The sequence below is a fragment of the Microtus oregoni genome, unplaced genomic scaffold (genome assembly GCF_018167655.1).
Source record: "Microtus oregoni isolate MIOR12 unplaced genomic scaffold, Mior012 000052F_000, whole genome shotgun sequence".
In the NCBI taxonomy this organism is placed as follows: domain Eukaryota; kingdom Metazoa; phylum Chordata; class Mammalia; order Rodentia; family Cricetidae; genus Microtus; species Microtus oregoni.
The window spans coordinates 374242-446330 of record NW_024543812.1 but is presented as its reverse complement, the minus strand read 5'-3'; the positions used below and the strand labels follow the sequence as shown (position 1 = coordinate 446330).

General features: G+C 38.7%; 1 protein-coding gene and 1 pseudogene across 1 annotated transcript; both read right to left on the bottom strand.

Moving 5' to 3' along the window:
* Positions 1–25047: 25047 nt before the first annotated feature.
* On the bottom strand, positions 25048–25161 carry LOC121437353 (annotated as a pseudogene).
* Positions 25162–40438: 15277 nt separating this feature from the next.
* On the bottom strand, positions 40439–43017 carry LOC121437333 (UPF0472 protein C16orf72-like). Its single transcript, XM_041637205.1, has one exon. It carries the CDS (start codon positions 42502–42504, stop codon positions 41674–41676), a length of 831 nt encoding a protein of 276 aa, XP_041493139.1. The 5' UTR covers positions 42505–43017; the 3' UTR covers positions 40439–41673.
* Positions 43018–72089: the final 29072 nt, after the last annotated feature.

Here is a 72089-nt window from a genome sequence, read left to right as displayed (position 1 = left end):
AGCTCCTGTAAAGCAAAGGACATGGTCAATCAAACAAAACAGCAGCATACAGAATGAGAAAACTATATTTACCAACTATACATTTGACAGAGGACTGATCTCCAAATTAAAGTACTCATGAAACTAGACATCAAAACACCAACTAATCCAATAAAAATGGGGTATAGATCTAAACAGAGAATTCTCAACAGAGGAATCTCAAATGGCCAAAAGACACTCAAGGAAATTCTCAACATCCTTAGGCATCAGAGAAATGCAAATCAAAACAACTCTGAGAGTCCATTTTAAACCTGTCAGAATGGCCAAGATCAAAAACCCCATTAACAGCTTAGGCTGGAGAGGATGTAGAGTAAGGGGAACATTCCTCCATTGCTGGTGGGAGTACAAACTTGTACAGCAACTCTGAAAATCAGTATGGTGATTTCTCAGAAAAATGGGAATCAGTCTACCTCAGGATCCAGCAATATCACTTTTGGGCATATACCCAAAGGATGTTCAACCATTCCATCAAAGCACAAGATCATTTCTCAACTATGTGCAAAGCAACATAGCTAGAACCTGAAAACAACATAGATGCCCCTCAACCGAAGGATAAGGAAAATGTAGTACATTTACACACTCAGTTATAAAAAACAAACAAAAACAAAACAAAAAAAAACAGTGACATCTTGAAATTTGCATGCAAATGGATGGAACTAGAAAAAAAAGAACATCCTGAGTGAGGTAACCCAGGCCCAGAAAGACACACATAATATGTGCTCACTCATAAGCAGATATCAGACATGAAGCAAAGAACAAATAGCCTATAGTCGATAACTCCAAAGAACCTAAACAACATAGACCCTAAAAGAGAAATACATGGATCCAACTAAGAAGGAGAAAAAGACAAGATCTCCTGAGTAAGTTGGGAATATGGGGCAGCAGTAGGGAGGGTAGAATGGGAGAGGGCAGTGAGAAAGGGGAAAGGGAAGAAATGTTTGGCACATTCCAATCCAAACAATTGAAACGAGAAGGAATAAAAGATGAGGCTATAGTTAGGTCTATAGGACACTTTCTTAATCAGTGATTGATGCAGGAGGGCCTAGCCCAGTGTGCGTGGTTCCATCTCTGGGCTAGTGGTCCTGGGTCTTTAAGAAAGCAGGATAAACAAGTCACGATGAGCAAGTCAGTAAGCAGCACACTTACATGGCCTCTGCATCGGCTCTTGTCTCCAGGTTCCTGCTCTGCTATAATTTCTGCCTTTACTTCCCTCAACTGTAATTTGAAAGTCAAATAAAGCTTTTTCTGAGAGAGAGAGAGAGAGAGAGAGAGAGAGAGAGAGAGAGAGAGAGAGAGAGAGAATGCCTCTATAAGATTTACCTGTAAGCAATACTATAGTACATTTTCTTAGTGATTAATAAAGGCCCATTCCATTCCTGGACAAGTTGTCCTGGGTTCTATAAGAGAGCAGGCTGGACAAGCCATGAGGAGCAGGCCAGTAAGCAGCACTTCTTCAGGGCCTCTGCATCACTTCTTACCCTGCCTTGAATTCCTGTCATGACTTTCCTAGATGATAGACTTCAAGCTGTAAGATGAAACAAACCCTTTCCTCCCAAAGCTGGTCTTGGCTGTAGTGTTTTATCACAAAAATAGAAACCCAAAGACAGAAAATAGACTTAACAGTCTAACCACAAGTCAAAATAAATAATCTGTGCCTTTAAGTTGTTTACTTCAAGCATTTTGTCGAAGCAATCAAATCTGACTAAACAAACACAGAAGGCTTAGGGCATGTTTATCCCAGCCTAGCAGAGTAGACCTGCCCGCTCTGTCCTGTAGCCCAGTTACCTTACAGGCTCTGCAGCCTGGAGTCAGCACATACTCCCTGTGCACCAGGTAAACCTCAAACACTGCCTAGGCCAATCCTACCAACCACACTGACCTGTGGGTTTTCTCCAGGTCCCACAGCCGGAGGTGGAACAACTGAGACAACGAGGCTGGTCTCTTTCTGCTACAGTCTGTCTATGAGGTCATTTCCTGCAGCACCACCAGACCTATGCACATCTATTTCTAAGAAGACCCCCTGGAGACTGGCCTCAACTGTTAGTGAGGTTTTATGGATTCCTGGGATTGAATTATAGCTGCCCAATATAAAAAGATGAGGCCCACACCCACCAAGAGCTCTGAGGCCTGTGTCACTGCCCTGTCATCTGCCCCAGTCCACCGCCACTAAGTACTGCATGGGGAGGCCCTCAGCAGGTCAGCCCATCTGATAGACAGCTGCTTTTTTTTTTTTTTGGCCTCCTCCAATTGACCTTCCTACTGACTTTGGATTTTGGTTAAGAAGTTTAATTGTGGGCCAGGCCCTGGAACTAGATCTTCATGTTTCTCTGTTTTTTGATGCGTATAATCTCAACGAGTTAGCAAAACTTGACCAACCTCTATAACACTACATATTGTTCGTTTTTCCTTCAAATCCTTCCTCTAAATTTCATTCATCTGAAATGTTCTTTTCAGATATTTTTCTTAAAACCAATTTGTTTCATTCAGTTATTCATTTCTTCAGTATAATCTTTCTGATGCCTTGCAATTTGCTAAGTACTAAATTAGGAGGTGCTGGTATAACAAAGAACAAGATAGATATAGCCCTGATGCCTTAATGCTTTTCGTGTATCTGAGAGAAATTATCATAAAGCAACTCACTACAGAAATTACTACTGATTCTAGTTTGTACATCTAGAATTTTCTGTAGCTTCCATACTCAAACCTTATACTTCATTAAATTTGATTAGCCATCTATTACTAAACGCACATTGAACGTTCCAACTCTCCATAGTGTTCTAAGTCTTTCTACATTTTAGTAAAAAGATATGAATAGACGTATCCCCTGTAGAAATAGAAAAATATACAATGAATACATGTAAAGGAGTTTAATATCATGAGTTATTATATAAAAATTATAATACGCTACTTCACGTACAATAAAAAGGTGGACAATAGAAGGTTTGATAAAGTATGTGAAGATATTTGGAACTCTTAGACACTGCTAGTAAAAGTAAAATAGTACTGTACTATGGAAAACAGCTTGGCAGGCATCTAAACAGTTACCATATAATTCAGCAATCCATTTCTAAGCATATAACATGGGATAAATGAAAACATATGTTCATCACTCACAATGGCCAAAGGTAGAAACAATCCAAACATCCATCTTCTCTTGAATGCAAACAGAAAATATAATCTATACGTTCACAATACCCATAGAATATTATTCAGCAATACAAAGAATTAGGTACTAATATGTGCTACAGTATGCAAGCATCATGGAACAAAAAAAACCAAGCGAAGTGGAAAAAAGCATTTGCATAATACATTGTATTATGTTATTCTTTTTATATGAAATAAAACATCCACTCGGTGTGGAGAAGTTGGAGATAGAAGAGTTTGAGTGGTAACAGATGTGGATTTCTCTTCTGGTTGAGGGAACTCTGCAGGAATAAGATAATGGTGAGATGACCTGGCATTGTGAACATATTTTTAAAGCCTCTGGAATGAACATTTTTAAATGTCAATTATCGTGCACATGAATTATAGAGCAAAACATTTAATCTGAAAAAAGTAGAACTATGGACACAGTATTGCCAGTTCGTGGCACAGATTCAAGGACACTAAAAGCAGGTTCTCAAAGAGATGCTTCCACATGACTGCTCACAACACCACTACTCACAGTAGGCGAGAAAAGGAAGCAATCCAAAGAATCATTGCTTGGTTGGTGGATAAGCAAAATGTGGGGGCTGGGGATGCAGTTGAATAGTATAGCAGCTTTCTACAATGTAAGGGGTACCATAAACACAACAACATATAGTATAATAATGCAATAGAAATCTTTGTAACCCTAAAAGAAAGGAATGCTGTTATATATAGAATAACAGTAAAAAATACAACAATGAATTTAAGAAAATATTTCCAATTACAACAGCACCAAAAAGAGAGAAAATCAACAGTAATTTAACAAACAAGTGTATGGCGTTTGAATAAGAATGGTCCCCATAGGCTATTATGTTTGAATGCTTGGTCCACTGTTGGTTGAGCTGTACAGGAAGGATTAGAATGTGTGGCCTTGTAGGATGAGGTGTGTCACTGTGGGGGTTGGCTTTGAGGTCTCTTTTGTACAAGCTTTCCTCAATGTAACCCTCAGGCCATTTCCTGTTGCCTGCAAGATACTGGACTCTCAGCTACTTCTCCAGCACCATGTCTTCCTGAATGCTACCATGTACCACCGATTAAATCTCTGAAAATGTAAGACACTCCAATTTAATTTTTTCCTTTATAAGAGTTTCTGTAGTCATGGTGTCTTTCACGTCAATAAAAACCCTAACTAAGACAAGTACGTCATCAAGAATCATTTATTGCTATATCCTTCAGCAGGATTATAGTAGTAGGTTTTCTCCTAGGCCCATGACCTATCTAGTCCCAAGTTCTTGAACACTCTATCAGTGTAAGGTATGGATTCTACCTCATGGAATGTGCCTTAATACAACTCTTGGGTCAATTTTTATATATGGTATGTGTTAGTGATTCAAATTCATTCTTCACATTTGGATATTGTTATCTAATCACTTTTTGGGGAAGGCACAATTTTCCTCATTGATGAACTTACTACTTTTATTAAAATCAATTGACCATAAGGTTTATTTCTGAACTCTTAAGTTTCATTCCACCGACCCTCATGTTCATCCTTATACTATTACCACACAATATTCATTATTATAACTTTGTAATAGAATTTAAAATCAGGAAATAATATAAGTATTTCAACATTTCTGAAGTTTTTTAGCTATTTGGTGCTCCCTGAATTACTATAATACTATTGTAGTCAGCTTGTTCGTTTTTTCAAAAGAGGCATACAGGATGTGTCAGTGGTTTCGTTGCTTTGTGGATAATTTGGAGGAATAGTTCTACCTTAGTAATAAAGGTTTTTAATCTGTGAACACAGAATGTGCTTTGTTTTATTTAGGTCTTCTTTAATTTCTTTTAAGAAGGCTTTATAGTTTCTGTGTCTTACACTTTGTCTTACTTTCTATTGATATGATGAGACTCCATGACCAAGGAAGTTTGTAAAAGACACCATTTAATTAGAAGCATTTCAAACACCTACTCTAAAAATGCCACACTTCCTAATAATGTCACTTCTTTTGGAGACCATTTTCTTTCTAACTACCACAATACTGCTATAGACACAAATCAGTGCCTCACTAAACCCCTATCAGAGAAGTTTCTACTTGCAGTAGATGATAATTAACACAGAGATCTATAAGTGGACAATGCAAAGAGAGTAAGACACTCTGGAGTGCCCCATCCTAAATGGGATGCATCTAGCCGCTCTCCCTCAAGGTTTAGGGATCTGTGCAGAAGAGGAGGTAATGAGGTTAGAGCCAGAAGTAATGGATGACTCCAAGAACGGTGCCTTCCAGACACAGCTAGATTGATGCACACATGAGCTCCCAGAGGCCATGGCAGCACACACTGCATTCACCAAATGAGGACCCAGCAAAGAGAAGGAGAAGTGGACACAAATTTACACCCCTGACAAGGAGGCTTTATGTATTTGGTATCTGCTGGGAAAGAGAAAATCAGTTTTCCACAATGAAGGGTCATTGGGTATATCAGCCACATTCCAGAGCAGGTCCTTGACTTGGGATAAATTAGGAAACACAAAATGGTGGTCATTGTTCATGTTCTGTGGGGGAGGGCATGGTTTTTTACATTGGCATTTTATCTTACTAGTTTAAGTTTATTTGTTTTGATTTTCACCTTTCTTTCTTTTGAGAAAGAGAAAGAACATTAAATTGGGTGGGTAAGGAGGTGGGGAGAATCTGGAAGAAAGTAGGAGAGAGGGGCACATCATAAAATATATTGTATGAAAAATTTTAACAAAATATTTAAAAATGAGTTCATAAATTTCAAAGAGAAAGAAAAGAGGTATATGAGAAGGCTTGAAGGAAGGAAAGGGAAGGGGGAAATAGTATAATTATATAATCTCAAAAAAATAAAATAAAAAATGAACCCAATTAGATCAAAAACCTAAATGTTAAGAACCTGTTTTATAAAACATAGGCATAAGTCTTCATGATCTTATATAGTTGATATATATGTATATGTATATATACACATATATATGACAGAGAAAACACTCACCAAGGCCAATAAAGCCAGAAATGATTACACAACTCTACAAGTAAAAGCAGGCAGATTTTAATTGTAGGGCCAGCCTGTGCTACATAGTGAATTCCAGGACATTTTGGATTGCATAAGGATACTGTTTCAATAACGAACAAAATTTAAAAGAGACTATATGCATTAGACTTTATCAAAATTAAAATTTCTATACATACAGGGATATCGTCAAAAAATAAAAAGACAAATCTAAAAATTGCAGAAAATATTTTTTACCTTAGAAAACTATTACATGGACTATATAAACAACATACTTCAACAATAATAAATATATGGTGAAAAGATTTGAATGAATCTTTTTCCAAAAAAAAACCAATAAATGCATGACAACTTGTTAATCATCATTAGCTAATACAGAATATCACTCAAAATGTAAGTGAAGTGCAAATTTATATCCATGAAGAATCTTAGAATTAAAATATAGGGGTGTGGGAAGTCAGTGGGAGAGAAGATGAATAAAAAATAAATTATATATGAAAACACAATAACTAAATCCATTACTTTGTATGCTAATTTATAATAGTACTCTTTGGGAAAAACCTGTAGTCAGGCTGAGGATATAGCTTAGTGGTAGAATACTTGCTTAGCATTTACAGGCCCTGAGTTTCTCATAACACAAAGAAACAGAGGAGGCTGAGAAGGTAAGAGCAAGAGAGGGCAGGAGATAAGTGTGTGTGTGTGTGAAGATGCAAGCAGCTGGAGCAGTGGGAACAGGCTGAAACCAAAGATCACTTGTGCCTGTTATTTCAAGCCTAGCTTGGATAATGGTATTAAAAAATAACGGTGTAAAAAGTAAGGTTTTAAAACAATTGAAAGCTGAAAACAAGTACTGTTAAGGATGTGAAAAACTTGGACTCCTTCTCCATTGCTAATGGAATGTAATATATATGGTATGGCTGCTTTGGATAAAGGCTGGCAATTCTAAGTTAAACATAATGTTGCCATGGGACCCATCAAGTCTATTCCTAGGTATATATCCGAGAAAACTGAAAGCATGTGTTCATAGGAACACATAGATGTACACAAAGGCTTGTATGTCCACTATTTATAACATCCCAAAGTGGAAGGTATCCAATATCCATCAACTGATGAGTAAACAAAACGTGATCTGCCTGGAAAACAACATCTTTTCAGATATGAATATAATAACATAATGATGCATGCTACACGAAGTGTGAGCCTTGAAACAAGGATGCTAAGTGACAAAAGCTCAATACATGAGGTGATATATGCTGTGGTTTCACTTATATGAAATGCTCATAATAGGAAGTCCATAGGAAGTTGAGTGTGAAGGACTAAATACAAAAAAAAATGAGTATGGGAATGGAGTTCCTTGGGGTGTGTGAAAACATTAAGTTTATGTACTTTTGATAGTTGTGTAACACTATGAATAGGTTAAAAAGTTTAGAATCATTTATTTGTGAACAGATAAAATTGTGAAATTTATGTGTTCTAAACTCTAGCTCCAAACAATAAAATAAAATAATCTGCACTTCATTAGGAATAATAGTGTCTCTTTAAGAATGTATGTGAGGGACCAGAGAAATGGCTCAGTAATTAAGAGGACTTGCTGGTCTTGCAGAAGACCTGAGTTTGGTTCCCAGCATCCATACTGTGGCTCTCAGATGTCTATAACTTCAGTTCCACGGGATCCTTACTATGTCTTCTTCTGAGTTCTGCAGGATCCTACCCACATTTGGTACAAATACATACACCCAGGCACACACATATACACATACACATAAAAAATAATTTCAAAAAATGCTTATGAGATGAATAACATTGTACCCCACTCCTATATAACCATAGAGGATGAGGGGTGATTCAAATCCACACTTCACCCTATAGAATTGGGTGACAGCTCACTGAAATAGAACATTTACCCCACGTAAGAGCCAACAACAACGTTAACTACCACAATCATTGCCCTTTAATAAGGTCAATTTCTAGTGCTTTTAAAATTATACTCAAATCAAAGAATAGTTATAAGGCATTTAATTTAGATAGCAAATAAATGATTATTTTAATTAAAATGAATTCCTAAGTAGCTATCATTTTATAAGGTGTCATTGAATTTCTTTGCAAGGAAAATAGGTATTTGAATTATAGACAAGATTTTTTCTATCAATGAATGTTATTTTAAAAATAAATAAAAAGTTCTATGGTAAATTTTATAAGAAAAAAAATGAAAACAATATACTAAGATAAAAAAAATTATATACTCTTTCATTTCAATTCTAAAATATACATACATACATGTGTGTGTGAGAGGTTAAACCACATGAAATTGCTATTGGATGCTCAAATAGAAACAATCATCAAAAGTCTCCCAATCATATAGTTAAATCTAACATAATTATCATTATTCTCACATCACAGATGAGAAAAGAGAGGCACATTGAGGTCATACAACGTTGGCATAAGAGACAGCTTTCAAATCAAAGGAACTAAGAGACAGTTTACTCTTGATCCAAATATGATTGTCCAAAGCCTAGGAATATATATTTAGGTAGCCCAAAATATTATGAAAATGGTTTTGTTAGATTTCTATAGTATCAGAACAAAAAAATCCTCATAAACAAAAGCATTTTTCAAATACTCTTATGGTCAATTAGGCAGGCTAAGGCAAAACAGGGAAATGTTTGCTATCTGTTTCAGATGCTATCTGATTGATAACATTCTTAGCTTTGGGGCTGGTGGAAACTGGCAATCTTTTAGTATATTCTAAAAGGTTTGAATTGATAGTTGAAAGGATGTTAAGTCAGACATAGAGGTGAGCAACTAAATGGCTACTAAAGTGCCTAAACATATCTCAAGGTAATTCACTTCTGGATTTGCAATATTTCAGCACTCCACAAATCACGAAGTTCGAAACTGCAAATTAGTCTGTACAATAATAACAAAAGTATGCTTTTTTTTCTAGAACCTTCCATTCACACTTTTTCCAAGTCAGAGTATGGATTAGAAAACTGTCCTTTCATATACAGTGGTTCCTAATTTCTCTGTCTTCGTGCATTTACCATTCACTCGATAAACATGAATTATGCGTTTAATTCATGCTAAGCACCAGAGGGAGGAACATATACCATAGTGTACCTTCTAAGAATCCATAGTATATATAAAGATGGAATTTATAGATGAGAGAGGAAACAAACAGCATGGCCACTAAAGACTGGAAACTGAGACATCAGAGAGCAAAATCTTTGAACTGGTAACTCGGAAAGAAGAATGTTGGCTTACTTCAGGCTTTCTGGAAAGGCAATGTCAAGACACAATTAAAGAAATAGAAATTTTACGAGAGGAAATGTCACTCTGAGAGGAAATAATAGATCCAGACAAAAGCTGGGAGAGTCATTACTTCGAATTACAAGATGAATGTCCGTGAAGGAGAGGAGAAAGCAGGTCAAGTAACACCTTATTTTGCCATGAAGCCTAAGAGAACATTGAGGAAGATACTGGGGACTTTTCAAACTAGTCACCAGCAAAGAGCCATGTCTCCCAGGAACAAGGCTACTTTTGATGGGAAGTACCCAGTGGGATGCGAGGCCTTGAAGGTGAATTTCATGGAGGTGAACTTCACAGCCAGCACCTGGGACTCTCTTATGCTTTCCAGAGTTGTTGAGACTTCAAGGCACACCACAAGAGAGGTAAGTGACAAGGATTCTTTCTAGCATAGTTGATCTTTGACCTGAATTCTAAGATTATAATCTCCGAGTAAATAGAGTCAGTATAATAAAGGAAATTTATGTCATGTGGGAAAGGAGGATGGATGAGTGACTGCGGTATCTATAAGGACTTAAAACCTTTGTCACTTCCAGCAAAGTACTTCCTGAGTTACCTGTGTTTCAATTATTACTCTTCTGCCCTAGTACTTATTAGAAACATTGTAAGAGAAATTACAATTAGGTTATCATTGAATGTTGTGTTGGTCTCATGCACTCACTAATGCATGGAATTTTTTATGTTAATATTCAGTCATTCCAGACAGTTTTTCTATAAGATTTGTGAGATCATTTACATGTTTATCTGCTTTTTTTTCCTTGGGACTGTTCTTCTGCCAGATGATTAGAATAAATTGGATATTTTAAACTCATCCAATCAAATTTGGAAATTATCTCTTAATTGATGAGGATGTTTAACAGTTAATTGAACACTTGTTTTCAGAAATGTGTGTAAGGGGGTGGGTGTTGTAGGGATTGAACATAGGACCTCAGGCAAGTGCTGTAATTACTCCCAATCCAGAGGTAGGTCATTTTTGAAAGGCGATCTAGGAAAACTTGGGGGGGTGCGAGGATAGAGAAATTATCGTCCTTTTTTTTTTCTCCAAATTTTGAAGTTCGCTCATTAGTGTAATGGTCATAAAAGCTAAAAATGTCTTTAAAGCTTAGATTGGTGGAGGAAAGGAGACCTTTATTTCTTTAAAAAATAAATTCTCAGAATACCTAATTTCTGGTTTGTTCTCTTTATATATTTGAGTGACAGGAGGGGAATCCTTTCAGGGGTGCTTAAAATCTCCTGAGTATTATGCTTGATCCTTGTTCCACTGCTTTATTTTCATCATGGTGAAGTCATATAGTAAAAGTGTTTCCCATTCCCTGTGGTCTACACTTGCAGAGGTAAGGAAAAAGGGAGATTCCTATGCTTAACTAGGACAGACTTTTAAATGAAAAACAAAATATTAAAACCCATCAAAAAAAAACTCTTACAACCAATGAGTGAGTTTAGAAATCCTACAAGAAACAGATCAATAAATAAAAATCAGTTGGGGTTGGTGATGTAGCTCAGTGGTTGATTGCTTGCCTAGCATGTACTCCATGCCAGGTAACACCAAACCCCCAATAAGAATTTCATGCAAGTTCAGTAAACAATCTAACAATAAAATTAAGTTCTATTTACAACGATTATACCAAAAGAGTAAAACAATTAAAAATGCATTCAACAAAAGCTATATGAGAGTATTTGGTTAAAATTTATAAAACAAAGCTGAACAGAGAACTCTCAACAGAAGAAGTTCAAATGGCCAAAAGACACTTCAGGTCATGCTCAACTTCCTTAGCGATCAGGGAAATGCAAATCAAGACAACTTTAAGATACCATCTTACACCTGTCAGAATGGCTAAAATAAAAAACACCAATGATAGCCTTTGCTGGAGAGGTTGTGGAGAAAGGGGTACACTCATCCTTTGCTGGTGGGAATGCAAACTTGTGCAACCACTTTGGAAAGCAGTGTGGCAGTTTCTCAGGAAATTCAGGATCAACCTACCCTGGGACCCAGCAATACCACTCTTGAGAATATACCCAAGAGAGGCCTTATCATACAACAAAAGTATATGCTCTACTATGTTCATAGCAGCATTGTTTGTAATAGCCAGAACCTGGAAATAACCTAGATGCCCTTCAACGGAAGAATGGATGAAGAAAGTATGGAATATATACATATTAAAATACTACTCAGCAGTAAAAAACAAGGACTTCTTGAATTTTGCATGCAAATGGATGGAAATAGAAAACACTATCCTGAGTGAGGTAAGCCAGACCCAAAAAGAGGAACATGGGATGTACTCAGTCATATTTGGTTTCTAGCCATAAATAAAGGACATTGAGCCTATAATTCGTGATCCTAGAGAAGCTAAAAAAGAAGGTGAATCCAAAGACAAACATATAGGCATCCTCCTGAATATTAACCTTCATCAGGCGATGAAAGGAGACAGAGACAGAGACAGAGACCCACATTGGAGCACCGGACAGAAATCTCAAGGTCCAAATCAGGAGCAGAAGGAGAGAGAGCAGGAGCAAAGAACTCAGGACCGCGAGGGGTGCGCCCACACACTGAGACAATGGGGATGTTCTATCGGGAACTCACCAAGGCCAGCTGGCCTGGGTCTGAAAAAGCCTGGGATAAAACCGGACTCTCTGAACATAGCAGACAATGAGGACTACTGAGAACTCAAGAACAATGGCAATGGGTTTTTGATCCTACTGCACGTACTGGCTTTGTGGGAGCCTAGGCAGTTTGGATGCTCACCTTACTAGACCTGGATGGAGGTGGGTGGTCCTTGGACTTCCCACAGGGCAGGGAACCCTGATTGCTCCTTGAGAAAGGGGGACTTGATTGGGGAAGGGGGGGAAATGGGACAGAAATCTTTAATAAATAAATAAATTAAAAAAAAACAAAAAAAAACAGGAAGGAAGAGCTGGGCCCCTGGTGGGTGTGCCTTTAATCCCAGCACTGGGGGGGGGGGGCAGGGGCAGGCGGATCTCTGAATTCAACAAAGTGAGTTCCAGGACAGCCAAAAAGAAAAAAAAAACACCTCAAGGTGGATGATACCTGAGGAATGACTGTTGGGGGACATTCGATCACACTGTGAACCCCGAGTTTGCATTTGCGTCAATTAAATAAAGTTAACCTTGGATCAGGAAAAAAATTATAAAACATTGTTAATTTTTAATATATTTTGATAAAAGAGACTTAAGTTAATAAAAAGATCCAATTTTTCAGACAGGGTCTCCCTATGCATCCCTGGCTGTTCTAGAACTCTTTTTAGGCCAGACTATAAAGAGTTTCACTTGCCTCTGACTCTCCAGAGCTGGAATCAAAGGCATGCACCATTACACTTAACTAAGATCTAATATTCTTAAAATGTCCATACTCCCCGATATTTATCTAAGATTCAATACAATCTCCATCAAGTTTCAGATGGCTTTTTTCCAAAAATTGCAAACTGACCCTAAAATTAATGCAAGGAATCCAGTATAACCACAGCAATCTTGAAGAGGAAAGCAGTTGATGGAGCCACACTTCCTAACTTCAGAAACCAAAAGCAATACATGATGCATGCTGGCATAGAATAAGCATAGAGGTAAATGGAACTGGATTGAGTCCAAAATTCAACCATTCCATCTATGTCAAATGACATTTTGTGAAGGAATATTGTAGATGAAACAGGACCTTATGTGGATGAGACAAATGTTCTATGGTGAGTGACATCTCTAGGTCTAGTCAACTGGCTTTATTTTTATTTTTTTATTCATCATTTTTTATTTTATATACCAACCACAGTTCCCTCTCCCTCCTCTCTCCCCATTCCCTCTGTCCCCGCCTCCCCTCTACCCATCCCCATCCACTCCTTCTCTGTCTCCATTCAGATAGGAAAGCAAAATCTCTTCAATAAATTGTGCTTTAAGATCTGAACAACCACATGCAAACAAATGAAGTCCCTTCCAGATAGCATATGCAGAAATTAACAAAAAGTTGGTCAAAGATCTAAGTATAATAAAGCCCAAACTGTAAAACTCTTAGAAGAAAATACTAAGTAAAAGTCTTCATGGTCTTAGATTAGGCAATTACTTGTTAAACAGAACACCAATATGATAAATGACAAAAGAGAAACATAAGTTGTCTGCACATATATCTACATTCCAGAAGAGGACATCAGACAGTTGTGAGCTGCCATGTGGGTGCTAGGAATCGAACTCAGGACCTTTGGAAGAGCAGTGAGTGCTCTTAACCTTTGAACCATCTCTCCTACCCTGAGAAACATAAGTTGTACTTAACCAAAATTAAAACCATCTATGCTTTAAAGGATAGGATCAAAAAATAAAATAATAATAATAAACCTAAAGAGAACCCCAGAGAGTGTGAAAAACATTTGCAAACCAAGTGTCTTTTCTAAGGTGACTTGGAAAAGAATGATTCCAACTGAGGAACAAATAGACATACAATTTTTAAATGATAAAGAATCTAAATAAGCATTTCTCCAGAAAAAAAAATACTGGAATGAGCAACAGACTCATTTAAAATGTTCAAGATATGCCCGTGGTCACAGACCTGAAATTCTAGCATTTGAAAGGTACAATCAGGAAGAACGTGAGTTCAGGGCCAGCCTCAGATACACTGTGAATCCGAAGTCAGATCCTTTCACAAAAATAAAATATAACAAAACAAAACAAATGAAAAGATGCTAAACACCATTAGTCATCATCAAAAATACAAATCAAAACCACAATGATATACTTCACAGCCACTGGAATTAATCTAATTTTTTTAAAAAAGCAAACACTACAAGTGTGGCCCAGAATGTTAAGAAATTGAAACACTCACTCACTGCTGGTGGGACTGGCAAATAGAGCGGCTAACTTTGGCAAGCAGTCTGGAAAGATGCCAAAGGGTTTAACACAGAATTGCTAGATGACCCCAAAATGCCATTCCTAGGTATATAGCCAGGAGAATTGAAAGCACATGCTCACACCAAAAAGTTGAATGGGAAAGTTCATGATGGTATTACTCTGAACAGCTAAAATTCAGATGGTATTTTTGTCATAGTTTACAAAAAAAAATCCATTTGGCTGACAACGCTTGTAAAATTAAATATCATTATATATTTAATTTATTTTTAAATATCAAAAGAGATAAAGCAAAATTGACGAACTTACTTCCCAACTGTCTGACAATACAATCTGATATTAAATCTGAATAAACATGTAAAAGTAAATATAAAGCAAAAAGAATGATAAGCAATTAAACCAGTAAACTTTTAGATCATCACAAAACACTTGTTCTGAGGTGTTAAGAAAATTTGTCTCAATAGAGAATTTTTTCTTTTATTTTTTTTTATTTATTGTCGGGGGCCAGTGCATGTGTGCCTTAGTGTGCATATGGAGGTCAGATGACAACTTACGAGTCAGTTCTCTCTTTCCCTTTCAGGAAATCAAACTCTGTACTTGACAGCAAGTGCCTTTATCCTCAGGGCTATGTCACTGGCCTCAAGAAATATTTCTTGAAATAAGAAAAATCCATAATAAGAAAGTAGGTGGCTGGAGAGATGATTCAGAGGTTAAGAGTATTTGTTGTTCTTGCAGAGAATCTGGGTTCGGTTCACAGCACCTACATAATAATTCACAGCCATCTGCAATGCCCAGCTTCAGGAGCTATGACCTCCAAAGATACCATCTCCTTTTGTAGCCTCCATGGGCACCAGGCACACACACGATACACATACATGCATATAAATATTCATATACATAAAATAAAAATGTCTTTTTAAAAAGAAAGTGTAGTAAAAACCTAGAGCTCATTTTTCAAATTAATTTATCAATAACAGAGAGATGAAGGAATAAATAAACAAAAATAAATAAATATAACAAGAGATCTGGAGATAGAGGTCAGTTGGTAGAATACTTGCCGAGCATGTGTGAGCCCTGGGTTCAATCATCAGTACCACATTCACTAAGCATAGTAACAAATACCTGTGATCCCAGAACTTAGAAGGTGGAGGTAGGAGGATCAGAATAACAAGCTTAGCTATACAGGGAGTTTGAGACCAGCCTGGACACAGACTTTGTCTCACAGATAAATAAGTGAAGAAATACATAAGGTTTGGAATGTAACTCGGTGGCAGAGGACTGAGGGCATTCTAGCATGCCTACCAGCTAGCACCACAAATGTGGATTCGAGGCCAGCTTGGTCTACAGAGCTATTTCCAGAACAACCAAGGCTATACAAAGAAACCCTGACTCAAAAGAAAAAAAAAATAACAATGGAGATGGGAGGAATAAACAGCAGATAAAATGATAATAATTGCAAATGGCTGATTATCTTTGTTAAACAAAAACTCTCAAACTAAACTAATTAAAAATAAAATTTTAGATGTTTTACTTCTAGTCATTACCCAAAGAACACTCAAAATGAGTGAACATTTAGTTTAAAATGCTAAATCAGAAAACAAACTGTGAAGCTGAAATAAAATATGGCGTAGAAATTAATTTAAATAAAGAAAGAGAAATATATTAAATTTGTACCACAAAGTAAGATATTAGTAAAGCCTTGTTCTAGTTTGCTTATCCTTGCTCGATAAAACACTGATTAAAAAGCAACATGGGGAAGAAGGGATTTATCTGACTTAAGGGTTATTTATAGTCTATTATCAATGGACGGCAAAGCAGGAACTCAAGGAACTAGAGGCAAGAACTGAGGTAAAGACGGTGGAAGAATGCTGCTTTCTGGCTTTCTTAAATACCTTTCTTATACAGTCAAGGCACACCTATATAGCGAGGGAGCCATTCATAGTGGTCTGGGCCCTAGTACATCAATTTGCAATCAAGAAAATTCCCCACAGACATGCTCACAAGTCAATCTGACGAAGGCAATCCCTCAATTAAGATTCCTTCTTCCCAGGCATGTCTAGGTTTGTGTCAAGTTGATGAAAACTAACCATGTCAAGCCTCTCCTCCCTGCTATTACAGATGCAGGCCACTGTGTCCAGTTCATACAGTGCTGGGCATCACATAGGAATTCCGTGAATGCTAGATAAACATTTAGCAACCAAGCTATAGCCCCAACTCACTCTTCTATACCCTTTCTGATAGTTTTATGGTTTTCATTTTGTACTTGTATTTGCAAAGTACATAGATTAATAGCATAGATGCTGGAGAAGAAAGGGGAAGTTTGAGCTCTTGTTCTACCAGTATTGTGTAGTTAGGAAGTCACTTTTTCTGTGTCTTGATCTCACCATTTATAAAAATAGCACTGGCTTTGATTTTTAATGAGACTTTAAAGCCAAAAATAAATAAATAAAGTCGTGTACTGTTCTTGTCTACTACAAAAGACCTGGATTTGCTCCCCATTTGCACCCTACCCTAAGGGGGAAAAAAAGAGAGAAAAGAAAGGGTCTTAAATGCAAGCAACATTCTGACCAAAGAAAAAAGGGCCCAAACTCAATCTGTATTAATGACCAGACAACTACTGCATTGGTCCAACTGGGTGTGTTTGCCTTATTCGGACATGAGTTGGTATTGCCATATAAGATTGGCTGAGAGTTTGGTTGCTATAATTGGCTGAGGCTCGGTTGCTTTTAGTTATGTACCAGTTTCCTAGAACAGCAAGGTAGATTGTAGTCCACTGTATACACAGGTGTCTTTGGACCAAATTTCATTGCCTGATTACAGATGGCAGAGATGAATTTTCCTAGAATAATAATTGCACCACTTTAAAAGTTTTGTCAGTGTGGTTACCTATAGTGCACTCATCAGGACAGAGTTGCAGGGCAAAATTGCATAACAGAGTAAGACCTGTGTCAAATACAAATACTATGTTAATAGCAGTATTATTTGTAATAGCCAGAACCTGGAAACAACCTAGATGCCCTTCAATGGAAGAATGGATGAAGAAAGTATGGAATGCCTACACATTAGAGTACTATGCTGCGGTAAAAAAAACAATGACTTCTCGAATTTTGCATGCAAATGAATGGAAATAGAAAACACTATCCTGAGTGAGGTATCCCAGACCCAAAAAGATGAACATGGGATGTACTCACTTATAATTGGTTTCTAGCCATAAATAAGGGTCACAGAGTCTACAATAGGTGAACCTAAAGAAGCTAAGTAAGAAGGTGAACCCAAGGAAAAACATATAGTTATCCTCTTGGCTAAGGGAAGTAGACAAAATTGCCGGGGAGAAAATTGGGATCTTGGGGGTGGGGTGGGATGGGGGTAAGGGGAGATGGGGAGAGAAAAGTTAGAAGGGAAGGAGGGGGGGACTTGGGGAAACAGGAGGATTGGGATAAAGGAAGGTTGGACAGGGGAGCACGGAACCACAATTCTTAGTTAAGGGAGCCACTTTAGGGTGGGCAAGAGACTTGACCCTAGAGGGGCTCCCAGGTGCCCAAGCCGAGGTCCCCAGTTAGTTCCTTGGGCAGCTGAGGATAGGGAACCTGAAATGACCCTATCCTAAAGCAATACTGGCGAATATCTTGCATATCATCATAGAACCTTTATCTAGTGATGGATAGAGATAGAGACAGAGACCCACACTGGAGCATCGGACTGAGCTCCCAAGGTCCCAATGAGGAGCAGAAGGAGGGAGAAGATGAGCAAGGAAGTCAGGACCACGAGGGGTGCACCCACCCACTGAGACAGTGGAGCTGATCTACTGGGAGCTCACCAAGGCCAGCTGGACTGTGACCGAAAAAGCATGGGATAAAACTGGACTCTCTGAACATGGCGAACAATGAGGGCTGATGAGACGCCAAGGACAATGGCATGGGGTTTTGATCCTACTTAATGTGCTGGCTTTGTGGGAGCCTAGCCAGTTTGGATGTTCACCTTCCTAGATATGGACGAGGGGGGAGGACCTAGGACTTACCACAGGGCAGGGAACCCTGACTGCTCTTTGGACTGGAGAGGGAGGGGGAAAAGAGTGGGGGGAGGGGGAGAAGGGTGGGAGGAGGGGGAGAAAGGTGGGAGGAGGGGGAGGAAAATGGGAGGCTGGGAGGAGGTGGAAACTTGTTTTTTTTTCTCCTTTTCTCAATAAAAAAATTAAATAAAAATAACATGCCAAAATTGAGAACACATCTTAGCAAATTCTAAGATGGAGATTTATGTGAGTAAATATTAAAAAGAGAAATGTCTCAAATAAAAAAAAAACAAAAAAACAAATACTCAAGAATTAAGGAAGTCGAAGGTTTCAATTGTATAGTCCCTACCCAGTGCTCAGCACATAGTCCATAGGAAGAAACAACTGTTTCTAAGTGTTTATCTAAGTGTTTGCTAAATTTCTATCTACAAGATGGAAAAATAGAATTTGAGTAGTCCTCCAGTAAATTTATAGGTGATTTTAAATCAGAACTAATGTATTTACTAAATTGAGAAACCTATGCCAGACTTATTTCCTCTTTCTTGTTCTTCACTAGAATTTTATACATTTCATAGTAGAACTCATGCTTTTTCCAATTTACTTATTCCTGAGTAATTTGTAACTGTTATTGTTGTTTAAACTTGGGTTGCCCTGTCTTTGTTACAGGCCATCAAATAACAATAAAAACTTAACAATTCTATTTATATACAAATATTTTAAAAGTTTACATAGGACTAAAAGATGTTTTCAAAAGTGAAAGAAAAGTGACAAGAAATATTTGCAATATTCATGAGAAATATTTACAGCTATATAATACAAAAAGTTTATGTGTGTTTGATTTTAAAATAATTTTATAAACAGAAAATGGTAAGCAGTCCCCAGAGGAGGGCTATTAAATATGAAGACACAAAAGATATTCACCTTTATCAAAATCAGTGCAATCAATTTATCTTTAATCAATACTTCAATATGATAAGGTAAATTTATTTAAAATCACAGTAAAATATAATCACTAGATGTTACTGAGTTTGAAAAATACCATAAAAAGTAGTATCCAACCTACAATAAATGTTAAATGTGTGTTTCCCATGCTTAAAGTTTGGAATACAATCAACTGTTCATGGTGAGAATTTAGAAGAGTGAGATTATAATACAGAAACTGGAGAATTCACTTACCATTGCATGTGCTCTTTGTCAGGTTTCTTATTTCTTTTATGTGATGTACATGTACTTTCATAATTCATATGCAATAATTTACAAATTTTAAATTAAAATTAGTGGTCATACCCTTCAGACAATTTTCATTGTCCTTTCAACCTGGATGGAAGAAAATAACATGCATCATATCATATAACACATACATATATATGTAACATATATATAACTATACATATACATATAAAATAAATATAAAGTGTAAATTAACAGAGGTTGAAAATGGCTATGATCAAGAATATACATGGGGTCTGTAAACAGTTATCTCTGACATTTGAAGGTGCAGGGCCCTTCCTATTTAGCATGATTCATTTTAGGATTGTTTTACATAAAGTGGGGCAGAATGACACCTGTTGACCGTATGAAGCAGTGGGAAGTTCGGTGGCCTAAAAATCAGAAAATCATTGAGTTCCAATTGCGAGTCCAAACAGCCATTTTCCTCTCTCTGCTGCCAATCTTCTCATTTGTAAGGCTGGATATATTTATCCAATATCTAAACATTCTCTCAGTTCCAAATTCCTCACTTTATGATTGGACATAATTCAAATTTCATTCTTTCAAAAATAATATTGCCAGAATTTGCAAAATGTCTCTAAATGATAACATCTCATACGAAAGAAAATGAAAACCTTGAGGTCACAATTGTCACCCTCTGCTGTGTTGCGTGCCTGTTTGAATTGTTTCAGCAGATATTAGTCCATATTTTCATAGTTGGATACAAGCAGCCAAGAAATAGAGATGGGGGCAATAAACAAAAGGAATGACCTCTAGTGGGTTCAGGGTCTAAAAACAGCACTGGTCAAACTGGTATGTTGTTTTTGTTATCTTGTTTGCTTGTACTTTTGTAAATACCCATAAATTAGCTATTCACTCCATGCCTTGACATAGCGCTCTGGTTTACCCATTCACAGCCTTCCACATTCCCTTCTCCCACCCCTATTTCACCCTCTTGCTTCATAGCTCCGTTGTTAGCAGCATTCACCAAAATACAATTCTGCTCCCCATTAATCCTTGTCTTTCCCTGCCCTCCACAGTACAATCGTGTCTCTATTTCATTCTCTGCTCCCACCATCTTCAGCCTGCACATATCTGCAGTCTCTCAGAGAAGCAGCTAGTTTTGTGCAAGCCAACTTTGCTTTCCACTACACAAAATTATGGAGGAAACATCCTGTGTCTCTTCGTAGGGGAAGGAGCTAGAAAAGCTCTCACCTTGGGAGATATCTGCTGCTCCTTTAACAGAATTCCAGATGTTTTTTTTTTTTAAAGAAGGACCAGGAATTCCTTAAAGCAATTTAAATTATGTCATAATAGTTTGGGGAATACTTATTCTGAACAAACCTTAGGTAAAAATGTATCTAAGAAATCTAAAAAAATATATTCTATATTTGTAATACTTTTGCCCCAAAGATTTTGTTTGTCAAAAATTAAGTAAAGGCTTGCACTTAGGTAATAATGACAGAAATATAGTCAAATGAGTTATATTAAACTGTAGGATGATTGCAATGAGGCAAGCGAGCATTTAAAATACCTATGCTGACAGAAGTCAAACACTACAAAAAAAAGTGTAAATATCAATCAATTTTCTTACAAAAATTGCAGTAAAATAAAGCTTCCAACATTATGTTAGTCTTTCCAATAATAAACATTTACCAAAATTCACTATCCTGGCAAATAAAAATAATCGTCCTAAAATAAACTAGCACTGTATGAGGATGTTTTGTCTAGGAGAACGGCTCTCCCTTTATTGTTCCAAGTCATGCTATTCTCTTAATGACTCGGTTTTTATTTCAAGTTTGGTGTGTGTGTGTGTGTGTGTGAGTGTGTGCGCGCACTCACACGTACTTGTGTACAATAGATCCCACTGAGACAAATGCTCGCATACCTGATACAAACATGGAGCTGGTGCTTGAGCAGCTTGTCTTCCTTCTCTTATTAATACAAGGAGTAATTCCACAATAGAACCTATAATCTTGAACTCTGAAAAACAAAATACATTCATCAATGTTTGAAAAGTAACCTCCAAGAAATGCATTCCTAAATCCTTTAAAACAAACAAATTAAGAGTCCAAGAATAGGAATTCAAGGAGATTTAAATTTGAATTAGCTTAACTACTTTTGACAAGTTTACACATGAAAGACACCAAGATTGTATGTACTACTTGCTGCTTTAAGAAGTTTCATTCTGTCTGTCTATATAAAAAAGTTTCAGCCAAAGTTAAATCAATCTCCTCTGCTGATTTTCAACATTAGACAAATACTCACCCACCCACCCACCCCCCTTTTGAACTCTTCTTTCAGCTTGACTTTTTCCCCAATTGAAATTCAGGCCCTCAATGGTTGGTTTTTCTTGGTTCTAAATGTTGATAAAAAAGGGTTTTCTCCACTCCCTCAATTTGATGTGACAGGCTTCTGACATGAATAATGGAAGCATTTCTTTCACAGGCAAATCAACTTAATTTAGTCAGCCTTTAGACTCTCAGTGGGCAAGCCACAATCCCTGAGATTCCAGAAGAGCCTTGAAGTTAGATGAAATCTTTAGAATTTGCACAAAATGTATAAAGTAAACAACACTTATTTTGTCACAATACTTGAATAACTTTTATGCAGGAGTTACAGATGAATATATTACTTCCTAATCAGATCCTGATTTACAAGTAATTTGTGATGAACCTTCTGCATTCAAGAAAAAAACAGTCCCTAGTAAGAAAACTAACAATTTTCTACACGCATAAGTTTTAAAGCATGTGCATTGAAAACAAAACAAAGCAAAAAGGAGAGCAAAAGGAAATATCTAATCCTTCCAAAAGAAACCCATAAAAACCAAGGTGCATATACTGGCTACGGCTCAGGTGTTTATAACAGCAATAGATCTATTTTGAAACAATTATTTGAAGCAGAATCTTGGAGAACTAAAAGAGCAGCCATCAGATTAAAAGCAATAGATCCACAGTCATTTCCATTTCCAAATTCAGGACACCATTATTCCCTTGAGAACTTTTCAGATCAGAAAAAAAGACATGTTAATAATACATTCATGAAAGATGGGGTTCATAAAAATAAAACTAAGACATATGCCTTCTGGGCTGGTCATTGAAGAATGATTTAAAAATGAATGCAACCAGGTTTGGAGTGCACAGATTTCGCATTCCAACAGTCTCTAACAGAATATGGTACTTGGCATTTGTCTTCTGGTCTTTGATGTCATTTATATAGAGCAAAGACTGGAAGGACTAAAGGAACACAAAACTGGGAATCCAGAGACCTGCTCCAAGCTCAGCCAGAAAATTTTCTATTTGACCCCTGGACAAGCCTCTTTTCCCAGGCAAGCTTCTGATTCTTCTTTTCATCAGGAGAAGAGCAGTAGGTGACCTTTAGGGCTCATTCCAGCTCTAAAATGCTGTAATTCCATAGACTCATGACAAAAGTCCAAATGGGGAGTAATAGAAGAGTACAGGAGCATTACATAATTCATAGTATCTAAAGAAAGCTTATAACTCTGAGATTCGTGTTGGTAAAATAAATCAATCCTGAACTTCTCTGACATCAGTGTGTGTGTGTGTGTGTGTGTGTGTGTGCGTGTGTGTGTGTGTGTGTGTGTGTGTGTATGTGTGCATGCACACTTACATTTGTAAAAGAAAATCCCAGCAACTGAGAACTTTGGAGCACAGACAATTTTGGACAATTACTTTATTCTACCCTCACCCCATTCTCTGGTGGGAAATATGGAGAGAAGTGAATCTAGGCCTCCAACATGCTAGGCAACTGGTCTACCACTAAGGTCCGCCTCCAGCCCAAATTCTAAGCTTTTAAAATATTTAAATTATTTTAAAATAATCAACTTCTCATACTATTTAAAAATGGTAAATAATAACTGAGAGAATTTTATCTATATGCATACTTTTAAGTACTCTGAGTATATTATAACTAATATCAAGCAAATAAAAATCTAATTCTGTCAAAAATATGCTTTCAATAAAGACAGCTTCTTTTTTTACTACTTTTTGTTTTACTACTATTAAGATTTTTCATGAAAACATGTTCTAGTGAAAATTAGCATCCTTAATATCAGACTTTTCATATTATAATTTAACTTGTTTGCTAATGCTGTGGGCTTCATAAACTAGGAAACTAAGATAAAAATGTGCTTTCGTGTCATATAAACTCTTAGCTAAAGAGAACTATTTCTACATATATGTCATTTTAGAAAGTAAATAACCAGGTTTCTTTAAATCTTTAACCCTCTTTTTCTCCCACTCTCTCTCCCTCCCCCTACTCTCCCTCCTCTCTGTCTCCTCCTTTTCCATCTTCTTTTCTTTCTTGAAATTTGCTAATCAGCCAATTAGGGATGCCAACAATTATAAATGTCAGGGAAGGGAGAAAGGAAAGACAAATGGGAAAGTAGTCAAGGTAGAAGAAAATCACTTCGCTGTAAAGAGTGTCTACCGTGAACCCCTTAGAGAATTTCCACTGCACCTTGATGGACTTGTTGTTCCCAGTCTCCACCCCTCCCACCTTCCCTCCCTATTATAATTGTTAGGTCAGTTAATTGGCTGATTAAGGATACCCTGGCATTTTTATTAACTGGCAATTAGAATCAGTCCCTGAGGCACAGAAGATCCTCCTGATTGGGGGTGTCACTTAGGTTATAAAAATTAATAAAGTCAAATGAGCTTTAGGGTCTGGTTTAGTTAATTTAATCTTCTATATGGATATTTTAGGAACATCCATCATTCTAATATTATCTCAGTTGCTTTCAAGATAAACTGAATTAATTCCAGAACAGCAATCATTTATCTTTAAAAACAGGAATAATCCATATAGGAATATTGTAAAGATATCAAAGAGTCAAAAGCTGTAAAGATATCTTCACCTGATAAACTGTTGTGTCGTATACTTTAGCCACAATCCTCCATTTCTTTTCTTCCAGGACCATTCCAATAGAAGACCCAAGCTTCTCATTAAACAAATCCACAAGACTATGATATGTACTATGCCCTAATCCCTTTAGCCTATGTAAATCCTCTCACACCCTCTTTCTATAACTTCTCTAAGAAAAGTTGGCACTTATGAAATGCTGTTCGTTGTACAGGGTGTCCAGTTACAGGCAAAACAATTGTTCTCTTACACTGCAAACATTTTGTGTGATTATAAGAGAAGAGTGTATCATATTAAAATGACTTGAATACACAACTTTAGAAGAAGAATATCCTGCAGAATCAGTACTATCTGTGCATTTAGTGCTGAGAGGGACAAATCCCAGGGAAATGGTTAAGGCGATCTAAAGCAGAGTCTCCACCCTAGACTTTGGATCAGGTATGGTCCAGAGGAAAAGTCCTGCCTCTTCCACATACTTAAAAGTCTAACTTTGGCTTGGCCCAAGCTTATATGAGCCCTCAGTTTTTTATTTTCCCTTTTTCCTAGAAACATTTTTATAATTTAGAAAAGTATGCCCAATAAGTGGCGTCTCACAGCTTCTTAACAGTGAAGAATGCTACGTGTGCAAGACAAAAATCTGATATAGCTTTGCAATAAACAAGAACATGGTCTTCAACAGCTAGGAAAAGAGACGACCACAGCCAGCAGGTACCAAAGGCACAAAACAGAACTCACTTTGTACGCTGAAGGAAAAGATAAAGAGACAATATCAAAGCACCTTTTTCTCAGACTTGACACATAGTAAATAATCAATAACCAGCCATGACTACTGGCATACATATCTTTCCTCATTCGGTTTCCTAGATGGTTGAGTAAACTAATAGGCCATGATTGGTATCATACATGGTCTAAGAACTTGGAAAAACACAGAGGATAGATGTCAGAAAACATAATTTCAGCTTAGAAAGGAAAGAATAAATTTGATCACAGTAAACCCATGGTTAGGGAAATGTTTCATTTTAGAATCTGGGACTAGGTCAAGTTATCAGTACTCAGAAGGATTTGATGTCCTGGTCAAAAACAAGCAGATATTCACAAAAGCTGCTGCAGTCTGGGATATTAGAGATACTAGTTAATTTTCACTAGCACATGTCTTCACAAAAAATCTTAATAATAGTAAAACAGAAGAATTACGTGAGACAACTTGGTATCTCCTGAACACAGAGGTGAAGAGAATGGACTCAAGAGTGAGATCTTGGATTTTAATCTCTGCTGCTACTAACTGTTTGATATTAAGCAGCATAGTTAGCCTTTTGTATTAGTTAATTATATTCCTATGATCAAATACCTGGCAACAAGTAAGTCACGGGAGGAAGGATTTGTTCGGCCCCAGGGTTTGAGGCTATAGTCCCCTATGGCCAGGAAGGCGTGGCAGCAGGAGTTGCTTCTGACTGTGGCTGCAGGAATCTGAGGCTGAGTTTTTACCTCGTAGCAGATGAGAGAGAAGTATAAGGCCCAGGATTTCAGCTGAAGCTCTCATTTCCCCACTCTTACTTAGCCCAGGACCCCTCTCCATGAGATGGTATATCCCACATACAGATCATATCTTCCCTTCTCAGTTAACCTGTTCTGAAAGAAATCCCTCACAAACACACCCAAGAATATACCTCATCAGTGCCCTACATTTTTCTTAACCCAGTCCAGCTGACAATCAAAATTAACCATCACTCCTCTCTACTCCTCCATTTTTCTTCCTGTAAGACAAGAGGGTAATAAGTTCTAACTTATCATCCATGTAATCAACACTACATGAGTCACTACTTGCAAAAACATTTACAAGAGTCCCCTACAAAATGAGTTAAGCACAAAATTTGTTAAATAAGCAAAACTCACAAGGTCCTTAGTAATGTTCACTTTGTCCTTCTGTCAACTGATCCTCTTTTCCTCCAAATAATGAACTTTATATGAGCTGTGCAAGGTGGCAATTGGTCCTAAAAGACAAAAGGGAAACAGTGAAGGAACCAGAACTAGAAAAGTTGCCTTTACCCCTTGAGAGAGCAGGCCCTGCACCTCACCTGGGCAGTACACTAGAGCCAACCCTATGGGCAGAAGTGTGGGTGAGCCAGCCCTTAAGTTGTGAGCAGGGGAGACCTGTCCCCATTACCCATCTGTCTGGAAGCAGCATGGGCAGTGGAGACATGCCCTCCTCCCTCCTGCCTATCAATGCCTGAGGCAGATGGGAGAGCTGGCCCTGATGTTAAAAGAGCTGCAGAGCTGTCCCTGCCCCCTGCCAGCTGCAACCCTTGAGAGAGCAGGCCTTGTACCTGCAGGGCAGAGCACAATAGTCAACCCTGTTGGCAGAGGTGTGGGTGGGCAGCCTCTGAAGTTGTGAGCATGGGAGAGCTAGCTGTCCCCATTACTTACCTGTCAAGTGGTGGCACGGATTGGGGAAAGATGCCCTCCCCTTCCACCTCAGTCCATAAGTGCCTGAGGTAGGTGGGATAGCTGGCCCTGACCCTTATCAGCTATAGGAGAGCTACAGGGTAAAGCTGGCCCTGAAGGTGTAGATGTGGGAGAACGGACCCTAAAGATGTGAAAGCAGAATTGGCCCTGCCCCTTGCTCAGGGTGAACTATCCAGGACAATGCAGGAGAGCTCACCCTGGAGGTGAAGACAGGGGAGAGCTGGTGGGCTGACCTACCCTGCAACTACCCAGGCCCAGAACCAGGGCTATGTGTTAGCCCACCCCAACATCCACCCCATCTGTGATCTTCTGGAGCATGAAGGTAGGGAGTGGTCAGTTCTGTGGACCCACAACACAGGGCAGTAACAGACTGTCCAGGGAGTCTCAGTGATGGCCCAGCGTCAATAGTGTAAGCAGAGATCGGGGCCTCAAACCAGACCAGAGATTCTTTGCAATGAACACCTGGATTTAAAAATGGAGCAGCAAAGGGGTCTCCTGCTTGACTCACTGTGTCACACTGCAGCTTCCATGATGAGATTTGTCCTTTCTCCCTTTTCTCTTCTTTTTTTCTCTCAAATCTTACTTTGTTTTATCCTGGGGGGGGGGGGGGGTAGAGAGATGGGTAAGATTGGGAGGCATGGTGTAAAAGACAAAAAGAATCAATAAAAACAAATTTTAAAAAGGAAAAACTTGCACTTACCTTACTTTTTTGGTTTCCTAATCCACTATGCCACAGACACATGGTGACAGACAGACATGGGTATTTATCACCATCATTAACTTTTGAACCTGTGAGGAAATGGGGAAGGATCACTCTACCATGGGACCAACTGGAAAGGCTGTGCAGTCCGTCTTTAAACACTGATTCTTTCAGAGCCCTCTTCAACTCTCCTTTTCCTATGAGACACAAAACACAAACTCCCTCCTTGAAAATAACCCAGGGGCTAGAGATAGAGCCCAGGGGTTAAGAGTCCTGGCTGCTCTTCCAGAAAACCCAGGTTCAATTCCCAGCACTCACATGGGGACTCAAAGCCATCTCTAATTCCAGATCCAGGGGATAAAATACCCTATTCTGATATTTGTGGGCACTGAGCATTCTTGTGGTACACAGACATAAATGCAGACAAAACACCCATACACATGAAATAAAAAAATAAAAACTAAAACAAAATAATTCCGATGAAAACAGAATTGTGAGTTGGAAGGTCTATCATTCAGTTTTATCTTCTGACTATTGTGAGGTGACATACCCACAGATGGGAGAAACGACTTTAGTAAAAGGATTAAAGTCATGTTTTCCCAATATCTTTAGATTCAATATAAAGCTGCAATTTGAAAAGAATGGTGGGTTGTTTTCATCCCAACATTTGCCATTTGTATTCCTTGCAGACTGACATGCCTTCCAGTCTGCATGACACTTCATGATTTCTGTTTGCATGGAACATTCCAAGACAAATTGAGTGTCCTGATCAGTATATCTTGGCCTTCCCCCTCTCCCGTGCCCTGATTTGTATAATTAATACATACAAGAACTAGAGTTTAAGGGCATCTGAGGGGTAAAACTAAGTAGTAAATGCTGCCCTTTCATGGTTGGGTTTTCTCATTTCTTCCAATAATTTTATCAGCTATCTATTAGTCTTCCTTAGTCTTTTTATGGCAATTCAGTTACTGCAGCAAGATTTCTCAAAGTTGAATTTTTACCCCGACTATGAACTTAACAATGACACAACCAGCATTCCTCCAAAAATTAACATAGCAAGAGGTGGGGACTGGAGAGATCACCCAGGGTTTTAATAATCATCGTTTTTGCAGAGACTCAGATTCAGTTCTCAGTACCTGCAAAGGGGTTTATGACCATCAGTAAATCCAGTTCCAGGGGGATCTGGTGCCCTCTTCTGGCTTCAGTGGGCATCAGGCGTGCATGTGGTGCACATACATATGTGCAAGCAAAACACTCATATAGGCAGCTAACTGTGTTTTTCAAAAAAGAAGAATATTATAAAGTATCACAGGGCACCAGTAGAATGGAAGAAAAGATATATAATTTAGAGATAAATGGGGGATTTCTGCTTTCAAAATTAGCTCTCATTTTACATGTAAAGAAATACAAGTTCGGGGTAGACACAGAATTATTGAGAAAACAAGTATATGCAGAAGCAGGTAAATCTTGTGTACTCAAGGTCAGTGTAGTCTGCAAAGCAAATTCACTATGTAGCCAGAGCTACAGAGTGAGACCGTGTCTCTAAATTTAAAAGACTTAGAGATAATTATAGCTAAATCACACTGCATTTAAAGAAATTCAAAAACATTTAACACATTTTTCCCATAATTTTATTAGCTATCAGTTTTCATTTGTTAATGAAAAGCCATACCTTAACACAGCATTCTGGATGAACATGAATGATATTTCTTGCTATGTTATATATTAGTAGTCCATGCAACTGAACTTTCATTTCTCTCCCATTAAAATTGCTTATTTGCCTCATCTGGGTATATATTCAAATGATAATAAGATACATAATATATAAGTTTGACCCTGATAGTAGGTTTTGCTGTTTCTAGGGGATTTTTTTTTGTTAATTGGTTGCATCATGTGTTAGATCTGATTCTTCCACACCATTGTTAATACTGATGATTCCTCAAAACACTACTGAAAGGAAAACAACTAGAAGGGGTCTCACCGAAACAAGGAAACAGAAGCACAATGTCCTAAAGAAAGAGAGATGGTTTTCATTTTATGGTTCTGACTATAAAATGCATTCCATTCTATGAAATGTGAGTATGAAAAGTGTTTTATCAGCAAAAGAAAGAAAAGAAAAGAAAAGGAAAGGAAAGGAAAGGAAAGGAAAGGAAAGGAAAGGAAAGGAAAGGAAAGGAAAGGAAAGGAAAGGAAAGGAAAGGAAAGGAAAGGAAAGGAAAGGAAAGGAAAGGAAAGGAGAGCTACTGGATTTGCAATCCTGTACTGATTTCAGGGTCTTTGAATTAGAACACATTTCTAGAAATAGAAAACTGAGTAATGTAAAGAAATTACTCTTCTCAAATCCAAATAATAACTTGCTTTGTGGAGTTATGACACTTTATTTCACATAAGAACTGTTATCTTTCTGTTGAGTAAAAAATTTCATCAATGAGATTATATGCTAATCTCTCCGGAGAGCACAGTTTTTTAACCAACAGGAGAATTATTTTACAATGCTAATAATTCCTCCCTACAGTTAGTGCTTTGATTTTTATTAAATTTCTTAACATATTGGGAAGCTTTTGTAAAACAAAGGACATGGTCAACAAGACAAAACAGCAGCCTACAAAATGGGAAAAGATCTTCACCATCCCCACATCGAACAGAGGATTGATTTCCAAAATATACAAAGAACTCAAGAAATGGGTCATCAAAAGAACAAATAATCCAATAAAAAATGGGACACAGACATAAACAGAAAACTCTCAACAGATTAATCAAAAATGACTGAAAGACACTTAAGAAAATACTCAACATCCTTAGTCATCAAAGAAATGTAAATCAAAACAACTCTGAGATTCCATCTTAAACCTGTCAGTATGGCCATGATCAAAAACACTGATGATCCTTTATGCTGGAAAGTATGTGAGGTAAGGGGAATACTTCTGCATTGCTGGTGCGAGTGCAAACTTGGACAACCACTTTGGAAATCAGTATGGCAGTTTCTCAGAATATTGGGAATCAATCTACCTCAAGACCCAGTAATAACAGTCTTGAGCATATACCTAATGGATGCTCAATCATACCACAAGGACATGTGCTCATATGTGTTAATAGCAGCATTATTTCTCATAACCAGAATCTGGAAACAACCCAGATGCCGTCAACTGAAGAATGGATAAAGAAAATGTGGTACAGTTACACAATGGAGTATTACTAAGCTGTAAAAAAAATGACATCTTGAAATTTGCATGCAAATGGATGGATATAGAAAAAAACATATTGAGTGAGGTAACCCAGACCCAGAAAGACAAATATAATATGTACTCACTGATAAGTGGCTTTAGACATAAAGCAAAAAAATCCAATCTACAGTCTACAAGCCCAGAGAATCTAGAAAACAAAGAGAACCATAAGAGAGATATACATGGATGTCTTTGCATAGGAAGGAGAGAAAGACAAGATCCCCTGAGTAAATTGGAAGTGTGTGGGTCACAGGAGAGATAGAATGGGAGAGGGGAGGAAGGGAGGAGAGTGGAGAAAAAATGTATAGTGCAATAAAAAAGAACTAGCCTAAGTATCTTTGTTTCTCAGCACTTGATAGGCTTGGAAAAAGCAGAAAAGGCAAAGGCAAGATAAAGAAACAGACCAAGAAATGATAGAACTGGGTTAACCCAGTTCTACCATTTTCTGGCCAAATGGCCATAGCAAAGCAGTATAATAGTCATCCCTTATCTATTGCTTTCCATGGTCTCAACATCAATAGTTAACTTCTGGCAGAAAATATTAAGTGGAAAATCCACTCTTTATGTTTTAGGTTGTATACTTTCCTGACATAAATCAATCCTGCTTTCTTAGTATCCACGGTATATATGATAGGCATTAAGTCACTAAGTAACCATCACAGGTATCAGAATGACAATGGCAATTGTAATATAAAACTGATAAAAGTAAAAGGTAAATTATCCTAGTTATTACATATAGGAGTGATATAAAGAGCTAAGTGCTGCCTCTAGTCTCAGATATATACTAGGAGTGTTGGGATTGTTTCCATCTAAATTAGGCACAACTACTAAATATTTTTCTGGACCTAAGTTTCTTTACCTGTAATATTGTCAGAGAACGAATCTATGAGAGTCAAAGGGCTGGGAATGTCACTCAGTGGTACAGCTCTTACCGCCCATGCCCAAGGCCCTGGGTTCCATCCTTAGAACTGAAAAAACATATTTTAGAAAAGGGGAGATGGAAAAGAGGAAGGAAAGAAGGAAAGAAGACAAAAGTCAGTAAAATCACACTAAATATAATCACCCCTGTGAAAGCACTTGAGAAACTGTAGCACTAATTGTTTAAAAGAATTAAATTTGAAATAGGTTAAATAAAATAGAATGGTTGAATTTTATTTCTTTTTAAACTAGAATCAGAGTAACCAATGTGTGTTTATACACAACTCAAACTTGTGATCTTATGCTGTTTGTCTTTTTAAATTTAATTTTTATTCTTTTTACATGTATTCATGGAGGGTTGGCACATGCATGCCACACTGTGCATATGGAGGTCAGAGGACATCTTACATGAGTTGGTTCTCTCCTTCTACCACGTGGGTCCTGAATATTGAACACACATGGTCAGGCCTGGTGGCAAGTGCCTTTAGCAATTTACCCATCTCACCTGCCCACATTTGTCCTTTATATCACAACCCTTCCATCATTACTAACAAAGTAGTTACTGCTTGGTAGAATTAACTATGCAGTAGAGAATTACTGCAGCAAAAAATACCTTCTTGTATGCTTTCTCCTGCAGCTGAAGCATTGTTGTAGCATGATCCTGGGATAGCGGCACAAAAGAGCCTCAGATCCCACACTCACCTACAGCATGTAGTGTTATCATCCAGGAAGATGTTGGGTTCCATGCAGAAGGCACAGCTGTCATCCAAAATTGGTGTGATAAAAATTGGCCTCACTGGAGACAGTGATATGCAGATGTAGTTTCAGCTGGTGAAGCAGAGGCAGAAGGGTTCCTGGCTCTCTGGCCAGTCAGTCTGGTGGAATTGGTGAGCTTTGAGTTCAATTAGAAACATTGTCTCAAAAAAATTGTGATGGAGGAAGGTCATTGGTTAAATAAAAAGAAACTGCTTGGCCCTCATTGGTTAGAAGATAGGTGGGAGGAGTAAACAGAACAGAACGCTGGGAGGAAGAGGAAGTGAGCTCAGACTCCACAGCTCTCCTCTCGGGAGCAGATGCCTCAGAGAGACGCCATGCTCCCAGCTCCCAGGCAGATGCACGTGATGAAGCTCCGACCCAGGATGGATATAGGCTAGAATCTTCCCGGTAAGTGCACCTAGGGGCGCTACACAGATGATTAGAAATGGGCTAAATTAATGTGTGAGAATTAGCCTAGAAGAGGCTAGATAGAAATGGGCCAAGCAGTGATTAAATGAATACAGTTTGTGTGTTGTTATTTCGGGCATAAGCTAGCCAGGCAGCCGGGGTGCTGGGGATGCAGCCCCGCCACCCTTATTACTACAAAATTGGGTTGGGTTTCATGCAGTAAATACAGCCTGTGTGAAAAAGAAAAACAGCTCCCAATGTACAAATGCAGTAGGTGAGTATTGTGCACATGATCTAGAGAGGTCATGAGCACTTTTGAGCCTGTTTTCCTAGCTCTTTAGCCCACTTCAACTTTTCTAAGTGTCTTAATAAACTGTATCTAATTTTATTACTAAAATAATAATGAATTAGGAAGTAATTAAGAAAGACACATGACATTAAACTACAAATGGGAAAACATCACTTTAATAGAAGGCCTGAAACTCTGAAAGAGAGGAAAAGGTAGCCAGAACACTTAAAGATATCACAATGGGAAAAAAAGTTCTAAATAAAACATCAGATACTCGGGGAATAAAAACAACAATTAACAAGACTAATGAAATTAAAAAGCCTTTGTACAACAAAGGAAGCAGTTAATCACATGAACATAAAGCCTACAAAGAGGGAGAAGGTCTTTGCTAGACATACAACTGGCAAAGGATTAATATTTAAATTATACAAAGAAGTCAAAAACTAAACAATAAGAAATCAACCCAATCAATACATGGGTTAATCAAGTGAATATATACTTCTCAAAAGAAGTGCAAATGTCCAATAAGCATGAAAAATTTTAAAATCAGGAGTTGGAGAGATAGTCAGTGGTTATGAGCATATACTACTCTTGCAGAGGGCACAGCTTCAGTGCCCAGAACACATAGCAGGTACCCCACAATTACCTGTAACTCCAGCTCCAAGGGGATTCACTGCCCCTGACCTCTGAAAGCACTTTCTTTAACATGTGCACTTGTAAACACACACACACACACACACACACACACACACACACACACTTAAAATCAATAAATCTTTAAAAATGTTCAACCTCACTAGTCATCTGAGAAAAACAAATTAAAACTACATTGAGATCCCATCATATCACAATCAGAATGAAAGTAATTAAGAAAATATATAATAATAAAACCTGAAGAGAATGTGGACAGAAGGGAATCCTTATACACTGCTCATGGTAATGTATATTAGTCCAACCATCGTGGAAATAAATATAGATGCTAAAAATATAGTATCGTACGTCCCAGCTAGACCACACTTAGGTAGTTATACAAAGGGCTTCAAGTCAACTGTCACAGAGATACTTACACATCAATGCGTACTGCAGCACTATTCACCATAGCTAACTGATTGAAAGTATGGTAGTGGATAGAAAAAGTGTGATATATACACAACAAAATTTTTTTCAGCCATAAAAAGACAAGTTATGTTACTTAAAGGAAAATAGAGGCAACCGAACATGATCATACTAAATAAAGTCTCAGAAAGATAAATGTATGTTTTGCATCATTTGCAGTTCCTAGGTTTTATATAGATACATAAAATAATCTGCACACATTACATGAAAGTAGAAGCAAAGCTGTCTAGGGGAACAAAGGGGACAAATGTGAGGGGAGGAATGAGAAAAGGAGGTTGGGGAGTGAGGGAATGTGCCCATTGTTCAAAATATGTTTGTATGAAAGTTTCCATATTTAAAATGGTACCATGTTATGCCTAATGCAAACAATGAAGCAAAAACTTAAAAACAAAATGACTTGGAGAAACAGAAAGGACAGAGTGAATTGTAAGCAAATGGAACGTAAATACTGAAAGAATAGCATTTCATTCCTCCTAAAGCCTGAAAAATAAAAGTAGTGTCATGAAGTCTGTTTAGTTAATTTGGTAAATATAAAAAGAAAAACATACAGCCCAGGTTTTTGGCATTGCAAAAAAAAAAAACAGACTAAAAAGTTGACTAATTGATCTATTTTCAATAAGTTATGTGGACATCCTGTAGTCACTGACTTGGTCGATGGAGTTTTGCCTTAAAAGAGGAAAAACTTCTTATCACAGAAAGCAAACTAGAGATAGCTACACTGTCTCAGGAGCTTCTGCTAAAACCTTACCCATGCTGGAAATCTCTACACTGGATTGTTTTGGATATAGATCCAAATCTATTCATGTCTTTTCTGAGTCTTCTTTCTCACCTCCTTGTGTAGCACTGAACAATTTCTGATGACAGAAACCACGATTTCTTGTCATTTTCTAGTTCAAATCCTTGTTCATGCTGCCTGCTAAGCACTTGTTCCCTGGGACAGCTTTCAGGCCGACAGAATGCACTGAATGCCGCATTCCAAAGCACTCCGTCCTGCTGGGCGCCGAGGAAAACAATCTCTTCAAACTCCATAATGTGAAATCTTCACAAGGAACAATCTCCCTCAGACAATTCCATTCACACATCTTATCCGTGAAACTGGGTCTCGGGAAGAGGTGACATCACAGACTTTCCCCTCTGGCCAGGGTCATGACCACCAAAGTTGTATTTAGAAGACTCCCACGTGGTTTGACACATGATTTTCTTAACAATTTAACATTTCCCCCAATGTTCCCATAAGCTTCCAATTTAAGATAGTCGCACTTAAATACAAAATTAGGTTCTGGTGTCAAGAAAGCCAGGGATTTCAAGAAGAATGAGAAAATTGTAGCCCATGTAGGAGGAAAAATATAAGGCACAACACACATAATGCATGCCATATGTGGGGGTTTGTAGCAGAGTATTAGAAAGCATAAATACAGAAAGTATGACATCAGCCAAGAGGCTGGATTTTTAAAGAGGAGCTAGGAATGCACTTGCCTATCATATGAAAGGCCCTGGGTCCTAGCCCCAGTGCCATGAAAAAACACTATACAATGTTCAAAAGCAATTTTTATTTAAAAAAATAAGATCTTTAAAAAATATCTGCAGCCAGCACTTGGAGGTGAGGGCTTTGGAAGCAGCAGGAAGATTAGTCCTCTGAGCTGGACAGCCAATTTGCCTCTAATTGGGCTGTAACAGGAGCAGAGCAGCAAACCCATGCATTCTGAGGACTCTGCAGCTGTCTTCAGAATGCTCTGCCTAGGAGCTACTAAAGAAGACTCGAGGTTCATCTCAAAGCTCTTTATGTGAAAAAAAAGCAGCTTATATATCAGGGTGGTTTCCATTCCAGTTCTTCTCAGAGTTAGAGCCTGCGAAACTGCCAACCTCCTAAGTCTCCCTGTAGTGCACTGAATAGAGAAATCTAGGTGGCTAAAAAATATACTCTGACATAGCATTTTTGGAAAAGAAAGTGCCCAAATCATAGGCTATTTGGCTACACTATGCTTAGCAGCTATATCTAATCTGCAGCCTGAGGGCAGCATGCTCCCCAAGGTTGATATGAATGTGGCCCAGCAGAAAAGCATAAGCTTTCTTAAAACATTATGAGATTATTTTTAGCAAGTAGATTGTGCAGTGTTTTGTAGCTAGCAATGTTGTGTCACAGTGTCTACAAGTTGGGCATGCTTGGGAGTCTAAGGCCTGCAGTTTTTTCCTTATTCTTGAACTACTGTGGAAAATGGAGCCAAAACAAAGAGGGTCGCACTACATACACATGTTCCCATCCTACAAGGAGACATACCACAGCCGGCTGCCTAGGCGATTTCCTCGCTTTGAATAATTTCGCCTTGGCAATCCTTACTGCAAGGAGCTTGTAGAGTTCAGCTGGTTATATACTTCTGCCTACCTAAATGACATCATAGGTTAGAGTGCAGAGCTCAGGGAGACCTACAACATCATCTAACACAACAAGTAACTATTTCATATACCAAACAGAAAAGGGCTTACTCAAGATCACTAGTTACTGGGAAAGTCGAGGCTTTAATGTAGGTACCCTGTTCTTGTATCAGTGCCCAAGGCATGGTAATCTTACATCAAATTAGAAAGAAAGCCCATAACTTATTTGTTGTAGTTCTTTGGAGAAGCATACTTAGTGTTCCACAGAATAAAACTGTTCCTCTGATGGTATGTTTTGAACCTTTTGTCTCTAATAAAATGTTATGACAAATCTTCTTTGTCATTAAAAACAGAAAAGTATAGCATAATACTGCATTTGTTTCTCAGCCTACATATCAAATCACAGAGGTTCTCACATACCTCTCTAGGGAACCAAGCACCTTGGAATGAGAATGAATGATTTGCAGTCCAATGCAGCACACAAAACTGCAAACTGACAATTGTAAAGATTACTCCCTAAGTGAGGACTTTGGGGAGAGAGAACATTTTATCCTGACATGGAAGGGCCTGGAAGGTATCCGAGAAAATGTTAAAGCTTGGAGGGGGCTGACCCTCTAGGCCAAGGATCAGTTAGGTATACAGAGAGGGGAGCAGCTGAAAGGGCCCCGATGCAGCGATGATTAAAAAGAAAGTAGAGAAGAAACTTCAAGTGGTCCATCTTGGCTGGTAGCGAGATTGTCATAGTGGTGACAAGGTGGTGACATGCTCCATGAACAAAAAATATCAAACGGTGTCCCCTACATAAATACAACATAGTGCCAAGCTAGAGTGACTTTACAATGCAAGCTCCTCATCTGCATCCCACCATCAACACATGAATTTAAAAGATCATACGCAATAAAACTAAGGGAGGTACAGGGAAAGGAAGAACAGAATTTACCAGTAAGTGACTGATTGTGAGCCTCTAGATGAAATCAACTACCACGCTGGTGAAATGAATAGTTGATTCTGACATGGATGGGGCCTTATAACTTGTGAAGATTCCACCACACATTGTTACTAAAAGATCAAATACATATGTTTAGACTTCCAAACAAGGGTTCAGGCTCCGGAGTAAACAATCCTTAACTACTACTGTACTTGCTCCGCCATTTCATAAGAGCCAGAGCAATCTAATTGCAATGTTTTCAGTTCATTTGTCAATTTTACTAGAAAACAGTGGTTTTGTGGATAAAATATTCTCTCAAGCTCCTATACAGAGGAAAACTGAGAAATTTCACGTTAAGGGTTGTTTTTGTCGTTTTGTGAGAGGGTCTTACCATGTACTCCTAGGTAGCCTGGAATGTAGATCAGCTGGCCCCAAACTTACACTCAGAGAGATCCACCTGCCTTCACCTCCTGAGTGCTAGGATTAAAGGCTTTCACATGGTTCACGCATTTAATTTTCACTTGAACCTAAGAAGGAAAATGTATAAAATATGCAAAATCATGAGAAAGATGTTTTCTATAAATAGGTAGGTTCTCTTTAGACCCACACAAAAAAAATTCTCCAATGATCAACTTCAAATGAGTTCCTTGAATCATTCACATACCTCAGAATCAGGGCCACGTTCAGACTTCATGTCTCATACTTACAGACCTCCTGAAAATAGGTAGTTTTGGGGAACGCCTTATTGTAAGAGAGGCCACTTGTTCGTTTCCCGGCTGCCCAGACTCCTGAAATAACCACACAGAAACTGTATTAATTAAATTACTGGTTGGTCAATTATTTAAGCATATTGCTAACTAGCTCTTACATCTAGAATTAACCCATCTCCATTATTTTATATTTTACTATGAGGCTCGTGGCCTACTGGCAAGGTTTCATCACATCTGTCTCTGGCGGCTCCATGACTTCTCCCTCACTCCACCTCCTTTCTCCCAGCATTCAGCTTAGTTTTCCCCACCGAACTAAGTTCTACCTTGCTATAGGACAAGGCAGTTTCTTTATTCATTAACCAATAAAAGCAACACATAGACAGAAGGACCTCCCACACCATCCCCTCACTGAGATTTTTTATGTGAGCTAAAAGGTAGCTCTGAAACTGCTGAATTCACAGGATACCTGAGAGCCTTTTACTCTCTTTCTCATGGGAAATGAAGGTAAAGGCATGTAGGGGTGACATCTAGGAATAAAGGCATGGACATTTCTGGGGTCATAAGTCTACAGAATGGAGGGAGGCCCATGGCCATACGTGAATCTAGCTGACGGCTCTATTCATCTGCCCTCTTAAAATAGAAGCATTATGTGTCCATAATGAATTGGGCACTGTACTAGTCATTTGGGATTACCAGAGGAAACAAGAGAAAAAAATGCCTGCTCTCATAATGGCATACCCTATTCCAACTGTCCCCTAGGTGCCTGTTAATTACAGTTGTTTCTCAGTTAAGTTTGTGCCCAGAATGCCCCCAATGATTCTACCAGAAGAGTGCCTACAAGTAGTAGAAACAGAAAGAAAAAAAAGCAAATATTCAGAGAGGGACAGACTGCAGCTGAACTGAATGCTTTTTCAGGCTTGAAGAAGCACCACAGAACTCACTTGATGTGCTTTGTATCTTGTACGGGTTTGTGGCTTGGAAGGGTGGTGTGAACACAGGCTTCCTAAAGAAAGTCTTATCAGAGTGTCCATTGCCCCAGGCTGGGTTAGCCAAAAGACAAGGGCCCCAGAGAAGAACACCCTGTGAGATGCTGAACTGCCCCCGCTCCAGTGTCTTGCTTCTGGATAGCAGGACTCCTGCCAAAGCGAATCTTCCCAAAGTACCACTTGGATGGAGGTATCATCCTTGGACCCAGATAAAATCTGTGGGAAGTTATTGAAGAGCTTCTAAACTTTGTTCCTATCCCTCCTACCCATTATACTCTTTCCTACTCAAAAGATACTAGATAATCTTCCAAAGATGGTTCCCCTGCTACTCATTTTTCCGGAGCCAGTTTAAAGGGCAACTTTACCAGAAGCTGTGACACTATCAGCAAGAAACTTCTTTTGAGTTCTCCACAGCTCTGGAGTGCTTTGCCCACAGCTAGAAGGCCCTGCTTGGCTACATAGTTTATCTTCCATGGCAGTCCTTTGAGGATAAGGACTGTTTTATGGCTGCTATCTCTTCTCAGTCCTTAGACCAGAGCCTTGGTGTTTACTGAATGCAACACCAAGTTGTTTCTTTTCTTTTCGATCTGGGAATTCACTTTATAGTCAAGTTTTCTTTTAACATATTGCTCAGCTATGCATTTTTCTCCAGTCATGTTAATGAAGCAGGAACAACTCTGACGTCAACTTAGAGGCAGGGTGCCTTTAATAAATCTGTGATGTTTTATGCATGGCCTTTGGAGGACTCAAGAGATGCGGGCTTTTTTGTGTCCTTCCACTCCTTTCATAATCTCACTTCCACCGCCCCCACCCACCAGCTGTACTTCTTCAACCCCCACTCTTATTAAAAACCACTTTAGCCTTTGAGATATCCTAGGACCTTTTCTTCCATATGCTTCCTGTACTTAGCCCCCTCTCCACATTCCTTTAGGCCATTATCCCTGGTCACAAAGTGTGTTCCCCAGGCAATTTCAGGAACTCTAAGGATGCCCTAGTATTTATTGAGAGTGGTGATCCTAAGTCATGAGTCTATCATATTTACAATTAATACACAGACTATATTTAGGGAAGTTTCAACTATATGAAAACAATTTTTAGCTCAAGCAGAATACCAGGATTTTATTTGCTGATTCCTAGATTGATTTATTTTGCTGTCTTTGCTAAAATATTAGAACTTCAATGTTTGACTGACTTACATTTACAGAGGGAAAATATTTAGTGAGCTAAGCATTGCTGTCGACACTAGAAATATGAACTTCATGTGTTATTTGGAATGACTCTAGCAGACATATAGCTCCATTTACAGAAGAAAACCCGAGGTCTTGTCCAAAATCATCCAGTTATTTTGTGGAGCTAGGGTTCTATCATTGTTCCGTTCAGTATGGAGCATATATATTCTGTTAGTTATGCCATCGTATCCCCGTAAAAAAATCCAGTACTTTCTAGTTGGTCTGCTGCTCTAAAACAGAATCCACTAAGATGCAAGCTCAGAGGCTTAACCCATCACTAACCCAATTATTATACCATCTACTTATACCACCATCACCAAAATCAACTGTGTTTCAAAGAAAAGAAGAGCCTAAAATATATTATTTCCATGATTTCTTTCTAGAAATTGGGTGCATGGTACAATGCGGGTAAAACCAGATGACTCCAGATTCCACAATATGTTAATCTTACATTTTGGTACAATGATCCAGGCGGTAGTGTCGCACACCTTCAATCCCAGCCCTCTGGTGGCAGAAGCAGGCAGATTTCTGTGAGTTCAAGGCCATCCTGATTTACAGTGATAGTTCTAGGACAGCCAGAAAGCCTGTCTCGGAAAACCAAACCAACCAAACAAACATTTTGGTACAAAGTTACAATGTAAATGAATTAGCAATGACTATCAAAGCAAACAACCTACACACGAAAGGATAAAATTATTCCACAATCAAATAAACTATTCCACAATCAAATATACATCTATGTATTTCCCCTATAAGAATTTAAGGTAAGGTCACATTTATTCATTCAACAAACATTTATTGAGCCCCAGTAACTGTACTAGGTGCTAAGAAATACAACTTGAATAAGATAAATCAGGCTCCAGCCCTCACTGGATACGGTTTGCTTTAAAGTTTAAATGATTTTGCTAACTATGCAATAGCTGATGTTCTGTAATAGAATTATATTTTGGGGAAAGTCAGAGTCATAGGAGGCCTCTTCTGGAATACTTTTACATTTTCTTTATGGTAAACGATATAAATCTTTAACTTAAGAGAGGGAAGATCAGGAGTCTCTAGGATGGTTTCAACAAGCACGTTGATGGTCAAGTTGACTGTCAAGCAATACGGTGGTGGATGGTGGTCAACCAAGGGGGTAGCTTAGACCATTCGGTTGCGCTTGTGGGATGGAGAGTCTATGGTGGCATCACCAAACTGGGCCGAGGTACGCTTACGGATTCCTCCACTGTCCAGACGAAGAGCCAGTTCTTCTGAGCCCAAGGGGTTCAGATCATCTTCCAGAAAGCCACTTTTCCGACGCCCACTGCTGGCAATACCTCCATCTTGAGATGGGGAACCAGGAGTGCCAGATCGCATGCTGATGCTTGCCATGGCGCCATTGAGGCCATGGAGGGCGATGGCCTCGTGGAAGGGCTGCAGGTCGACGTCCACAGGTGCGGTGGACTCAGTGGCAGCAGCCTGACTGGAAGCAGCTGCGGGCGGCCTAGGGGACATCCTGGAGGTGCGTGGCGGGGGAGCGGTGGGGGGGACTTTGCCACAGAGGAAGCTAATGAGGTCTTCCCTGCGAATGATGCTCCTACCCTTCTTCACCCACTCCAGCACATCTCTAACGCGACGCTGGTAGCCAACCTGGACGCCCAGCTCAAAACTTCGCTGGTAGGCATCCCCGCTCTCTTTGTAGAGGCTGGTCACGGCCATGGCAGCATTCTGGAAGGGGTCCCACATAGACAGTCCTGGCTGCTGGCACCCGGAATCTTTGTAGAGCTGGGCCACCGCAGTGGCTGAGATCTGGAAGAGGTGCCAGAGCCTCTGCCGCTCGATCTTGAGCCCAGCCGCATCAGCAGCCGCCTCCTCCTGCAGCTCGGGGGACAGCTGCTCTTCCTGCTCTGCCTCAGCAAGGCACTGGCGCTCCCACTTAGAAAGCCAGGGCTCAGCGACCTCGGCCTCACGGTCCTTCTGCTGCTCCTCCATCCTTCTCTTCCTCCAGGCCGCGCGCCTTCCTTCCTCCACTACAGTCTCCGCAGCTGACTGTGGCTGCAGCTCCTTCACCTCCACCTCCGCCTCCTCCTCCTCCTCCACCACCACCACCTCCACCGCAGCTCACCTCAGGCTCGGGGGGCCGCCCTCCGCCTTCCGCGGCCGCCGCCGCCGCCTTCGCGGGCGCCGCTGGGCGGGCGGGCGGGCGCGCGGGCGGCGGGGGCCCAGAGGCCAAGCGCTCCAGCAAGCAAGCCAGCAAGCGAGCGAGCTAGCGAGCACCGCCCGGGGCCCTGGTCCACGCCCCGCCCCGCCCCGCCGGCCCGGCCCCCGCGACGCGGCGCCCGCAGCCTCCGCAGCCGGGGAGATAACCCCAACGCCGCCGGCGCCGCTGCGCTGCCCGCTTCCGGGCTCGCCGCTCGCCCGCCTGCCCGCCCGCCCGCGCGCTCACCCGCCCGCCCCGGCTGCCCAGCCGCTCGCAGCGCCACGGCCTCCCCGCCTCCCTGGTACAGGCCTGGGCTGGCCGCTCCGCCCCAGCACTCGCTAGCGCCGCGCCTACCGCACTGAAGGCTCAGAGGTGGCCCCGCTGCAGCGCTGCCTCCACGCCGCACTCGCCTGGCGCGGGGGCTCCCTTTGCACACTTTTTTTTGGGGGGGGGGGACTTGTCGGCTCTATCCAAATGACCTGATGACATTTTACATCCCCTGTTGCCACAGATAATTATGGGGGCAACTTGATGGTGTCTGCTACATCCAGGGAGGCTGAGGTAAAGTGGAAAGACCTGACCCTTCTGTGAACTAGGCAGGCGATACGAACTCTTTGGCAATGTCTTCCACGCTTGGGAAGAAATCTGTGACATGAATCCGACAGTATTTTTAAAGGGAGAGAAAGGTCACGCTAGAAAAATGCTCCCTCCTCGGCCTGTTTCCTCAAGTGTCCAGTAAGGTGGTTGGACTAGGTGTCTGTAGAGCACCTAAAGGTCTCTGCTAAGGCACTGACGGTGGTGATGGAGAATCCCCCTGCTGCTCTTGCACAATGCTCCTTCGGTGCTATTGCATACTTAACCAAATTCTCAGAGTGATGATCAAACATGGCACTGATTTCCTTAGTCTTCTAATACAGGTTTATAACATTTTAAAAGTTGGAGTAGAGGAGGGGTTCTGTGTGGTCCACTTTCAACTACTCAGTACCCCAACATTAAGAAAAAAATAGAAAGCTCAAGCAGAATTTTCTACTGTAGTGCAAAATTCCGATTTTTTTAAGAAAATAAGAATTGCCTAATTTCCAACACCCTAAAATTCCAGCTAGTTAAAATGCAATACCGAACTAAGCTACAAAAGCATGGGAAACTATTCTCTTTTCTCTGCATTCAATATCAGTTTTCATATAATGTTGCAATCCGTTTTCATTGCAGACAATTTCAGAACAAACAAAAGAAGAAATTAAAACTGAGTCAAGAATAACATCAAAAAAGGAAGGAACTGACTTGTAGTCATTTTTTTTCAAATTTAGGGAAGGAAAGTCATAATTTTGTAGTTTCTGATGTGAACATTTGTTAAGTATCCAGAAAGCCTTACAAATATAAATTTCAATCTTCTAAAAAAATGATAATTCTGAAGTATTAAAATTAGTATGTAAAATAATCAGAATGATCATAAAATGGTAATAATAATGATCAAATCACTAACCTTTATCATCATTCGTAAAAGAAATACATGTTTCTAAGTTAAATGTTAAAGACAAGGGGGGGCAAAGGAGGGGGAGGAGGAGGGAAAAAAGGAGGAGAGATTGTGCCCTTTCTCTGCAAACCAGGCTTTTCACGATTCATTAAACCTTTTTTCCATATGTGTAATTGGACTCTTCTCATTTACATAAACGAAGGATGAGGCAAAAGACCTAAGATCAGCTCCCCAAAAGAGACATGTTTCTCATTCTCCTATGTTTTTTTTTTAAAAAAATAAAATCGACGTATTATAGAAGTAAACCCCAGGAAGACAGAGTTCTCTTTAGCTCCAGCCCCAACAAAACCTAAATCACTTCTTGGCTGAAGAGTTGGCCACAGCCCTACTAGGGGTACCTTACAGCTATTATCAGAGACACATGCTTTTATTTATTTTTTCTAAGTGAAAAGCTTTCTCTCTCTCTCTCTCTCTCTCTCTCTCTCTCTCTCTCTCTCTCTCTCTCTCTCTCTCTCTCTCTCTCTCCTTCCCTTTTTCCCTCCCTCCCTCCTTCGCTCTCTCCCTTGCAGTTCTGATTGGGTTAAACACCAGGAAGAAAGAGTGCAGTGTCTTTAGAGCCTGTGCGCCCTCCGCTTGGGCTGGAGTTGTCTGGCTGCTGTCCTCCGCTCACTTGGTTCCAGCACCTGATCAATTAGTTAATTAGTACTTAGAGCTGACTAGCCCCCACTCGGCAATTTTCATGCCCTGCATGGTGAAATGTTGAATTCAGCACTGAAATTTCTGTCACACACCCTAATTATTATCACCCCAGTACTTTTTAAAGCCAGCCATTGCACCAAATTGTTATTATAGACAGAGTTAGGTAACTCTGTGGAAATATATTATCTCTGGGAATTAAAGGATACACCTAATCAATATTTTTTACTGTTGACACTGACACGTTTAAATAAAACAATGAAATGAAAAAAATCTAATTCAATTAGCTTTCAACTTTGTGGGGGGGGGGAGGATTTTATACAGGAGAGTTGTTAGAAGAATCACATCAACAATGGTAATGTTATTGTTTTATCAATTCCCCAGACACCAAAGAGCATGCTCATAGGGCATAAATAGCTGAGACAGAATTTCATCTTAGATAACCTGAAATGTCAGAGAATAAAAAATTGATACAAAATAAAGAGATCGTTTTAACTAACTGTAAGAAAATAATGGTATCTACATGTGTGTGACATTGATATTTAAAAATTTCACATAACTAAGGAATGAGTTTTCTGTGGGTATTCCTTGGCCACTTCTCCATCTTTTCAAGTAAGGTTAAATAGCAACTAGAGAAAACTAGCTTTTGAAAACATTAGGATACAAACCAACAGACTTTAATTTTTGGCACTTCTCACTGTACCATTACTGAAAGGGTACTGGTATATCAATGATTTCCAATATTATTTGTGGCTATTTTACCTGGTAATAATCCTTATATATCAGTACAGTGAGTTGCCTGCAATTGTAAGAGCTAAGTGGTACACAAAACTGGATACACAACCTCACAGACCAGTAAATGGGTTGGACTGAAAGCAAAAGTAAACACCAACCTTAGGAAATGAAAGAAGTTAAAAGATAAGTGTTAAGGACCTTATTCTTTTTGGAGAATAAAACAAGATTTAGTAGCTTTCCACTTAATTTAAATGAAAAGAATCACTACCTTACATATTGCAGTGATAATGTAATGGGGAAAGAAAACAAAAAAGTCTTTGTACAAATGACACCTCCTATAGTTGTTGTGAAGAAACTTTTCCCCTTGGTATCTGCTAACAAATTCTAATTAATGCTGCACATTCCTTTACTGAAATCATTTAATGCGGAACAAGGGGGGTAAAAAGAAATGCTGAATGCTCGTGATTGCCCTGTTAGAATTATGGGAGTGAAAGCCTGGGGCCCCAAACTTACTGTCTATTAAAGCCAAGCTTTGAAAAAGAAATGCAACCTACAAAAGCTGTCAATCTCCCTTGCCCCTAAAGCCTGGGTTCACATGGATTCAAGTGACAGCCCTCCTCCCCCATGCACAATACATCAATCTGTCTCTCCCACAAGCACCCACAGCCCATTGTGCTGGCCGCAGGTGCCTATTATGGCACCCATGGCTGCCTCCCACAGCTCCGCCCCTGAGAAACAGGAACTGCAGACAATGGAGCCCTGTGGGAAGACAGAGGTGGGTGTTGGGAGGGATAACAGACAGATGGTAAAGGGTATAGGGTAGTAAGGTAGTTTCAAAACAAATGTCAAACATTCAAAATTATTGCTTTCGTGTGCTCCCACCCCCATTTTGAATTGCTTTTGCTTTAGTCCCCATCCACCTTAATTATGAAGACATGTACCTGTGAAGATGAATATTTGATACCCTTTAGGGATCGTGGTAGAGAAGATGACCTTCCATTCTGCACTGCTTCTATTTACTTTCTGGGTTTCTCAAGGTCACAGACTGAAAGTTTTAGTTCAGGGACAACACTACTAGAGACCATACAGAGAAACAAGAATAGTTCTAAGTTTTACAAGGCTTGTCATTTGCATTCAATCTTAGTTTGGGGGTCTATAAATTGGTAAGGGATATAACAAATAGCTACTTGGGGTAATAAATTTTCAAAATACTATGAAAAGTCTTTCACATTCTGTGAAAAGCAAACAAAATATTTAGATCACTTCTTTTCTGGTAAGGAGATAGGAAAAGGGAAATGAGGTAGATTTACTAATGCAAGTACTGAGCACTTTACTCAGCCTCATTTCCTGTTTCTCTACGTGTTAGAAAGTGAACAAAATTTCAAGAAGCACTAAATTTAATTTGTATCAAGTACCATTATTTTTTAAAGTACACTTTTGACATTTCATTTTGTAAAATATTGTTTTCCTATGTTTCCTTTAGCTTTTAAATGGTGAACTAATTAACAAGAAATACACAAAAATTAAAACATATACCAAAACACGTACACATATTCATCTAGACATTTTGATTTACTTGCTGTTGCCCTTATATGATCATTTCACTATACAACCTTTTCCTATTCTCAAGATTATTTGTCAGAAACTAAAGCCAAATTAAGAAAAAAAAATTATCACTGGTATTACTGTCTCAAGCAAAAGTGACCAAAAAAAATCTGGCACAACTGTAAGTCATGGTAAAGACAATTGGTGACTTGTTGGAATGAGGATACCCACAGAATAATGCCAGGGATGAAAACCAGCCAGTTTTCCTGAAGCAGACAAGAGGGTCTTGGTTTGCCGTCAAAAACCACAAACTGGGCTTTAACTAGGAACTGTCAGAGATCCAAGTGAGCTCCTGGCCAGGGAGAGCTTAATTAGCAGAATTGGTTTGAGGTTTTTTTTTTTTTTAAGTACATAGGAAAAACAATCAATATGCTATGAAAGCACACAGTGGTCTAATGTAGCACAATTTTTATGTATATGTAGCTATTTTCACATTTCATTAAAAATTTAAATTTAGATTTTAAACATCATCATTATTATTGTGGCATATTTTTCTTGTGTATTGTTTCAGAGAGATTTATGCATTTATCACTGACTAGATATATGAATCCCTCCTCTTCTTTGTATAAAGGGCAGTATACATTATTTTTTTAACCTGGTAGGAGATTAGTTCATATCAGAACTTTAAAAATTTGTAGGGCATAATTTTTAAATATTATTCATTTGAGTCGGAGTTAGTACTTATAAAAATTAGAACTCAAGTTCAAGTATGGGAAAAATAGACAATGGTTGTTTCGCTGTCAAAACGATCAAGACACTTGGAAGCTACTCTACTTTCTATTAATAATTGTTGCATTGGGAATATTAATTCAGATACTCAGAAATTAGTAGCTCTAACTTTAATGATCCATTTAAATGGGCATCAGAGAGAATATGAAGGAGAATTTCACAGATAACCCACAGATATGCCCTTTGTTACAAGTGCTTTCTTGAAAACAATTTTTCTTGAAAATTTGAAAACAGCTTGACATTTACTTATTGGTACAGTTTGTAAACTCTTTCTATACCATCACAAATATCTAAAGTTCAAAAGAAATTGCTAAGAATTTTCAATTTAGCCATGGTCTAATATTCATATTTCTGAGTTCTTATATAAATGGCCTTGTTTAACTCACTTAACTGGCCAAAAGACCCCAAGTCTTAGCTGTAAAATTAGATAAGAGTACACAATCCTTTTGCCTATGATCTTTGACTTTTGAAAATTATCTGTGATACTAAGTCTATCATTTTTTTTGGTTAGCATTCAAGCTAATGGGCTTTGATATGACATATTATACAATATATTGTTATCCTTTGTTTTCATTTACTCCTCTGATGTCATACAACTCCCCTCTCTTGCTGGTCTCTTTTCCACCTCCCCAAATCCCTCCTGCTGTCATGCCACATATATTGAGACATTTTTTTGTCCCATCTCTCTCTTTCCTTTAGACCTTTTCCTCCTCTGCAATATTCCCATTTTGATGGGGAAGCTTTGTTAATCAATTATGTTCAAAAGGTGGGACCAAGTTAGGGTGTGGCTTTCTGTGACCCAGAGAAAAACAGGCTAACAGCCCAGGTGCTCTCTCTCTGAGGTTCCCTCACAGTACAGCTGAGCTTGGACTTCTTTTTCTTTTTTTGTGAGTTTTCCCTTTATAATAAATAAAGATATAATTGTTTTATCTTTTAGCTAGCCTGGCTATTTCCCGAATCAAACTAACTTCTACCATTGGCACCCGAATTGTGGGGCTCGGGTCTCCAGCAGCTCTAGCCAGCCGCCATCAGGCTTCACGCAGTTCATTTGGGTATAGAATTCCCGTGCAGCTGCCCTGAGTAGCCATTAGCCGCGGTCCTTCATATTTTCTCCTTAAACATCTCAGAGAGCCTTGGCCACCCTCAAATGCATGGCTGGCTTCTGGGTCCATATGGGTCACTGTCATCCCTTTTTGCTCTACTTGTGCTCGTGCAGCTATGGACCAGTCAGGGACTTCCGCGGAGCACACAGTCTGTGATTCACAATAAATAACTGTTTTTAATCTGAGCATATCTTTCAGTTTAATGCTAAAATCAGATTCAAACCAGCTACACGGCTGGCTACAAATGTACCGGGACACCTACTGGCAGGTATCGGTATTGCACCTACTCCAGATCAAACTCAAGCAAGGTAAGATTTATAATTTAAAATAAAATTATAAACTTATAATTTAAAACAGCAAGATGGTGGACAATTTAACAATTCAGGAGTTCAATAGCCTTTTTACTTATACTGTTTATGATGTTATGCAAGGTTTATATGATTTCCCTCCTGCACCCCTCTATTTGATTCTGGGGATTAGCTTTGTCCTTAATATTTTCTCCTTAAAAACATGGTTTTATAATAGGGCCAAGAATGAGGCACTTTTAGAAATAATATAGTCTTTACAGACTGATAATGATCAACTAAAAAGGGAAATTCAGAACTCTGGAGAATGATATGACCAATTTGACAAACAAAACCCAGACAATGACAGAGGACCCTGAGACATTGTCTGAGAGAATTTGTACTGTTGAATGTATTAATCAGACTCTGTTGAAGGGTTATGATAGATTGACTGATAGAATGTCTCTCCAGGAAGGTAATATTCATGCTATAAAAATTATGCCCAAGGATGAGACATTATTTTTACTAGACAAACTTCACACCTTGGAATCCTCAATGAGGGCATTAGACCAGAACACTGGACAGGAGATCCAGACTCTACAAAAGGCAATGGTTACTAAAAAGATTTGAAAAGATTGAGGAATTTATTGATTTGACAACCAGGGACAAAAGGTACAAAGACAAAAATGTAGCCTCATCAGTACATACCAATCTCTGGGATAGCTTACCCAGAGTAATACCTGCTTTTCTGGTGATATTATAAGAAAAAGCATCTGGCACCAAATACCCTAAGGTAATCAAAAAATATAACATGGGAGCCCATACGTATGACTGATCTAAAGGAAATTAAACAAGCAATTTTATCTTATGGAATACATTCATCCTTCATTAGGGAAATGGTCAAAATTTGAACTTCAAACAACAAAGCAATGCCAAAAGATGGTATTCAGTTAATCTCAGTGATCCTACAAAATAGACCTCTGTTGCTTTAGAAGTGTTACAAAAGAGAAGAAGTGAAAATACTATAGCAACAGGGAAAAGCAAAAGGATTGAGATTTCACAAGATCAAATTCTGGGTGAGGGACTTTACTCTGATCCTCAGGATCAGGCAATTTATGATGAACACACCTTGTCCCTATGTAGCACAGCATGCTTAGGACAAAATTCAGGAACTAAGAAAGAGAATTGAATCATATGTTAGGGTTAACCAGGGTCAGAGAGAACACTTTAGTGACTTTTTACAAAGATTAACTAAGGCTGTACTGATATGGGTAACAGACCTAGAAGCTAGACATGTACTAATTGAATCTTTGGCTTTTAAGGATGCTAACTTAGAATGTAAAAAGATCCTTGGGCCTTTAAAAGTCAGATCAGCACCAATGAATGAATGGATCCTGCATACAATGAATGCTGAGACACTTGACTTTAGTACTGAAGCTTGGGTAGGAGAAGCAATTTCCAATAGTATGAGGAGACATCAAAATACCAAATGTTTTAATTGTTGTAGACTAGGACCTCTGAGAAGGGATTGTAGACAAGGAATTCCTAGGAATAATCTCTCCTCTGGGAATGGCAAGAACAGGAGGACTCAGCCTTCAGGTATATGTAGGAGGTGTGGCAAAAGCTGACATTGGACCAATAAATGTAGGTCAACAAAAGACAGACAAGGCAACCTGGTACCATCAGGAAACTTCTTGGGGGGCCTCTTGCAAGTCCCCATGATGAACATGATCCAATCATTCTCAATTATGGTGGAGAATGTGTCTCACCAGGAAAATTTTAAAATCCAGTGCCTATTATAAAAAAAAAAAACATACTGGTCTGGATGGTGGAATAGATGTGGAGGATGAGTCAAACACTCCAGTAGGACAAAGGAAATATATATTCTGAAAACATATCGGCTTCTATAAATGAACAAAGACCAAAGCTAAGAGTGTGTATAAATAGCATTTTTATTGAAGGCTTTCTAAACATGGGTGCAAATGTTACAAGGAGGAGTGCCCACTTGTTGGTCCTGGCCACCCAGCTAGCTTTGCCTCAAAATAACCACACAGAAATTGTATTAATTAAATCACTGCTTGGCCCATTAGCTCTAACTTCTTATTGGCTAACTCTTACATATTAATTTAAGTCATCTTCATTAATCTGTGTATCACCACGAAGTCGTAGCCTACCATTCAAGTTCCAGCATGTCTATCTCTGGTGGTTGCTCCATGCCATCCTCTGACTTTGCTTTCTTCCTCCCAGAATTCAGTTCTGTTCTCTCCGCATATCTAAATTCTGCCCTATCAGGCCAAGGAAGTTTCTTTATTCATTAACCAACACAAGCAACAAACAGAGGGAACTCCCACATCATTCAGATGTAAATACCATTACCCAAGAATCATGGTATCTGAATTGCCCTCTTCAAAAGGTAGATGTTCAGTTCCTAGGAGTCAGAAACTAAAAAAAAAAAAAAAAAAAAAAAAAAAAAAAAAAAAAAGCATGAGATGGGTCGAATGCATAGGGCAAGAAGGAAAGAGAGGAATTCTGAGGCCATGTGTAGCTAATATTTCAGTGAATTTGTGGGGGTTTGATCTATTGAAGCAATGGAATACCCAGATCAACATTCCTGCAGCCCCAAAAACTTAAGTTTCTGGTGAAGATATTAGAAGATATTATAGACAAAGGTCACCAGCAGTTCAGGCTTTACAAGAACACAAAGTAATTGACAAACCTTCAGAGATACTAATGTTCCTGCCTTTAAAATGGTTAACTGAGAAACCAATATAGGTTAAACAGTGGCCTCTAAGAGAAGAAAAGCTACAGGCTTCAGAAACCCTGGTATAAGAGCAACTAGATGCTTTCCATATAGACGAATCTACCAGCCCTTGGAATTCTCCTGTATTTGTTGTAAGAAAGAAATCTGGAAGATGGAGAATGGTGACAGATCTTAGAGCTATCAACAAGGTTATTCAATCTATGGACCCTCTACAATCTGAAATTCCTCTGCCTTCTCTGTTACCAAACTATGGTCTCTCATAGTTATTGATTTAAAGGATTGTTTCTTCACTATACCTTTACAAGAAAAGGATAGAGAAAAATTGGCCTTCACAGTGCCTATTTATAATAATTCTCAGCATACTAGGAGATATCAATGGACCATTATTCCACAGGAAATGCTCAATAGCCCCACTCTGTGCCAATACCTTGTCAGCCATTGGAAATAATATGTAAGCAATTTCCTAAGTCTATAATCTACCATTACATGGATGACATTTTGTTATCTGATTCAAATGCAGATACTTTAGAAAGAATGTTTGACAAAGTAAAGAAAGTTTTGCCTAAATTGGGATTACAAATTTCTCCTGAAAAGATTCAAAGAGGAGATTTCACATATTAGTACACAAATCCAGTCTCAATGTATATATGAAAACTGATATGACAGCCTACATCCAATCTAACCACCATGGATTAAAGCAGGATATCAACAACAGAAACAGCAGAAAGTATACAAACCCATGGAAACTGAACAACTAACTACTAAATGAAAACGAATCAAATAGAAATCAAGAAGGAAATTAAAATCTTTTTAAAATTCAACATACCCAATAAAAAATGAAAATACAACATACCCAAAGCTATGGAACACAATGAAGCCAGTTATAAAAAGCTAGTTCATGGCACAAAGTGCTTTCTGAAAAAAAAATGGAAAGATCTCATGTTAGTAATTTAATGACCACCTGAAAGCACTAGAAAAACAAGGAGAAACAATACCTATAAAGAGTAGCCAGGAAGAAGTAATCAAACTGAGGGCTGAAACCAACAAAACAAAAACAATTCAAAGAATCAATGAAAAAAGTGTTGGTTCTTTAAGAAAATCAAATTCATAAACCTTAGTCAAATCAACTATAAAACACAGAAGAGTGATCCAATTAATAAAATTAGAGATGAAAAGGGGGCATAATAACAGACACTGAGGAAATTTGGAGAATCGCAAAGATGTACTTTAAAAAACCTGTACCCCACCAAACTAGAAAATCTAAAAGAAATGGATAAATATCTTGATAATACAATCTATCAAAGTTAAATCAAGATCAGATAAGCAGTTTAAAAAGATCTACAACTGCTAGTCAAAGAGAAGCGCATTTACTGAAAAAGTATTCCAACCAAAAAAAGCTCAGAACTAGATGAATTCAACTCAGAATTCTACCAAGGCTTCAAAGAAAAATTAATGATAATACTACTCATAATGTTTGCAAAATGGAAAGAGAAGGAACACTTCCTTGTTTTTATGAAGCCACTGTTACCCTGATACCTAGAATGAAAGGCCCAACAAAAAAAGATAATTACATATCAATTTCCCTTATGAACATATATGCAAAATTTTCTCAATACAATACTTGCAAACTGAATACAAGAGCACAGCAAAAATACCATCTAACATGATCAAGTATGCTTCATCCTTGAGATGCAACAATAGTTCAGCTTATGAAAATTGATAAACAAATCCAGTCTCAATGTATATATGAAAACTGAAAGACAAAAGCTCATGATTATCTCATTAAATGCAGAAAAGCTCTTTGAACAAACTCTTCACCTCTTCATGATAAAAGTTTTGGAGAGACTAGGATATCCATAAGGAACACACCTCAACATAGTAAAGTCAACTTACAGCAAGTCCACAGCTAACATAAATGGACAGAAACTAAAAGTAATCCAACTAAAATCAGCAACAAGACAAGGTTGTCCACTTTCTCCATACCTATTTAATATAGTACTTGTCTTAGTCACTGTTATTGCTGTGAAGAGACTCCAGGGCCACAACAATTCTTATAAAAGGAAGCATTTAATTGGACTTGCTAGACATTCATGGTGCTGGAGAAGGAGCTGGAAATCCTAATCCAGATCTGTAGGCAGCAGGAAGAGAACAAGAGAGACTCTGAACTTGGCAAGGGCTTTTGAAATCCAAAGCCCACACCCAGTGACACACTTCTTCCAACAAGGCCATAGCTCCTAAAACTTTCAAATAGTGCCAGTCCCTGGTGACCAAGCATTCAAATCTAAATCTATGAGCCTATGGGAGTCATTCTTATTTAAACCACCACATTCCACGTCCTGGTCCCATAGACTTGTAGCCATGTCATAATACAAAAATGCATTCAGTCCAACTTCAAAAGTCCCTATAGTCTATAACAGTCTCAATACTATTTAAAAGTTCAAAGTTTAAAATCTCTTTTGAGACTCAAGGCAATCTCGTACCTGCACAACCCTATAAAGTCAAAATCCAAAAGCAGATCACATACTTTCAACATACAATGGCACAGGATGTACCATACCAGTTCAAAATGGAAGAAAGGGAACATAGTGAGAAAATACTGGACCAAAGCAAGACCAAAAACCTTCTGGGAAAACTCCAAATTCTACGTCTCCATGTCTAATAGCAAGGCTCTCTTCATATCCTCAATTCCTTTCAGCTTTATTGACTGCAACATTATTTTTCTTGGGCTGACCCCACACCCGATCTCTAGCTATCTTTGGCAGGTATCCCATGTCTCTGCTATTTCCAACATAGTTGGGTATTAATAAAATCCAGCATTTACCTTCACAGCTTCACAAAAATCACCTTTCTTGGCTTCCACACAGGGACACCCCTGACACAGGCCTAGCCTCATCAACTCCTTAGTGATGTAGGGAGATTTCATAAACCCTTTCTTGTATTCTTAACACTAAATCCAGGACTGTATGGCCAAAGCTTCCAAATTCTGTTGCTTGCTGTGGCTGGAACTTGGCCCCCTTGTATGTTTTCACCAGCTTTATGTTTTTGATAGTTTCCTTCACTGCTTAAGCTTTTCCTTGAAGGTTATCTGGGTGGAGTCTTGGCCTGATGTCTCCACTCCCTTTTTTTTTAGTTAGCATCAGGCTTTTCCTTAAAGATTTTTATCTCCTTGGGCACTGGACTTAGCTCCATTATACTTCCTAGTGCTCCTTTTATTCTTCAAACCATACCCTTTGTATTTCTCTTTGCTCACCTTGCTCCTTTTTATTATAGATCTGCATAAGAGTAACCACTAATAACCACATGACACAGTCAATACTAGGCTGTCTCAAAATTTCCTCTCCTAATATCATTAGTTCAAAACTCTTCAATTTAGATTCAGGCAGATTTTTGTATAAGTACAGAAAGCAGCCTCATTCTTTGCCAAAATATCACAAGAGCTATATATAGGCTGCTTATTAATATTCTCCTCTGAAACTATTTGAGCTGGACCATCATAATCTATATTGCTCTTAGCACCATTGTCTTCCCTGTTCCCACTAATATGACCCATTAAGACCTAATTAAAGCAATCATATGTTTTCCTAATCCAACTCCCCAAAGTCCACATTCCACCAGAAAGCAGCAAGGTCAGGTCACAGCAATACCCCATCCCTGCTACCAATTTCTTAGTCTATTTTCTTTGATGTGAAGAGGCATATGGATCATGACAACTCTCATAAAAGAAAGCATTATTTGGGACTTGTTTACAGTTTCAGAAATTTAGTCCATTATTATCATGGTGGGGAGCATGGCAGAATGCAGATAGACATGGTGCTGGAGAAGAAACTGAAAGTTCGGCATCTGTATCCATAGGCAACAGGAAGGAGATTCTGGGCTTGGCATGGGCTTTTGAAAGCTCAAAGCCCACCCCCAGTGCCACACTTTCTCCAACAAGGCCACACCTCCCAATCCTTGTCAAGTAGTGCCACTCCCAGGTGACCAAGCATTCAAATAGATGAGCCTAAGAGGGCCATTCTTACTCAAACTGCCACAGTACTTGAAATCTTATCTAGAGCAAATAAGAGAACTAAATGAGATCAAGGGGATACAAATAAGAAGAGAAGAAGTCTAAGTATCTTTATTTGGAGACAATATGATTTTATACATAAAAGGCCATAAAACTCTACCAAGAAACTTTTACAGCTAATGAACATTTTCAGCAAAGTAGCAGGATTACAAAATTAACACACAAAAATCAGTAGTCTTCCTTTATACAAATTTCAAATGAAATAAGAAAGAAAACAGGGAAACAGCACCTTTCATAATAGCTTACAATATAGCTTAGAATAACTCTGGTCAAGCAAGTAAAAGACTTGTATAATAAGAACTTTAAGATATTAGAGGAAGACATAGAAGAAGACACGAGAAAATTGAAAGATCTCTCATGCTCAGGAACCAGTAGGATTAATAAAGTGAAAATTATCATTCTTCTAAAAACAATTCATAGATTCAAAGCAATCTCTATCAAAATTCAAAAACAATTATTCACAGAACTGGAAAAAAACAATCTTCAACTACATATGGAAATATACACACATAAAAAATACAGGATAGTTAAAAAATTCTAAATAAAATAACTACTGGTGGTACCACCATCCATGATTTCAAGTTGGACTACAAAACAACAACAACAACAATAATAATAATAATAATAAACCTCATGGTATTGGCATAAAACAGGCATGCTTATCAATGGAACTGAATACCCAGACATACATCCACACACTACTTATGGACACCTGATTTTTTATAAAGAAGCCAGAAATACACACTTGAAAAAAGACAGAATCTTCAACAAATGATGCTGGTCAAATTGAACACCTGCATGCAACAGAATCCAAATAAATCCATCATTATCACCCTGCACACAATTCAATACAAATAAATCAAAAACTTCAACATAAAACCAGATACATTAAATCTGATAGATGAGAAAGTGGAACATTGTCTTAAACTCATTGGTAGAGAGAAAAAATTCTCTGAGAACAATGATACTGAGGCCAACAATTAATAAATGGAACCTCATAAAACTGACAACCTGTATGGCAAAGGACACAGTCATTTGAACAAAGCAGCAGCCTACAGAATGGGAAAATCTTTAGCAATCACACATATGTAAAGATTTAAAAAAAAAAACCTTAACATCAAGAAAATAAATAACACAATTAAAAATGGGGTAAAAATAAGCATAGATAGCTCAAACATTAAAATACAAATGGCTGAAATACAATCAACATCCTTAGCCACAGGGAAATATGCAATAAACACCCTTTGAGATTTCATCTTATACCAGTCAGAATAGCCAAATTCAATAAAACAAATGACAGCTCATACTGGTAAGGATGTGGGGAAAGGGGAAACAATTATTCATTTCTGATAATAGTACAAACTTGTACAGACACTATAGAAATCATGTGGCAGTTGAAATATATGCTAAGTCTTTCAAGTTTCTTCACGGAGTATTAGTAAATACTATAAAAATTGCAAACACAAGACATAGAAGAATAACATTGGAATATCAATAGTATTTGTCAGAATAAGGCGTAAATAGTTGTTTATGCGTTAGGCTTTCTATTGCTTTTACAAAATACCCCACAGAAACTTACCAGTGTAAATATGTATTTTAATCACAGTTTCAGCATTTTTGGTCTATGGTTAACCAGCACTGTGTGCTTTATAACAGTAGAAGTGCATAGGGAAAACCAGAAAATGATTCTCCACCTGATGTAGTTTGGAAAAAGAGACAGAATGGCTGCATTACCGGGCTTTCTTCTTTTTCCCTTTATTTTATTAGAGCCCCATAGCCTATGAGATGGTGCCACCATCCACTTTCAGAGCAGGCCTTCCCCTTCCTTCAGTTAGTCTTTGACAATTCTCCCATCCCCACAAGTGACGTGTGCTTTACTGGTATCGTAAGTATTTTTGAATCCAGTCAAACCGAGAATTAGGAGTAACTATGGGAAGTCTCCTTCTTGTAAAATTTATGACCAATGTAAACAAATCTTTTGTTAAAAATCAGATTTTTTTCTTCAAGTTTATTTGTAAAACCAGCATGGCTTCTATCTGCCAATATGAAGACCAAACAAGTCTTAAGTCATGACATTCCAGGAACCAGACAGCTCAGTAGTTATGAGCATACACTGTTCTTCCAGAGGACCCAGTACCCATATCCGGCAGCTCACCTGCACCTTCAAATCTAACTGATCTGAAGTCCTTCCTCTTCTGGCCTCCATGAGCCCTGCACACACACACACACACACACACACACACACACACACACACACACACACACACACACACCACAAAATGATAAGAAAAATAAATCTCTTTAAAAACCCATAACATTCCACCCTTAGTCTCCAAAAGTCTCATGTTTATCTCATGATAAAAATGTATGAAATCCATTTCTAAGAGTTCCTATAGTTTTAATCATTCCAACATTGTTGAAAACTTCAAAATCAAAGTGTCCTCTGAGACTCAAAGTATGATTTTTTAGTGCCTGGAAAATACTAGAAGAGCAAGCTGCATATTTCCAAGATATTATGCTACAAAGTAAACATTCTCACTACAATAGAAAGGAATGAAATCATAAAACAAGCGGGAGGAAAGATAGTACAGCAAACATTGTAGCTCCATGTCCAGCGTCTAGGACACCGTATCATATGACACAGATCCCAGAGGTTGAAGGCAGCTCCGCCACTACTGTCTTACCCTTTGCAATTCCAGTGGCCCCACTGCCACCCTGCTCTCACTGGCTGCTTCCACTTGTGATTCAGCAGCTGCTCTACATTCCTTGCATCCCCAACACTTAAGACTCTATGCATAGCTAAGCGGGAATACCCCCACTGAAGTAAGTGGGATCATTGAATAGGATAGAGGAGCCGATGGAATAAAACGAGAAAATGAAGAATCAGAAAGACATCCTCCTTTGTCGCTGTTTGGTCTTTTCTTGCCTACTTTGAATCCTTATGATTAGTAAAGCAGCTAAGCAAAGGGCGGAAGTAGCAATGTATTGATAGCAAGTGAATTCAGCAGCAGCAGCAGCAGCCACCTTGTTGTGGTGGTAACGATGGCAACAGTAGCTGCAAGAGAGTGGCCGAGCAGCTAAATGAAGAAATAACAGGGCGATAAAGTGCAGCATAACAAGACTGAATAAAAACAGAAGGCTGTGAGGAAGCAGAGATGGCAAACTCTGGGACCAAACAAAAATAAAATATGGGAGAAGAGAGAGACCCCAACAACAGGAATTCTTTCCCCATGCTTCCTGGCAAACATGATATGAGCTTATCCCCTCCTTGTTATGATGGAGTGACCTTCTGAAAGCATGAATCAATAACGTTTTCTCTCTTGAGCTGTTCCTGTCAGATATTTTGGTCATAGTGATGACAGGGATAAATGCTCTAAAATTTGGTGCCAGAGAATGAGACTATTGTTGACTGTTTGGTATCTAAGACTTTGGAACTGGCTTGTGGGAAGAAAAGATTAGAGAAAGTAAGGGGTTAGAGACAGCCTAGGGTTTTGTAGGATCTTGATGGACAGTGCAGATGGGGATTCAGAAGATCAGAACACTGATAGGGATGTGAACAGTAAGCACGGTCCTCATGAGGTTTTAGATAAAAACAATGACTCTATTGGGATTTTGAATAAAGACTGTGTATGTTACATTGTTGTGAAGAACATTTCTCCATTTTGTCCTTCTCCTGAATCTTTCTGGAAAGCTGCACTTAAAACGAATGTGAGGGGGTGGATGCAGAGAGAGAGTATGACTGGAATGGGGGTGTGTGGAAACCTCATGCAGTGGAAACTCGCTGGAATCCATGGGGTTGACACTAGTGAAGACTCACAGTAGTGGGGAATATGGAGCCTGAACAGGCCATCTTCTGTAACTAGGCAAGGCTTTTGGCAGTGGCACTGGGACATCAACCCAGCCACAAAACCTTCAACCTACAATTTGCCCTGACTGGGAGGGTACAATTCCAATGGACATGACTGGAATAAAATGGCAGAAATTAGGGGCTGGAAAGATTCTGCAGTTAAGAGCATATATTGTTCTTGCAGAGGACCTGACTTCAGTTTTCAGTACCCACTTCAGGTAGCTAGCTCACAACTACCTGTCAATCCAGCTCCAGAAGGATTTGATGCCTCTTTTTAGCTGCTGTGGGCACATGTACATGAATGCAGGAACCTACTCACAAACACACATCTGCAGATAGCTAAAAACAATAAAAACAAGTATCTTTGAAAAGGAGGAGAAATTAGAAACTCCACTAAGGTAGGCATATTCATACTCTGTGTATGTGTGTATACATGTGTGTCTGTGTCTGTGTGGGTTTCTTGTCCCACAAGAGATGAGATGTTCTGTTTCACCATGATCCCTGACCCACAATGAATTAACACTCTGGACAATATATATTTACCTCCCTTGTGTATTTTGTCTCAGCAATGACTAACACATCATTCATTGATCATAAAGCTAATAAACACATTGCTGGCACCTATGGTATTCTTAACTGGTATGTCACTTGGCGTGTTATTGCTCACTCACTTTTTAAGATTTATTTTAATTTTAACTGTATGAGGGTTTATTTGCATTTGTGAATGCGAACCACTTGTGTGCCTGGTGCCTGAGGAGGGTACCCGATGAGGCCAAAAGGGGGCGTCCGATGCTCTGAAGCAGGAGTTACAGATTGTTCTAAGCTGCTGCATAGGTGCAAGAAATGGAATCTGAGCTCTCTGAAAGAACAAAGTGCTCTTAGCCTCTAAGTCATCTCTCCAGTGCCACACCCTCATTTTTATGCACTTTGCTGCTTTCTGCTTCCCAAACTAGCCTTCTTCAAAGTGACCTTCAGAAGACTGGTGAAGACATTTCAACTGTAAAGATACAGAATTAATATCCACCCTCCAAATCCCAAAAATAGTTCTTTGTTTATAGCTAATAAATGCTCAAAAAGGAACATTTGTTGAAAGTGTACATGGACATATGATTATAAAGTCCACATAGTAAAGGGTATACAGTGCAAAGTGAATCTCTCTGAACTTCAGACCCCACGCTCTCCTTTCTGAGAGCGTTCATACTTTCCCTTGTTATCATATTTTTAACTAAATCCTTTCAAATAATGTGTATATGCAGGTTCACACACAAATGAAAGCATAACATTCATGTTATCCTCTTCTTCATGTCCTTTAGCACATAATATATTTTGAAGCTTATACTAAATTTTTTCATGTATATATACTTCATTCTTCTTTCATTTTGCTTTGGTTAGGTTTTTGCTTTCTTTTGACTTTTTGTTTTAAGGGGATTTTTTTTTTTGTTTGAGATAGAATCTCACTATGTAGTCCTGGATGGCCTGGAACTTGGTATATAGATTTGGCTGGCCTCTAAGTCACAAAGAGCCACCTGCCTCTGCATCCCAAGTACTCAAATTAAACCATGACTGGATATACTTTATTACTTTTGACAAAAGCATTGAATCTTCTTTAATAGGCATACCATGTTTAACTAATGTTCTATTTGTGGACTTTTTATTGTATTTATGATTGCAAGTTACACCATAATGAATATTTTGGGGGGAAGAGGTAACTGGACTCACTGAGTTAAAAAAGACAGACAGACAGACAGGTTGGGGAAGAGATAAAATGGTAGAAGTCTTGGGATGAGTCAGAAGTCTAACAAGTAGATATAATCAAGATATAATAAATATTTTTATAAAAAGCTTTATACCTGCTATGCTTCAATAAAATAGATTTAGAGATACAGATAAGCATTTAATGTATGTATGTGTATCTTTGTTTTTTAGATATTTTATTCATGGAAATTAATACAAAGTAATGAATCTCATTATAAGATTTTAAGACATATGTATAATTCACTTTGATCATATTTACCCCACTGTTAATCTCTTATCACCCCTCCCATCCTCCCAATGATTGCATCCTTCTTCCCAGTTTCCCTTTTACATTCTTATCCTTTTTATTTGTGTGTGTGTGTATATGTGTGAGCGTGTGTGTGTGTGTGTGTGTGTGTGTGTGTGTGTGTGTGTGTGTGGTGAAGAGGACAGAACATGGTGTCAGGTTCCTGGGAAGCTGGAGTTGCAGGTAGCTGTGAGAACCACCATGTGGGTTCTGGTTCCTAAAGTTAGGTCCTGTACCAGAGCATCAGGCACTCTTAACTGCTTAGCTATCTCTGTAGCCCCTCATGTCTTTTCTTAATGTAGATTCTGCATGTGTATATGTATCTCTCGACATGAAGTATAAGAAAATTACTTATTATATTACTATTTCTTATGATATCAGAGATGACCTTATAAGCATAATCCATGAGATGTCTGTATAATATCTTATCATAAAACCAATTAATTCGCTGTTACTGAAGTAATCACCTATGCTCAGATAATAAGTTTAGTTGTGGAAATTGCAGAAGTGAAGATGAGTTTAACTGTACCTCTGAGTGAGTAAGTATATACGTGTGTGTGTAAAAAAGAGAGAGTTAATGCTTTCCAGACATGCCAGAACGAATCACATGTGTATAGATGCAGAAAGAGAGACAGAAACAGGAAAAGACATACAGACAAACGAGATTTATTTTTAAATGGGCTAACATGGTTATGGAAGTCAATGAGTGGCTAGCAATCAAGAGTCTCAGAGAAGAGCCAATGAAGTAGTTTGAGTTCAGAAGTAGTCAAGGTGGAGGCCCAAGGGAAGTCACGTTTTAGTTCTGAAGGCCAGTAAGAGGTTTGAAACCAAAGAAGATCTGAGTGTTACTCAAACCTAAAGGCAAGGGGTGCCTGATGGCAGAATTCCTTCCTGCTTAGTTTTTGTTCTATGAAGACCTTCATAACTGGATAAGTACCATCACATTATGGAAAGCAAGCAATCTACTTAAGATTTACCAATTTAAATGTTAATATCATCCCAGAAAATCCCTCATAGTAATCTACAAAACACTGTTTGACCAGCTATCTTTGCACCAAGACCCAACCAACTGAATTTGCACCTGCACTATACAAAGCCTTACCTTTGCTGTTCTTTATTTGGCCTAACTCATGTGCATGACTGGCATCTAGAACATCAACCAACTAGAATTAATATAAAATCCCCAGAATCCCCCCAAATGCTAGTATCTCAACCTCAGATTTTTTTCCCATTTTTCCAGAGTTCCCAGGTTCTTGCAAATCACAAAAAATACAATAGCTGTTTTACATTTTTCTGAAACACCATAGTCAACTACAATAGCAGATATCCTTTAATAATCTAAGCACACTTTCTGGAGCAATGGTAGGATTCCTACATACAATCTAGATCCATATGTTTACGTGGATCCACATTATTACTTGATGAAAACAAACCCTTAGTTCAAAAAAATCAAGGTGCATTTTTTAACAAAAAAAAGAAAGGGCCAGAGAGATGGCTCAGCAGTTAAGAGCACTGACTGCCCTTGCAGAGGACCTGGATTCAGTTCCCAGCACCCGTATGGTAGCTCACAACCATCTGTAACCCTACTCACAGGGAATCTGACCCCCCCTTTTTTTTGGCTAGATGTGTACAGACATATATACAGACAAAATACCCATACAATTTAAATAAATATATAAAATTTGAAAATAATGAAACAAAACAAAAATAAGAAAAATACGAACTGATATTTGAGATAAATAGTGCTGGATCAATTTGTTGCACATTAGTGAAGAAAACTAACCACAACCCCCATTTTTAACATCAGCCACCCCAAAAGCCTGCTCCAAAGGATTTGACAGCCTCTTCTGGCCTTCGTGTGCCTAACCATGAGCACCTGCACACATTTATGAGCATTCTCTGTCTGTCTGTCTGTCTGTCTGTCTGTCTGTCATACAAGTAAAAACATCTAAACATAACAAAAGATATTATTTGGAAAATAAGGGACTAGGATATAGTTCAGTTGCTACAGTACTTCCTTATCATGCGCAAAGTTTTAGGTTGGATCCCCAGCATGGTATAAACCAGCAGTGATAGGAATGACTGCAATCCTTATAATTGGGATGTAGAAATAGAAAGAAGTTCAAGGTCCTCCTGGGTCATTGGCTAAACAGTGATGAAGTTAATTTTAAAAAAAGAAATTCAAGGTCATCTTTAGCTATACAGTAAGTTTAAGTCCAGCCTGACCTACTTGAGACTCCGTCTCAAAAAAATGGGGGTGGAAGAAGGAAAGGAAAAATCTGGGTACCATGGCCCAGCCAAAAATCAATCACGTCTGTGTGTGTGTGTGTGTGTGTGTGTGTGTGTGTGTGTACGCATGTGCAAGTGCACATGTGTGCACATATGTGCCCATATGCATGTACTCATATAAGTATATTTAAAATCAGGAGTCCCTGAATGATTTAGAAACCAGATCAATATTAACTGTATTCTTTGCAATATGGTGGTAGTCTTTGAAAATGTACCAAATTTACCATCTTTTATTGCATTAGGGGAAATGTACAAAATACATTGTTTTCTTATCATATATATATCCAGAATATAGAAATATTCCAATCAGTAATATAAAGGTAAATAACTCAATCAAAGCAGGCCACAGTGTTTTTTAATAGATTTTCCCCACAATATAAAGCATCTATAGCAGCAATGCATACAACCTGAAGTGACCAAAATCAGACCAAATCCCAGCATGGAGACAGGCCTTGGGAATGAAGTTCAGCCCCTAGCCAAAGAGTAAGGGCAATTGTTAGCTGTTGTCAGTTTTGTGTGAATGTAATCTCTGATAAATCAAGAATGCTCCATTGGAAGGCTATCCATTCAAGAATATTTAGCTTTCCCAAACTGTCCTTGGAAGGAAAAAAGAATACAAACTTGGGTGCAAATGGGGTGGATCTGGGAGGACATGGGAGAGGGAGGGTAAATATGACCAAAACACGTATGAAATTCTCAAAGAAGTAATAAAGCATTTTTAAAGGTACAAGTGAAACATAAATTAGAAGCATGATATTCTACCATATATACATTCAATATCTAAAACTGAAAATACTGACAATATGAAGTTGTGGTGAGAATAGGAGCCACAATTAATCTCAGAAAAGTTGCTGGTGGGAAACCAAAGTGAGTACAACCCATTTGTAAGACAATCTCACAGAATGGCATAGATTTTGTGAAATTAAACATGTGCTTAATCTAGTAATTCCACTTTTAGACATTCATCCCAAACAAATTAATGTATAATGAAAATATCTATGCTCAAAAGTTTATAGCCACGGCTGGAGAGATGACTCAACAGTTAAGAGCACTGGCTGATCTCCCAGAGGTCCTGAGCTCAATTCCCAGCAAACATGGTGGCGCATAACCATCTGTAATGGGATCAGATGCCCACTTCTGGCATGGAAGCATACATGCAGATAGAGCACTCATACAAAAAACAAAGAAGAGAAAAAATCTATAGCCATACAATTCATAATAGCTCCAAATGGGCATCTAAATAGTCATAATCCTACATGTGCACAAACAAACTATACAATTAAAATAATATGCACAAGATGAATGGTTCTCAAAAACATACTAAGTATAAGAAATCGAACACAAAACAATACAGCAACAGTAAAAGTTAAATTATTAAAGGCAGGATTCCTTTTTAAATTTTTATTCATTTTACATAACAATCACAGTTCCCCCTCCTTTTCCTCCTCCCAATCCAATCCCTCTCCCTGCCCTAACCAACCCCCATCCATGCCTCAGAAATGGTAAGGCCTCCAATGAGAGTCAACAAAGCAAGCATGGCATGTCAAGTTGAGGCAGGACTAACCCCCTCCCCCTGCATCAAGGCTGAGCAAGGCATCCCACCATAGGGAACAAGCTACAAAAAGCCAGCTCATGCACCTGGTATAGAAACTGGTCCCAATCTCAGGGGCCCCACAAACAGACAAAACCACATAACAGTCACCCACATGCAGAGGTCCCAGTTCAGTCCCTTGCAGGCTCCCCAGCTGTCAGTCTAGAGTCCATGAGCTCCCACTAGCTCGGGTCACTTGTCTCTGTGGCTTTCTCCATCATGATGTTGACCTCTCCACCCCTGCTCATAATTCCTTTTGCCTCTCTTCAACTGGACCCTCGGAGCTCTGCCCCACGCTTGGCTGTGGATCTTTACATCTGCTTCCATCACTTACTGGATGAAGATTATATGGTGACAGGGTGGTCACCAATCTGATCAGACACCCTCTTCACTATTGCTAGAAGTCTTAGCTGGGGTCATTCTTGTGGATTCCTAGGAATTTCCCTAGCACCATATTTCTCCTAAACCCCAAATGGCTCCCTTTAACAAGATGTCTTTCATTGCTCTCCCTCTCCGTAGCTCCTCCAACTCGATTATCTCATTCCCTCATATTTTTATCCCTCATGCCCTCCCCTCTACGCCGCCCCACCCCCAGTTTACCCAGGAGAGCTTATTTATTACACCTTCCCAGAGCAATCTATGCATCTCTCCTAGGGTCTTCCTAATTCCCTAGCGCCTCTGGAGCTCTGAATTGTAGTAAAGACAGGATGCTTAAAGAAATATTAAGGAAACTTTTCAGGTTATGGGACTGAACCTCAACTTGATTTTGGTAGTGGTCATTCAAATATATACAGTCATTGATATCCACCAAACTACATATTTTAAATGAGTGGATCTTGTACAAATTACAGTTCAGCAAAGCTGAGAGATTTTAAAAACAAGGGAGCATGAATTGTGCTTTGTTGACATGCCAACCGATGCTAGGTGTCTAAAGCCTATCTGTTATGAACATCAAAGCCACTTGTTTGGTTGGTTTTGTTTTTCAAGACAGGGTTCCTCAGTGCAATAGCTCTGGCTGTTCTTGCACTAGCTCTGCGGACCTCAAGCTCGCAGAGATAATGCCTATTTCTACCTCCTGAGTGCTGGAATTAAAGGTGTATGTCACCATGCCTGGCTTCTAGTGGTTTCAAGTGGACAATCATATCAGAAAGCTACCTTCACTGAAGCACACCAGAATTCACAGTATATTCAGACTGCCTTACTGGAGAATGCCTTGTGAAGCACTCCCTTATTATAAACATTAGACACCTCTGATGTTGTTTCCTCTAATATTTAGATCTTTTTTGAGGTCTCCTTCCTCCCTTGAGAGTTTGAGACATACACAGACACACACACAAGTGCACGCACACACACACACATTACTTTTTAAAATATAAACTTACATTTAACTTTCTTTTATATTTAAACTACTTAATTTCATTTTCCTTGAATTTTTCTATTGACATCTCAGTAACAAGCTACCTATGAACTCTCCACAGGAATAAGATTCTCTATTACATCTAGCATGGTCCTTTATATTTGTCTCTTTGAATGTCGAACTTTTCAATGCCAGAGCCTTTTCCTGTTGCTTTGACAGTGTCATGGTCTCACCATTTTACCTCCTCTTTAAGAAGGCAGAGGGATAGTGATAAATTCCATTAATGAATAGTGTGTGTCATAACACCTTTAGTGTTAATCTCGCAGAGAATCTAATAGGTTAAATGGCCTGGCCTCTTTCACAGAGAAGCATCTAGGAGGAGGATGCCATTGGAAGCTTACAAAGATTCAGTAAGCTTCTTTGCATAGTGGCCTCTCCATGTCTATGTTTATTCTCATAAGATTTTAGCTTTATTTATCTTCTAACTGTGCCTATGTATTGCATTATGACTAGGCATCAATGAATTTCACACTAAGCCAAGAGACTCATGCCCTATTCTATTTCCTGTTTCAAATTACACTTAGCTTTGCTGTCCAAGTCAGTGTAATATACAAAGGCCAAAAGATGTCCAGAGAATAACATTTGGGTCTATCAGGTTGACAAAAATTAAATAGGCTCATGCAAAGCCTCATTTGGAGTACATATGGAGTCAAACATATTTGATACACAATTAATAAAAACTCAGAGAAAGAAATTGGGGTTCAGACTGAAGATCTGAAAAGCAAAGCAGCCATCCACTGGCTCTTACCTTGACCTCAATCCAAAATGGCGATCCTGCCTCCAGAAATTTCAGAATGAGACGGTGCTTAAGAATTGTTTCCTCCCGTTTTATAATCCTCTCTAGGGCTGGGAATAAAGGCATATATCACTGTTATTAAAGGCATGCACCACCTGGTTTCTATGGTAAACTAATGTGGTTACTGGGATTAAAGGTGCTTGTTACCATTACCTGGTCTGTAAGTCTGACCAGTGGGGCTGTTTTACTCTTAGATCCTTAGGCAAGTTTTATTTATTAAAATATAGTTGAAATTAATAAATGGGACCTCCTGATACTGAAAAGCTTCTGTAAAGCAAAAGACATGGTCAAGAGGACAAAACGGCAGCCTACAGAATGGAAAAAGATCAGACAGAGGTCTGATCTCCAAAATATATAAAAAAAACTCAAGAAATTATTCATGAAAAGAACAAATAATCCAATAAAAAGTGGACTACAGAATGAAACAGAGAACTCTCAACAGAGGAATATAAAATGACTGAAAGACACTTAAGGAAATATTCAACATCCTTAGCCATCAGAGAAATGCAAATCAAAACAACTCTGAGATTCCATCTTACACCTATCAGAATGGCCAAGATCAAAAACACTGATGATAACTTATGATGGAGAGATTGTGGAGAGAAGGAAACACTCCTGCATTGCTGGTGGGAGTGCAAGCTGGTACAGCCCCCTTGGATATTAGTATGGCGATTTCTCAGAAAAATAGGAAACAACCTTCCTCAAGATCCAGCAATACCACTTTTGGGTATATATCTACAAAAACATGTGCTCAACAATGTTCAAAGTAGCGTTGTTTGTCATAGCCAGAACCTAGAAACAACCTAAATGCCCCTTGACTGAAGAATGGATAAAGAAAATATGGTATATTTACACAATGGAGTACTACATAGCAGAAAAAAATAATGACTTCTTGAAATTTTCAGGCAAATGGATGGAGCTAGAAAACATCATATTGAGTGAGGTAACCTGACCCAGAAAGACAATTATCATAATTGTCTTTATCACAATTATTACTCATAAGTGGTTTTTAAACATAAAGCAAAGAAAACCAGCCTACAAATCACAATCCCAGAGAAACTAGACAACAATGAGGACCCTAAGATCTAATCTACATGGGAAGTAGAAAAAGACAAGATCTCCTGAGTAAATTAGGAGTATGGGGAACATGGGAGAGGTTTGAAGGGGAGGGGAGGGGAGAGGAAGAAAGGGTAGCAAAGAAAAATGTATAGTTCAATAAAATCAATAAAAAAGAAAATATAGTTGAAATGCCACTACACATATTTTGTATATTCTTATCATATATGAAACATAGACACACACAAGCACACACACAAAAGTTCATAACATTTGTGTTGCTATACCTATAAAGTAAGAGAAAATATATTGTGCCTATTGGACGACAACAGTGAATTTTCATATGTATATATATTTTTGCAAAGCAATTCTATAACTAGAAATTTATTAAGAACTAGAGCTGAATGTGTTAACACTAACTGAATGTGTTAGCAAGCACTTACAATCCCAGTACTTGGGAGGCTGAGGTAAATTGACTGTTTGAGACAAGCCTGGGTAAGTTCAAGACCAGCCTATGTTAAACAGAAAGAACTCATTTCCAGAAAACAAACAAAAATTCTGGCACATTCACATCTGTCGCAACTATGACCTCCTTGTGTGAGTTTACTTATCTATAAATTTAAAGTAAATAATGGCACCCTAACAACAATATAATGAATAAGTTCTTATAGTACACTGTCATTTACCATTAAGATGACCAAATATTTGGGAATGAGTTATCAAAATGTGAGACTTTCAGTACTAAACCCAGGAAAATCCTGGGCAAACAAGAATATACAAGGCCTTCCGACTTCCTTAAAGAATCAGATATTACTACAAAACATCAAATTCATTCCAAGTAAGTAATTTGATCATTTATGAAACACCAGCCCCATGCTGTTTCATATAAACGAGTGGTTCTCTAATTTGAACTGATATTGCTTTGACATACTTTGTTGTTGTCCCATTCTCATTTTGAAATGGGAATATGTACTCTATGCTATTGCATGATGGAAGCACAGAATTTGTTTTCTTATTATTATTTTATGTTAAGAGAATGCCTTGAGTCTTACCAGACAGTTTGGACTCTGGAATTTTACAATCTTTGAACTATGTAAGGCTATGGGAGCTTTTATATAATGAGTTATCTATAAATCCATGGGGGCTGCTGTGGAATAATCCTTTTATACATTGTGAGGATGTATTGCCCTCATTGTTAATAGAGAGCCAACTGGCCAATAGCTAGACAGGAAGAGGTTAGGCAGGATAGTCAAACTGAGAGAATGTTGGGAAGAAGGAGGGCAGAATTGCCAGCCAGATACAGAGGAAGCATGAGATGAACATGCTGTGATGAAAAAAATGTACCATCACATGGTAGAACATAGATAAGAAATACGGGTTAATTTAAGTTGTAAGAGCTAGTTAGTAACAAGCCTAAACTATCGGCTGAACATTTATAATTAATAATAAGTAATTAAGTCTTTGTATGGTTATTTGAAGAGCCATCAGTCCAGAATAAAAGCTCCACCAACAGAAGGCCAAAGGATGAATATCACGATTTGAATATAAAATGTCTCCTAAGCTTTTAAACACTTGATCCACCGAAATTATAGAGCATTCAAGGGATGGGGCCTAGAAGAAGTGGGTTGCTATGGGGAAGGCCTTCAGTTTTATTGCCTCGTCTTCTTTTCTATTCATATGCTCTCTCTCTCTCCTCTCCTTTCCACTGAGGTATGAGCAAGTAGCTGCCACACACTCCCGCTGTCACAGAGCTACTCACTGTCACAGCTTTCCTACCATGATAGACTATATCATTACACTGTGAGCCAAAATAAACCTTTTTTCCCTGAATAAAAAAGAAAGAAGCAATGGAGTCTAACTTCTCAAAAAACAATATGTTTTCATTTCACACATGCATGACTAAACATGGGCATGCACACACACACAGAGAGGGGGGGTGAGGGAGGTGTCAGGCCACCATGTGACATGGGCCAGCCACCTAATTACAAAACAATCAGGGATCTATACCTGAAACTCATCATGTAAATAATTGCCTCCTGAACACAACCTGAGTGGTACTCAAAAGGCAGAAGGCAAGGAGGGAGAGGACTTATGAGATGGAAATAACGGACAAAAACCAAGAAGTTCACAAAAGGCATTTGTCTCCTTGGTAACACTATAAAACAGGAGATACCATCTCATTTATCCTTCACATGCAGCCCAGTGCTGGATCCACAATAGGCGCTTAGCAAGAATATACAATTCTTGCCTTGGGATCATCTGAAAGGAGCATTATCTCTTTACACAGCTAGTGTGTTACTTCTATGATAGTTTGGTACCTTAGTTCAGAATACAGTCTCTAACACATACTAGTACTGGCAACAGGAAAGCCTTATGGAATGAACACCTTTTTCATCCCTCCCGCATTTATTGCCTCTTTATCTAGTCTGATCAAAGTCTTGAACTTAATCATGGGCTTATTTTTTCTACTGGTCAGTTAGATGCCTCCAGGCAACTTCACTATGGAATGTTTCATCCCCTAGCCAATAATAAAGGAATAGAAATCCTACCATCTTCATGAGATTTGGGGAAGACTAAATGAGAGAACGAAGGTGAAACTCTGAGCAGAGGGCGTGGCACCCAATATTTCTACAGAAGTGGCAACTATTTCCCATAGTATTTTCAAGAGTCCTGACTATCTGCCCATAGGGTACTATAGATGGGAAAAGCATATAATCCCACAGCAGGAAGAAATGAAGAGATCGAGTACCACTGATTTCTAGGGAAGTCAAGGTACTGTATATGGTTCTTCCTGACTTTCTACATTGTCTAAATGCATAGAAAGTACAGCACTAAGAGTGGCCTGATGGAAGCCATGGATGGTCTGTACATTTTTCCATGATAACAA

Excerpts from the sequence above, each read along its gene's own strand:
- LOC121437333 (XM_041637205.1), bottom strand. The coding sequence starts at position 42,504 with ATGGAGGAGCAGCAGAAGGACCGTGAGGCCGAGGTCGCTGAGCCCTGG.